The sequence below is a fragment of the Eucalyptus grandis genome, chromosome 3, assembly GCF_016545825.1.
Source record: "Eucalyptus grandis isolate ANBG69807.140 chromosome 3, ASM1654582v1, whole genome shotgun sequence".
NCBI lineage: Eukaryota > Viridiplantae > Streptophyta > Magnoliopsida > Myrtales > Myrtaceae > Eucalyptus > Eucalyptus grandis.
This window is the reverse complement of record NC_052614.1, coordinates 3,289,000-3,357,986: the sequence shown is the minus strand read 5'-3', so window position 1 is coordinate 3,357,986 and position 68,987 is coordinate 3,289,000. Positions and strand designations below refer to the sequence as shown.

Sequence of the window (68,987 nt, the reverse complement as noted above, 5' to 3'; positions counted from 1 at the left end):
AGAGCATGAATAAATCGTCTCTAAACTCATGGGACAACTCAGAAATACTCAATTTACTCTTGAGATGTAAACATTTATTGGAATAAAATAGGTCGGCCGAGATTCAAGTCGATTAAGCGGGATTTGAACTTTTGTTGCACTAAATTGATATCTTCATTTTATCTCATCCCTCAGTTCAAAAAACTTCAAAGCACCTCCTCCATTGTTTTTTTGAAGGGCTGATTTACATTTCAAAAGACTAATCACGAGCGTTGTACGTGTTAAGACTACATATTTTTTCTAAAATTCACTTAGAGTGGAAATTGATTTGGCATGGTTTGATGATTCTTTATTAGACTTTCGGCGCCATTAGATAAATGTTATTTTATTTAATTTTAGTGAATAATTATGAAAAAGAAGGAAAGTGATGATTTTCATTTATAATGCGACAAAAAAAAAACTTGGAATATTTTGGGAACTTGATATTGAAAAAAGCATATATTAAATCCATACTGCACTTGGAATACAAAAGTAAGTAATCTTGTATTTGGTTGATATAAGCATATATAACCTCTATCGAAAGAAAATCAACATTACGGCAGAATAATATTGGTGATGAAAATCATATGTTGGTCATTTCAAGAGCAAAAGCTGTTTGGCAACTTCTTATGACCTATAAAATGCATCTCATATTCTCCATCGCAGCAATTGTTCTTCTCTTCACTTTCTGGAGTCTAGCGCTCTCTCTTCCAAAGTCCAAAACTCAATAGATGCAGGGGAAGGCAGAGCTCTGCGAAGCACGACACTTCAAGCTCGCCGCTTCGGGATCGAAACTCTCCTGTTGGGGTAGCTGATATTCTCTAGAAATGGCTTAACCCATAGAGAATTAAGCTTTGTCAATCATGACTATGAACGCGTCCCATTTCAAATTTTGTAGAAAAATTGCTATGATATTTGATACCAGGCTTATTCTACTCTCTATTCTGGCCAAAGAAATCTCATTTCACACCTCCCGCTATATCGGTGCAGTACTATCGCGAGTTAGGTGATCAATGTAAGTATCCAACTTAGAGCAACAAGCATTGCAAATTGAAAAATGTTCTCACTCGCACGCGCACAAGACGCTTGGAGGAAACAAGCTCATAGAAGCATACGCTCGACTCTTTTATTTCTTTCACTTACTCTCTCTTTTTATTTTCTATTTGTAAACCTCTGCCACATCAGCATCCTACGTGGCATATATTTTTTCACTCATATCCATGGTATCTTGACACGTGTTCGCATATCCATATCAGCGATTGACGTGGAATTTAAGTGAAAATTTTCTCTCTTCAACTCTGCGCCCTTTTCCTCCTCCAGCCATAGTCGTCGACCTCCGCTCCTTCCTAGCCGTTGCCACCAGCAGAGTCACCAGTGCCGTGACCAGGCACCCAACCTTGGCTCGTCTCCGAATGGGGTGGTGCTCTGTGATGGAGGAGGAAGCACTGGCGGCTATGGAGGACAACCAAACCGGCAGAGGAAGGAGGAGGAAGATTAAATTCAATTTTTTATTTTTTATTCCACCTCAGCTAACACGTGCCAGTTTATTATTGGGCATGGATTAAAAAAAAAAAACTTGTGGTAGCAGTTTGCATCCACTGAATATTTCCTCCTATCAGCTTGCATTCTTTGTCGTAGAGGCTACGCGGACGAAACTTCGGGGCAGATGATTCGGTTAATGTGAGTGCTCTAAGCTTTAAGCTTTTTCCCTTTCACTTTTGAACAGCTAGAGGCAACCGGTGTGTTTCTCCATTCACACAAAAAAGAAGCGGAAAGAAAGAGCGGTCAGGACTAGAACTGATCGGTTCCGTCCGGTCTGGTTCCAAAATGGAACCAAGAATCGGATAGGGAAGACTAATTCCCAAATTCCGGGATCGGGAATCGGACCAACTGATCGGTCCGGTCCAGTGGAACCAGTAAATTTACTGTTTTTGGCTAAAAATAAAATAAAAAATGGGAGAAATTTAGAGGAATTAGAGTTTTTCTTAAGAAATTAAAATATATATTATATATATAAAATTAACCGGTCTGGTTCGGTCAATCCGATTCTCACCTTGGAACTGGGAAGCGGACCAACCGGCCACCGATTCCAAAACCAAGAACCGAGAGCCGAACCGTCCTCTTTGGGAACTACCCAAAATTGGTCAATTTGGTCCTATCCAGGCAGTTCCCAATTTGGGTGGTTCGTGGTGCACACTCCTAGGTTTTTTTTTTCTTTTGATTGATTCACACTCCTAGTTAGAACGGATAAAGTTGGCACTCTTCTTCTAGTCAACAGAGCGCGTCTCGAAGAGAATTTAACGAAGAAATTGCAGGAAGGAGGTTAAATCGGAGGTTAAATTGCGTATAGCATAGAGGTTAGCACTTGATTGATGCATATTGGACATCTTTTTCATGAATTTGTCTATCTTTTTTCTCTTGATCAACGTGCATCTTAAAGTTGAATTTGCCCTGAAAAAAACACAGCTGCGCGTGGTCATCTTCTTGGCATTTTGTTATTTCATTCTAACAGAGAGACACAGTAATTGAAGGAGTATAAATGAAACGTCTCGTCTCGATGCTCTCCATGCTACAAAACGAGCGAACGTCGAAAAGCAGATGATACCAGTGCATCTACTTTGTCCCTCACTTCAACAAGAAGTAACAACTACGACATGTTCTTAAGCTTCAGCGGTATGGATACTCGCAATACCTTCATGGATCACCTCTACAACAACAACCTAGTCGATGCTGGAATCTACGTGTTCAGAGATGACAATGAGCTTTGCGAAGGTGAGAAGCTTGGCACCAACCTTCTCCAGGCCATTAAGAACAACAAGATCTCCATCCCGATGTTCTCTTGGAACTACGCTTAGAGCAAATGGTACCTTCAAGAGCTCGTTCAAATGATAGAGTGCATGAAGAGCGCCAGGCAAGTTGTCTTGCCCATTTTTACCAGGTTGAACCGGCCGATGTGCGATACCATAAAGGGAGCTTTGGAAAGGCCTTCTCCCATTTAAGTGGGAAGTGTTATGAGAAAGATGTTGCCAAATGGAAACAAGCACTCCAAGAAGCAACTTCCTTAAAGGGATGGGAAACGAAGAGAATTGCTGGCAAGTATTTCAATTTCTATTGAAATCTTAATTAGTTTCTTTCAACAGGATCTTGCTTGTAGAGGAGGCTATTATCTTGAGTTCCGCTCCTTGTGCTTGCCTTTTTTTTTTTCTCTTACATGCTGTAGTGTGGTAATAATGAGATATGATAGGATATAATTATTCTTCTAGTTCGTTTTAGCTCAAATGCTTTATAAACAGCTGCAAAGGAGAATTAGTGAAAATGATCGTTGGAACAATTTTGAGCAAGTTAAAAGAGGCCTTTCAGCTAATTGGTACAGAACAACTTGTTGGAATCAATAATACCTTAGTGGACATCCTAAGATTGTTGGATGATAACCTAGTGTTACCCAAATTGTCGGTATCCATGGAATGGGGGGTATTGGTAAGACAACTTTAGCCAAGGTTGTCTACAATAAGCTCTCCAACCAATTTCAGCATCATAGTTTCATTGCAAATATTCGAGAATCCTCACAGTGCAAGAGCATTTTATGTTTGCATATTCAATTAATATGTGATATACTAGGAACAAAGGAGGAAGTGTCAAACGAGGATGAAGGAATTAGGATCTTAGAATCTAGATTTAAACATAAGAAAGTCCTAATTATTTTAGATGATATGGATAACATTTATCAACAAAAAGCTTTAATTGGAAAACATGATTGGTTTGAGAGGGGAAGTAATCATTACAACAAGAATAAAGTCTATTCTTGATGATGCTAAGGTGAACTTCCAGTACGAACTTAATGAAATTGCTAAGGATCAATCTTTGATCTTGTTTAGCATACAAGCTTTTCGGAGGGATTCTCCTCCATGTGAATTTAAGTCTCTATCTCAATATGTCGTATGCACTACTAGAGGGCTTCCTTTAGCTCTTGAGGTTATAGGTTCGAATATGTGTGGGAAAAAACTAGCATTCTAGCGAGAAGCATTGAAAATGTTAAAGAAAGTACCACATAAGGAAGTGCAAGGGAAACTGAGGATAAGCTATAATGCCTTGAAGTATGAGGAAAGATAGATATTTTGGATATCGCTTGTTTCTTTATTGGAACTAATTTAAGAATTGCATCCTACATGTAGGATGCCTCTAATTTTTATCCGGTGATGGGGATTGAAATATTGAGATTTATGTCGCTAATAAAATTGGAGATAATCATGAGTTGAAAATGCATGACTAGTTGAGAGACCTTGGTAGGAAAATTGTTGGAGATAATCATAAGCTGAAAATGCATGACTAGTTGAGAGATCTTGGTAGGAAAATTGTTCGCCAAGAATATTACAATGCACCTATGTATCAAAGTAGGTTGTGGGTCCACAAGGGAGCCTTAAAAGTACTTCGTAGAAATAGGGTAATCGTTAACTCTATTGTTATACCAAATCAGCTAACGGTGGACCCACAAACTCAAGTGGGTGATGGAGATCTATTGGAGTTTCCAAAAGCTTGCTTCCTGAGTTGCGATGGCTTGAGTGAAGGGGGGGTGCTAAGTCCGTGGCTACTATATTTCATCTAGAGAAACTAGTCGTACCTGATTTATGGTTGAGTGATATTTCAAAGCTTTGGGAAGGTTGGAGTCATTTCAAGGTCAAATGTAGAGCATGATGTCTTGTCTTTTGTTTTTAATGGCTTATTCTAAGCAAAAATTTTACCAATCATTTTGTTTTGCAGGAAGCGAAGGAGTGGAAAGTTCTAAATCTTAGACATTGCGAATGTTTAAAAGTTACTCCTGATCTCTCAACCTTCCAAAATTTAGAGATAGTAGTCCTTGCAAGTTGTTGTAATCTAAAGCAAATTCACCATTCTATTGGAGAAGTCAAGGCCCTCATCTCTTTGGGCTTTTCACAATGTGTGAAACTCCAAGCGCTATCCATAAAAATGGGCAACTTGACATAGGCAAGACTCCTATAGAGGAAACTCCTTCATGTATAGGTTCTTTGAAGAAGTTAGAGATACTTCACGCTCATAATTGCAAATCATTGGTTGGACTTCCTTACTCAATTAGCCATCTCGTAAATTGTCAAACCTTGACTTGAGTGAGTGCATCAAAGTAGATAGACTTCGAAAGTGCATCGGATCTCTAGTGAAATTGCAACGCTTGTCATTAAGCTGTGGGGGGAACCTATATGGTCAGGACTTGCTAAGTTCGAGCATTCGGGAACTACCTGAATCCATTGGAGATTTGAAGAACTAGAAAATTTTGGATATTTCTACAAGTAAATTGCATAATTTATCAAGTACCATAAGCAAGTTGGGCAACCTTGAAGAATTGCATGCTTGGCACCGTGAGAATCTGGAAGGGAAACTTCCTATAGATGGGTTGTCTTCACTGAAGATCCTTGTATTAAGTTGCACTGGCATTTCTAGCCTCCCCGACACATTCAATAAGCTTTCTCGTCTTGAAAAGATCCACTTAAACGGCTGCAAGATGCTTTGGTCACTACCAAAAGGCATGAGTAAGTTGCCTTCTCTACAACATCTTCAGTTAATCGGTTGCCATGAACTTCAATCGCTGCTAGAGCCTCGTGGTTTTTTAGCGGTTTTGGAGTCACCTGTCAACATTGCACATTGCCTCAACTTTCTCACCTAATCTATCTAAAAGAGTTCACTGTTTACAAATGCAAATTGCTAGAATCCATACTAGAGCTTCCCTTGGCAATATCAAAGCTTTATGTATCCGAAAACTGCTGTGAGTTGAGAGAGTTGCCAAGTTTATCAAGTTTGGAATTGTTGTCAATATTAGAGATCGAAATCCTTGAGATTCTTGAGTATGAGTTCTTCATTAGTGAATGATGATCTAGTTCAAGGCCTTGGCAAACTGAAAAACTTGGAAGAGCTGAATATATGTGGCTGTGAGTACCTTATGAGACCAGACCTTTCGTAATTAACACATCTGAAGCAATTAAGTACTTGGGGATGCTGCAATCTATTCGAAATTAAAGGTCTTGAGACGTTGAAAAAATTGGAAAGTCCGAACATCGGCTATTGCACATCCATTGAAATATAACCAGACCTCTCGTGCTTCGATAACCTGCAAATATTGTACATTTGGAGATGTTCGAAGCTTCGTGATGTTCAGGGCCTAGAGAAAGTCCCATATGTGGACGAATGAGGGATTCAACTGCAAGGCCTCAGCAAATTGTCCACATCTGTCAAACTCCGAAGATCTAATGGAACGATGGGATTGAATTTCGCATGAACTTGTGGAGCTCACAGAGCTCCAGGACTCCAAGGTGTCTAGACACTAAAAAGGCGTTCAGCAATGCAACTTTAGTAGAATATCGTACGTTCATTGCACCGCTGCAGCAGAGAAGCAATCGGTCCATAAAAATAGTGCCTCGATGAGTCGAGCACTTCGGCTACAATGTCGGAACAATTCGCGTTTCCTTTCGAAGTTAGATAGAAGCGGGTCATGCTATTCTTCGTCAAGATGTATTGCCAATTTCATCAGCATTTCCTAAATTTGGTAAGACGATTTTTCTTGGTAGCCCGCTGTTGTGCTTTTGTCTTTTAATTAGTTCAAGGATTGGAGACGCTGGCCTGGAATTTTTTTTTTCTTTTTTTGGTGGTCAATCAATCTGGCCTGGAAGATGACGCGATTCTTCAGGGAAAATCGGAGAAGTTCTCCATAGGTGGAAAAATTTGGAAAAAGAAAAGGGATTTCAATTTCCGTTTCTTTTTTGTCGTAAAATTTCAGTTTCCTTTACATTGAAATAATTTTCGTGAACCCAAAGGCCCCTTACAACTTAGATTCGGGTTTTCTATTTTTTTCTTTAATTTGTATTTTTCATATTGGGCCAAAATACTTAATATCCAAAATTTAAATTTCCTTATGAAAGAGGAGAGGAAAAGGTCGATAATTTTTTTTTTGTCTCATTTCCCTTTTGTAAAATATTTTTTGTCAATTCAATCTTAAACATTTTAATTTAGCTAATTGAATCCTAAAACCTTTTTTATATTATGCCAATTGAATTCATCTAACTAATTTTGGTCAAAATTTGCTAACGTAGATGCGACCATCCTACGTAGCACAATCGATGCCGACATGGACAAAATTTAATAGCATTCTATAATATTTTCCAATTTTTTTAATTTTTTCTCTTTTCATTCTTAACTTTTAGTTATTTTTTACCATGGTCGTGAGGCCATTGCTGGATTGCCCGCCACGGGTAAAAGAAACCAAAGTTAAAGGAAAACATAAAAAGGAAAATATAAAATATTAATAAAATATTAAAATACTATAAAAAAAATTGTTAACAATACCATTAATCATGCACAGAACAATCAATATCCACGTCAATAATTTCCAGGTAAAATTTGACAAATGGACTCAATTGATACTAATGTAAAAAAATTTAAAATTAAATTGATCTAATTAAAAGTTTATGAATAAATTGGTACAATCTAATAAATTTATGACTTTGTTTTTTGTACTTTTATTGATAAGTTTAGTCAAACTACTTACATGTTTAGAGATTAGCGCTGTAAGAGAATTCATATTAAAATAGAGATACAATGATCAAGACTCGTCTTAATTACTGTCTAAAGGAGGGAAAACGAACATTGAAATCGAAATCTAGAAGATGGGTTGCCCATGAAAAACAAAAATTCAAATAGCAAAAGAGCAATGCTTGCGGGAAGCCACATGTTCACCCCGATTGTCTTAATCTCAAGGGAAACGTGCACAGATTGTACGAAGTTTGAAACTTAAAGAGACGGTAACCTTTAGACATGACTTTTCACAGGCAATTTGGGATATGAAAAGTGGAGAAACACCTCGCCCTTTTTAATAATGATTTGACTTTTATATGGTGTGGCTTCGTTACGTTATTCATCCCCATCTTTGATTTAGGATTAATTCCATCAAAATCTCAAGTTGATATATGAGTATATTACCCCCCAAATGAATTTTCTTCATATAAAAAATCACAAACTAATTCATCCCTAATAAATCTACCAAAATCTTTGAGCAAAATAAGGGATTTTGACAGATTTTCGAAATGTGAGGGAGTTCTTTGGGCAAAATTAACAGATTTTGACGGATTTCTCAATCTTAGACCATTTGCTTCAAATGTGCCTTCCCCAAAAGGATGTCGTTTGAGACTATTTTTGTTGAATTACACATCAAATCCACGTCTTCTTCCAATCATTCAAATTGTTCACCAATTTCACATCAACGATTTGATGGGGAAATTGGATGGATGCTAACGAATGGTTGGTTTATAACAATGTTTTGGGATTTTCTATAATGCAAAAATTAGTTTGGGCCAAATGTGACATTAGTATAACGGTTTAGAATTTCTTACGACGCAAAAATTAATTTAAAATAAATATGACATTGATATATTAATTTAAGATTTTTTGTGATTATAAACATTTAATATCTTGACCTGTCCACCGTTTCTTTTCATGAAAATAATTATTCAGGATTAGCTTTGGTCATTGTCGTTAGCATCCCCACCATAAAAAAACAGAGAGTGCTTGATCACAGTGATCAGCTTTCATTTCTTTCAGAGGGGTTTCGCCTTTTTGTTATGGTCAGATTAAGATATCTTTTGACTGAAATTGTGGGAATCCAATCCAATTGAATCCCTCTTTTTCTCCTAAAAAGACGCAGACATTCGGTGACGGTGGGGTCTTTTCTGAACCTGCCCCCACAATAAAATAGAGCTGCTTTTTAGAAAAACTTCTCCCCTTCTTCCCTCAACGGATCCCTTTTTTGCATTTTATCAAACAGCTCTTTGTTTAATGGGCACTAATAAAACAGCTCGATGATCGATCATTATGTAATCTAGAAGATTTATATCCTACTTATATCATGATTATAAGGGTTAGTATCATGGAAAATCTCAAATAGTATATTTATGATAAATTTATCTTTAACCGATTTTTTCACCATAAAAAACCCTAGACTGATACATATCTAACACACTAAAAACCCAAAAATAGTTAATTTATGATAAATTTACCATCCATTATTTTCTTTTAAATTAGATTAATATCATAAAAATCACTAACCAATATATTTGTGATAAACAAAAATAAAATCTCATATTAATACACCTATTAATTATCACGTGTCATTCATCTCAATAATTTGATAATAAAATTTAACATGAATTAATAGATGGTAAATTTATCACAATATACTAATTTGAGGTTAATTTAGTGTAAATTTATTATAGATAATCAATTTGAAATTTTTTATAATATTAATTTTAATTATATCCATGACACTGTCACGTGAATGCAGCTGCTTTTGACCCACTGTAGTGTTGAATGCAAGAGAAGGAGTCTCTCGTGAAAGTTTTCATGACGGTCCCAAGTCTCATCTTAACTGAAGTTTTGTCTTTTTCTTTCGGTAGTAAACTTGTCCTAAAAGCAATTAAATGTTAAAGATATGTAGCCATACCCTTACCAATAAAAAAACTCTTGATTTTCCTCAATTGAGTCTTCTTCAAGTAATTGAAAACTAAAGGACAATAATTTCTCTGTCCTCATTTAAGTATTGTATTTTACAACTTTTGGGTACTGTGTCTGCTGACACTAGTAGGCCTAGCATTTACTTCACCCAAGTCCAAGCCAAACCTAGGGTGAGAGACTGGTTGTATGGGACAAAATGAGCTGATAGACGTTTGAGTCCTTCATGTTCATCCTTTGGATGACTAGAAAATGAGTTTTCGACGAACTTAAACCGTACTTACCAATCTCAATGGATGGAATTAGTAGTCTTTCATTACATTTAAAAACTCTCTCTCTCTCTCTCTCTCTCTCTCTCTCTCACTGTACCAATGCAGTTTTTAGAGTTCCAAGATTCACCGTGTACCCAGGTGGGAACTGAGGACACTTTTGAGTCCTTCAAAGGCACGAAAAGGCCCGCACTTGTCATAAATCAGAAGGAAAAGGCCATGCCTTTAAACACAACCATTGTCTTTTCCTTCTCTGTCTCGTGTCTCTCTGCACCTCCAATTGTCATCTCAAACTTTATCTGATGGATCCAAACCAAGGTCTCCACTCACTTTGTCTATATGTTCAATTACACTTTGGGAGAGTCATGCAAGAATACAGGCGTACAGTTCATCTTTCACATGTCTCAACTCTAGTCCATGTAGCTCCCTTGTGCTTCATTCTGATGCTTGAGCCGTACTTTCTTGACAAGAACTTAATTCATTTAGGCCTCCGAAGGACAAACCTGACTAGATATGACAATACCAATCAAGAAATTAATCCCCATATATTGACAATGCCCATTAAAGATGATTATTTGAAGTTTAGTCTGTTATTCCAATGATTTTCTTGTCGTTAACCACGTCATTCCATCGCTTCCGTCCCACTAAATAAGAAGGCATAGTCAAGCGAGAGTCAATTACATCATGTCTAAAACAGAGGAAAGAAAAGGCATCAACTAGTTTAACTGAAGCAGTTGAATTGTGTTCAATCGAGTTCTCGTAATATTGTGTCCTCAGATTGAAAGTTGCGAAAACATATTGTTGCGATCCCTTTTCTGTGCAGCAACGGATTTGAGAGAATGAACCCAGGGATCTTGTGCGTCTTGGGTGAAGTCCAACGTATCCAAGCTTCGCCTGCTAAGTAGACGTGAGAACAAAGAATTTTTCAAAGACAAAAGAAATTCACTCATCTGTTCTGAAACTAAGGAAATTCCGCCTCAGCCAGCAAACGAGAGAAGAAGGAAAGCACCACACGAGGCTCAATCACTTTTTATGTTATCGATGTCGACCAATTCATGCAACCTTGATTGCCATAAAAGCGTTCAAAACGCCAGTTTGAATTAGACACGGAAGCATAATGATTGGATTCTCTTCAGTAAAAAGCAGAAAAAGAAAGGTAGAGATGACATTCCACGCATAAAACCATTATGCCCTAATGGCAAACATAATCCATATAAACAAAGAACCAGGAGGTCCACCCTGTTCCGAAAAGCAAACTCAATATTCTCAATTTCATCTAATCATCAACGTCACTCCCTCCTTTTATGAATCAACTTTTCTCTATTCCCCATGCACCACTCACCCAAAACCTAACCAAAACAAAAATAAAAAATAAAGTTTTTGGATTTCACCTGACATATTTTAAAAAAATTTCCCATCTTCCACTGAACTTTCACTGGGATTTTCTTGTGTTGTCCCTCCATTTTGCTCCCTGCAAGTACCAATGGGGATTTTCCATTTTCTCTGCCTTCAGCTTCTTGTCACCCTCGTGTTCTTTGAACCAGCTTTGTCTGCTGATGCAGATGTTTACTCAGAGGCTCTTTTGAGTCTTAAAAAAGAGCTTGTTGATGACCAGAACAGCTTGAGCGACTGGATCTTGAGCCCTGGAGGGGAAACCTCACCAGAGAAAGTAACTGCATGTTCTTGGTCCGGTGTTTCTTGCAATGAAAACTCCACATCAATCTTGGGTCTTGATCTATCCAGGAAAGGCCTTGGTGGTGAATTATCTGGGAAGCAATTCAGTGTCTTCAAAGAGGTGACTATTCTAAACCTCAGTGCCAATTCTTTCTCTGGGCAGCTTCCTGTGGGAATTTTCAATCTTTCTGGGCTGGCAACTCTAGATATCAGCAGAAACAACTTCTCTGGTCACTTCCCTAGCGGAGTCTCTGGTCTCAGAGACCTGGTAGTGCTTAATGCATTTAGCAACAGCTTTTCAGGCCCAGTGCCTGCTGAGCTCTCCCAGCTCGAACATCTCAAGGTCCTTAACTTAGCCGGTAGTTACTTCAGTGGACCGATTCCATCTGAATTCGGCTCGTTCAAGAGCCTCGAGTTCATACACCTTGCTGGGAATTCCCTGAGTGGGAAAATCCCCCCAGAACTAGGGAAGCTCCAGACAGTGACTCATATGGAGATTGGGTACAATTCCTATGAGGGAAGCATCCCGTGGCAATTGGGTAACATAAGCGCGATCGAATATCTAGATATCGCGGATGCGAACCTATCCGGGCTGATCCCAAGTGAGCTCTCCAATCTCACCAAGCTTCAGTCCCTTTTCCTCTTCAAGAATATGCTCACTGGATTGATTCCAGGAGAGTTCAGCAGAATGATCTCCCTCACTGACTTGGATCTTTCGGTTAACCTGATTTCGGGCCCAATCCCCGAGAGCTTCTCGGAGCTGAAGAATCTGAGGTTGCTGAGCCTGATGTATAATGAGATGAATGGTACTGTTCCTGAAGGTATTGCTGACCTTCCATCACTTGAGACCCTCCTCATATGGAATAATTACTTCACCGGGTCACTTCCAAGCAGTTTGGGGAAGAACATGAAGCTTAAGTACATTGATGTCTCCACCAACAGTCTGGTAGGTGCTGTTCCACCTGATATCTGCTCAGGAGGTGTTCTTATCAAACTGATCTTGTTTTCAAATAAATTTGCGGGCAGTCTTCCTCCGTCTCTCTCGAACTGTTCTTCCCTTGTTCGTCTTCGGCTGGAAGATAATTCATTATCAGGGGAGATCTCTCTGACATTTAGCCTTCTTCCTGACATAACGTACATAGATATATCAAGGAACAATTTTACTGGTGGAGTGCCTGCAGAAATACACCAAGCTTCAAAACTCGAGTACTTCAACGTTTCCTACAACTCGAGGCTAGGAGGATTCATCCCAGAAGAGATATGGTCTTTGTCATTTCTTCAGAATTTCTCCGCCTCCTCTTGTAATATTTCGGGGAACGTTCCTTCATTTGATTCATGTCAATCACTTTCGGTCATTGAGCTGAATGGTAACAGTTTATTCCAATCACTCCCCAAAAGTGTTTCTAGATGCCAGGCTCTTGAAAGGATCGACTTGAGTAACAATCACCTGACAGGCCTTCTACCCAAAGAGCTCGCAAGTCTCCCTACTTTAAGGGTTCTCGACCTGTCACACAATAATTTCACTGGTCCAATACCAGCAAAACTTGGTGATCTTTCGAGTTTGCAATATTTGAATGTGTCTTACAACGATTTCACCGGTTCAATCCCCTCGGAGAAGGTGTTCAGGTCAATGGATGGAAGTGCCTTTGCTGGAAACGCGAGACTATGTGGAGAACCTTTGAGGCAATGTCCTGGTTCAGTGGCCATACAGGGAGCAAAGGCACAGGCAAGCTTCTGCTGGTTCTGCTACTATGTGTGGGAATAGTTGCTTTATTTGCAGCACTAGCTTTCGGGTTATTTTATTTCCGGAAAGGAAATAAAGGCCAGTGGAAAATGGTTTCCTTTGATGGGCTTCCTCGATTTACAGCTAAAGATATTCTGAAAAGCTTCAGCTCTGCAGAATCCGTAGAATCAACAACTTCGCTACCTGCCTTGGTATGCAAAGCCGTTTTGCCCACAGGAATCACTGTATTTGTGAAAAATATGGAATGGGATGCCAAAAGAATGAAGGCCATGATGGAATATATCACGAGAATGGGCAATGCAAGGCATGTGAATTTGATTAGGTTGCTAGGTTTCTGTTACAACAAACAGATGGCCTATCTGTTGTATGATTACCTGCCAAATGGGAATTTGGCTGAAAAGATGAGAATTAAGAGGGACTGGAGTGCCAAGTACAGAATTGTGATGGGTGTTGCAAGGGGCCTCTGTTTCCTCCACCATGATTGTTATCCTGCTATTCCCCATGGAGACTTGAAGTCGAGTAATGTGGTGTTTGATGAGAATATGGAACCGCGTTTGACAGAGTTTGGACTCACTTATCTGGTCCGGATGAACAAGGGTTCAATGGGAGGAACAGTTTCTAACCTGGAAGCAGGTAAATTGACCTAAACACTATCCTCACATAGTTCATATATTGGATGTTGATGTTATAGATTACTTACATTCGACAAAGTTGATTTCCGGGTGTTAACTGAACGAAAGGAGCCATCTACAGAAATTCAAAAAATTGACCATATCTTAGAGAATGTCATTATGCCCCAAGGACCTAAGTTTCTGTACAGATGGGTGCATCATATGATGAGTTGTCGAAGCAAAAAGCTTTTAGTTCATCTCTAGAGTAACAATTCTTTTGTGATCAGACATGGAATATTAATCAGTGCACAATCAGATACATAATGTACAGCTGAATCAAACTAGCAGTGGGTGGATCCCATCTGCAGAATTCTCTTAAATCATTTTCCTATCATTGTCTCAACCCTGCATCAAATTGATTCTTTTCTCTGTCCTCGTTTGACAACAGATAACAATGCCATACGGGAGCAGCTCCAAATGGATGTTTACAACTTTGGGGAGATCATTCTAGAAATTTTGACGAACGGAAGGTCGGCAAATGCGGTGGGAAGCATACGGAGCAAGCCGAGGGATGTTCTTGTGAGGGAAATCCTCATAGAGAATGAGGTCGGTACCGATCGCTCATTGCAAGAGGAGATAAAATCAGTGCTTGAAGTCGCCATGCTCTGCATACAAAACAGGGCATCTGACCGACCATCCATCAGCGATGCACTGAAGCTCCTGTCAGTGTTGAAGCCACCAAGAAAGTGACGCCTGCACAGGAGTAATACCAATTCACCATGAAAGTCTTGAGTGTTTTGTCAAATAGCTATTATAGAATACCTGATTGCTTCTTAATTTTCAGCATGAAAGTGCTTGCTGTTCTAAAAGCCCCCAAACTATAGTCTTGTGTATTCCTAGAGAATAGTACTGAGTGTCATACTTCTTCCCCTCCCCTGCATTAAGCAAATGAAATATCTACCAAATTTGGTGTTTCTCGCAAACTGATGACATGAAACCCAAACTAATCTGTGTAACCGAGCAGAGGAGTCTAAGAGCTGAAAGGTGTGGAAAGAGTTGATCATATCAGTAAGAAGAAGATATGCATGAGCAACTTAACAGAGACCAGTAAATAAAACCGGGATCGTGCTGTTTCCACCAAAGTTCCCATCTTTGAGGATGATGGGAAATCAAAAGCAACACTTTTTCTGGAAATGCTTGACCTGGAGGGCAAGGACATGATTCAATTTGCAAAACACAGAATGAGAAACGCTCTTCTTTTTTCCTGTTTCGGGCCCTTATGTAGGTTGAATATGGACTCAGGTGTTCATCATCATGCTGCAGTTTCTTGTCTGATTTATCATCACTCCACTGCACTTCCCTTTTCTCTCTGGCCATTTCATCGTATGAGAAGAAGGAAAACAAGAGAGAGAAAAAGGAATGATTTTGCTCGATATGTTCATGATTTCTTGGGCCAGATTTGAGTCCATACAAAATTACAACGTTTGCTCAGCTCAATTCAAGGTTGTTCTTGCGCTCGGAAGTTTCAGGCTAAGCGCCTCCACGACGCCCCCGAAGCTCTCGAACTTGTGGCCCACCACGTCGACCCCGACCCCCAGCCTCTCCGCCCCCGCCGCCGTCACCGGCCCGTGCGCCGCCACCACCAGCTCCGGCCACCTCCTCCTCACGTCCTCCCACTCCCACCCGAAACCCTCCCTCAGGCTCCTTAGCAGGCCCTCCACTTCGCCGCTGCTGGTGAAGACGATCGCATCCAACCCCTCCCCCCCGTCCCCTCCTCTCCTCACGATCGCCCCCGCGCAATCCTCCCCCAGCCACCGCGTCTCGTACGCCGCGACCCTGACCGCCGCCCAGCCGTTCGCCTCCAGGTCGCCGATGAACTCCGGCACCACCGGCGGCTCCTCGATCCCGACGACCAGGGGGACCGGGCAGAGGATCCTCCTTCCGTCGCCTCGCCCGAGCGAGTCCGCCAGCCCCCGGGGGCTCGCGACCTGGGGGACGAGGGTCTCGATCCGCCGCGGGTCGGCGCAGATCCTGGACAGGAGGTCGGCGTCCAGGAGCTCGGAGTCCCTGCCGAGAGCCGCCACGACGAAGGCGCCGCCGTCGGGGCCCAGGAGCGGGGCCGGGAGGCCGGCGAGGGCGGCGGAGAAGGCGGCGATGCCAGCGCGGGAGGTGAAGGCGACGGCGGAGAATGGCTCGAGCGCCGGCGGCCGGAGGTGGGAACGGAGGGAGGAGACGGTGTGCGGGGTCGGGCCCACGGAGAGGGTGGGACACCAGAGCGGGGCGTGGCCCTTGAGGGCGAGGAGGCGGGAGAGCCGCGGCGCGTAGTTCTGCGGCGTCGTGAAGGCCACGGTAGCCGGAGGAGGAGGAGGAACGGCGGCGGCGGTCGCGGCGGCGGTTATGGCGGAGGATGATAGCGTGGCCATGGGGGAGCGTGCGTCATGGGCCAATCGTTGGTTGCATATCTTTAGCGGTGGTGGTGATGGGCGGGTCGGGCTCGGATCGCGACCGGCATTTTCGGGTCAGCGGATCGCTTTCGTGTGTGAATTAATATCACGTGTGCGTAGGAAATCTGACGGGCTAATAAACAATTGTACGGATTTTGGGATTTGTCGGATTACATTTTCTTTCGGTTTGGTCTGGTCGGGTTGGGTCAGGAATTGGGTATTGATGGTCTTATTCTCAAAGGTGCGAATTCCCGTGATCCGGGTTATATCCATTTGACGGGCTTACTATATATGTCGGCAATGCTTCCTGTTCTCTCTTCATTCGCAAACGAGCCTTCCGCATGAATCGGCGTCAGCATATAACATGATGTCGGGTCGCGTTTTCCTTTTGTGTGTTCAAGTCGGGTCGTGAATTGAGTCATGATGGTCTTGTCACGAACGGAGTGAACTCTCGTGATCCTGTTGCATCTTCCCTGTTTTTTTTTCGTCTTTTGGATGGGGACACTTGGCCAAAACAGTTAATATTGAGTTGGATATTCCGCGTCGACCCAACTAACTGTGCCAATCATGAAAATTGTGATCGACTTATTTGAAAATGCTTGAAAAGTGATATTATGTTATCTTACTTATTTTACAAACGCATTTCAATGTACCTCAATCGATTTCATATGCTAACGTGCCGAATCTTATGGAAAGGTTTATTCGATTGATTCGCGTGCAAGCTAATCACGCATCATAAATAGAAAGGTAATGAAAAAAAACAAAGAGGTATTTTATGGGAACATTTCCAAAAGAAGGTGCATTTGTGCCAAAGCAAAATAACGCCAAGGTGAGCAAAGGATCAAAAAGTATCGAAAGGAAAGAATAAGAAGATGAAGGTGATGCACAACTTGCCATGTGGTCTTACACGGATTAATGTGGATGACTCGTTCACGAATGAAGAGAGAATAGGAAGCAGCACCGACATATGTAGGAACATATTCCAAGAAGATCGTGGCCGGGAACGATCCGTTGATTACGAATGAAGCAAACTCCCATGGTCCTGTTGCATCTTCCTTTTTTCTTTCTTTGGATGGAGACGCTTGGTCAGAACAGTTAGTGTAGAGATGGATGTTCCCCGTCGGCCCAACTAATTATGCCGATCATGAAAATTGAGATCGACTTATTCGCAAATGCTGGAAAAGTGATATTATATCATCTTATTTATATTGCAAACGCATGTCAATGTACCTCAATCGATTTTATAGGTTAACATCCAAAATCTTACGGAAAGATTTATTTGATTGCTTCACACGCAAACTAATCACACATCGTAAATAGAAAGATAATCACATAAAAAACAGAGAGGTAATTTGTCGAAACATTTCCGAAAGAGGTGCCATTGTGCCAAAGCGGGATAACACTATGGCGAGCAAAGAATCAAAAACCATAGAAAGGAAAGAATTGAGAAGATGAAGGCGATGCACAGCTTGTAATGTGACCTTTCTTCGATTGTTTACCAGTATATGTTCCTAACTTGCTCCTTTAACTTGATTCTTTGTTGAGGATAAAAAAAGATAAAAGATAAAAACTTGCTTCCTTGTTTGTGTTGGTGGGTCGGTAGTTCGGCGGAGGCGGTCGTGGCAGATGATGATACTGTGGCCATTGGAATGTGAATCATTTAGCCAATCATTGGCATGTCTTTAGTGATGATGGTGGATTGGGCTTGGATCGCGACTGAACATATCTTGGGAATGGATTGTGGCGTGATGAATTCAATCAAGTATGGCTAATTATCTAAGAAGCTGTATCACTGTATGGATTTGGACATCAACTTTTGATTTGCGTTAGCGTAATAGCATCATGTCAAGTTGTCCATTTTATATGAACGGCATAAATTCTCGTCGCCATATTGCATTTTCTTTTTTATCTTTTCTTTGTCTTTGTAGGTGATACTTGTCATAAGGGTGAGCACTAGTCCCGATTCTGCTCAAAAATCAGACCGAACTAGTCATTTTAGGGGTATTCTCAGTTCCACACGAGGAGCCAAACTAATCGAATCAATCCAGTGTGCCATTTTCTTCCTCTTCTAATAAAGTTGCATCGAGGGTAGAGGCAAAACCCTAATCAAAAGGTCTTGACTAAGTCGGTTGTGATATTGTTTCTTCAGCATCTCCGCATTTGATAAGTTCCTTAAACAAAATTTGAACTTTCTGCTAGTTTTTTGGATTGGTTTCTTCCCGGTGCTTGTCTTCTTGTCCCCCTTAGACAAAGAACCCAAATGGTTGTCTCAGATAGGAAACACTAGAATTTTCTCGTGGAGAGTTTATGTGCAGCAAGAATTGAACAGGGATCTTGGTAATTGCCTATTGGGGCAAACAAGAATGAGATTAAAAGAGATAAATGTATTAAAAATTCTAAAATTTATCACGAAAGTGAAATTGATGGTAAACATACAAAAATGCAATAAAAATACCAAAACTTATCAAATTAGTACAATAGAGTTTTTCCATTTACTTCATCCAATTAAATTAACATAAAATGTTAACTTGAATTTTTTTAATTATTTTCTCCCTCCTAAGTGATATTGACCTTACTAAAATTTGAATATAAAAAACGACATCATTTTGGACTAAATACTACAACCTAATTAAATCAGATGATTTTTTTTTAAAGTCCATTTTTGAAAAGATACAAAAAATAAAACAAGCAATTTAAAATAGTAAAAAAAAAAAGTCATGTCAACATTTTTTTGTTAATCTAATTAGGGCGCGCATGACAACCATTCTATTCTAGAAATAATTTCTAGAACAGAAATAGATTTTTCTATTTTTATTTCTATAAAAGTTTATAAGCAAAAACAACCGTTTGATAACGACACAAAATTTCTACTCTAAAAATAAAAATTCGTTTGATAATGATATAAAATTTATTCCTTTCAAACGACGACGAATCGGCGAATGGCGGTGACGAATGCCGCCGCCAGCCATCGCCACCGCCGCCGATCGTTGAGCGCCAACCATTGCCACCGACCGTTAGCCAACCGATAGACGGTGGTCAACGGCAACGGATGAAGAACCGGTTGACGAAGAATGAGAAAAAATTTTTTTTCTCATTTTTGTTCTAGAAATAGAGTAGAAAATTTTTACTTCTAATTTCTATTCCAAACCTAATTACGGAATAGAAATATATTCCATAAATAAAAAATTAAATAAGTTTATCAAACGGATTTTTATTCAGAAATAAATCTGAAATAGAAAAATTATTTTTGAAATATAAATTATTGGTTGTCATGCACTCCCTTAGATTAAGTTAATAGAATGATTCGATTATATCAATTTAATAAATTTTAAAATTTAATTGCACTCTTTACATGTTTATGACTTAATTGTATTTAGAATTTTTAGTGTGCTTATCCCAAATTAAAATAAAGAAGTGAGGAGTTCGGATTACCGTGGATAGGGCGAGACACTTTAGAGGGAGGTTCGGCTTGTGAAGAGGGAGAAAGAGGAACAAAGTGAATTCGGGATTTGACTTTTCCATCAGTGTCCGTGCACCCGGCATCAAAACCATTAATTGCATGTAAAAATTGTATATCTGGGCTTCGAGACAAAAAGATGGAAAGAGACATCAAAACCATTAATTGCATGCACAAATTGTATAATTGCATGTACAAATTGTATATCTGGGCTTCGAGACAAAAAGATGGAGAGAGACATTTCAACATACTTTTTTTCCAAAGTAGCGGGATGATTATAACCTACTCCATTAAATTCCTCACAATAAAACTTAACAATTACGCCTACTTGTTCAACATTGTGCTTCAATTCTGCCCTTAAAAAAGGAACATCGACTTGAACAATTCCACTTCCATCTACAAAAGGCATATGACATACAAAATGATCATACCAATTATCTCAAAATAAAGGATGTCCTAACCATGCTTCGTACGTTATTTTTATTATGATTAATTTTTATCAAGCAATTGGTTTGAGTGGATAGGGTTGATTCTTGGTCCAACAAAATTGATAATCGACTTTGTCCGATCTAGTTTTAGTTTCTAAGGTAGGAACTGACCAATTCTTGAGCTAATTACCCCCAACCTATTTAGAACAATTTGCAAAGTATATTATATTATCTTATTTATAATTCCCTAATGCTCCAATCAAGTGTGCCAATTAAGAAAGTATGATTGACTTTTTTGAAAATGTTTGAAAAGTATATTATATTATCTTATTTATTTTGGAAACATGTTCAATATACCTCAATCAACTTTATAAGCCAAGAATCTTACAAAAAGGTTTATTTAATTGCCTCATGTGCAAGTCAACCACCGTAAACAAAAAGTGATCAAATAAGGTAAAATTTCTTGAAACATTTTTCGAAAGGCGTGCCTTTACGCTAAAGCCATATAACGCTAGACAGGAGCAAAGAATTAGAAGCATAGAAAGGAGATAAGAAGTAGATAATGCTGTATTTATAATGCCATCTTCTCCTCCCCCACTTAATACCTTTCTTTTTATATTTAATGTGCAACATGTCGAATTTAAAAAAAAAAAAAAATTATCGATTGCCTCATGTGCAAGCTGATCACGCATAGTAAATAAAAAGGCGGTCAAATCGTAAACAAAAATGTAATTTATCAGAACATTTTTGAAAGGCGGTGCCTTTACACCAAAGCCATATAACACTATAGGCTAGCAAAGAATAAGAAGCATAAAAAGGAAAGAAGAACAAGATGGTGTATTATTTGTAATGTCATATTCTCTCTTGCAACAAGTTTAAAACACTCAATCCCTCTCTTTTTATTTTGGGATATATTTAGTAGCAATTTTAGAATTTATCACAAAAGTACAACCGAGTCCTAATATTTTCGAAAAGCGTAATTAAGTCATAAAAATTGTCAAATTAAAGCAATTGAGTCATTTCGTTAACTCGGTTCAATTTAGCTAACAAAAAATGTTAACATGACTTTTTTTATTACTTTCTCTTTCTTACGCAGTGCTGATGTGGCCAAAACAAGAAAGATAACTCAAAATGGCATTGTTTTGGTCCAAATTTAATTTTTAATATAAGAATAAAAAAATTAAGAAAAAAAAGCCAAAAGCCAATTAGCACCCTTGCCGACCAACAATGGTGGGGCAAGGGTTGATCGGGGTCATCAAGCCTCGACTAGTGGTTGGATCGCAAGTGAGAGCCTATAGACCCTCACCCAGATCAAGCCAAGGATTATCACTGGTTGGGGCAACTTGTGAGGGCCTTTTGCTTTTCTTTTTTTTTTCTAAATTTAGTTTGATGTTTTAAATTAATTTAACTAATATTTATACTAAAAATTAAATCTAAATCAAAACAACATCATTGTGGGTTTATTTTTCTTATTTTGCCCACATCGGTGCTATGTATGAGAGATAAAAAAATACATCAATATTTATCGTTAACTAAATTGGGCGTAGTTAATAGAATGACTCAATTGCACTAATTTAATAAGTTTTAGAATTTGATTACACTTTTTAAAAGTTTTATAATTCAATTGCACAATTCGTGACAACCTTTAGAATTTTTAGTCAACATATCCCTTTTTATTTTTGATGTTGTAACATGTTGATTTTTTTTTTTTTTTTAAAAAAGTTGATTTGATTGCCTCACGTGCAAGCCGACCGCATACTGTAAATAGAAAGGTGATCGGATCGTAAACATAAAGGCAATTTAGCCGAACATTTTCGAAAGGAGCCGCCTTTACACCAAAGCCATATAACGCTAAAGGCGAGCGAATAAGAAGCATAAAAAGGAAAGAATAAGAAGACGATGCATTATTTGTAATGTCACCTTCTCTTCCATGACAAGTTTTAATACACTCAATTTCTTTCTTTCTAATTTTTAATGCTGCAACATGAACAAAAAAAAAGTTGATTTGCTTGCCTCACGTGCAAGCTTTGCACCAAACCCATATAACGGTAAAGGCGAGCAAAGAATCAGAAGGCATGGAGAGGAAGGAATTTGCACAACGTGCAATGCCATCTTCCCTTCTTAATACGCACTCGATCCCCTTTTTATTTTATTTTTTTTAATGTTGTTTGGTCGTCGCCAGTCCCACGTTCCCATCCCGACTTGCTCCATAAGTACCTGTTGCGTTGGTGGGTCCCACCCCCTAATCCAGGTATATTCTCGGACCGGATACCATACAAATGATAATAGTATAATAATAATAATAATAATAATAATAATTCCTCGTGTTGCCGACCAGGCAATAAATCTATTTGCGTTATAGTGTTATTTTTTGAATTTTTAAATGTTTTCCTATGGCGCTATTTTATATAAATTTTCCTCAGAAATTCTTCACGGACCCTTGGGAAGCAAGGCGATCCAATCCCCAATCCCAAAGTGTTTGACCGTTGTCTAATTGTTAATATGCGTACATAGTCAAAGATGTTTTTTTTTTTTTTTGAACAGGCATAGTCAAAGATGTTAAAGTAGAAAAGTAAAGCTCTCGATGGATTCTTATTACCATAGAAAAGCGTATTTAATAAATGAATCCAATTAAAGTATTTGTCCAAAAATTGCAACTTTAATAAATAAGAAACGAGACGGAATTATCAAAATCTAGAATTCAACGAATTATATCTTGATCTATTTGAAGCAAAATCAACTCGAGCCTTATTCTAGTTATATAGAATACCCGAATTGGTCGATAATGGCCAACTTTACCGATAATCTTTTTAACCGATTTAACGAATTATACCTTGATCTATCTAATTGGATTTTTTTTTTTTTGGTCGGTAAATTGGGTTTATTACTCACTAGCCAATGTATTGTACAAAGCACAAAAATTAATTATCTATAGGCCAACAATATTAGAATACATGAAAACAATAACAATTATTGAAATATATTGAAAAAGATTATAAGTTAAAACGAAGTGTCTAAGGCGTGCAAGCACCATCCTTAAAATAAATCTATCCATTGGAGTACGAAAGTCAATGATTATAAGGAAATAGGTATAGTGTGTATAGCCCAACAATGGAAATAAAAATATATAAGGAAAATAGGAATAAAGAAATAAAGATATTCTAGTTTTAAAATATTGATATCACTTTCTAATTATATTTGAAGAAGCAATTTATAAGTAAAAGAAAGAGAGGGCCATTAAAAAAAACAATTATAATAAATTGGTATTTATTGAAGAAGATGACCGTTGTATAACCGTCATAAAATAAATTCAATTTTGTAAACTGTTAGAAAGCCGTTATATGGTCGTTACATGACCGTTAAATAACCGTTATAAAACATTACAAAACTATTTTATATTAATGGCGGACAAAAATAATTGTAAATTGATAATGGTAAAAAATCATTACAAAAATAGAGCTTTTAATATGTCAAAACTACTGAAATATCCAATAATTTATTAGGACATTTTCGAAAGAAGGCACCTTCACGCCAAAGCCAAATAACGCTAAAGGCGAGCAAATAATCAAAAAGCATATACATGAAATTAGAAGAAGAAGAAGAAGAAGGAGATGACTATGCAGTATTTGTAATGTCGTCTTCTCTCTCGTGACAAGTTTAATACACCTAATTCATTTCTTTTTATGTTTGACATTACAGCGCGTTGAATCTTACAAAAAGGTTTATTCGATTGCCTCACGTGCAAGTCGACTGTTCATTGTAAGTAGAAAAGTTGGTCGGACTGTAAACGGAAAAAGTAATTTATCGGGACATTTTCGAAAGGAGACGCCTTTACACGAAAGCCAAATAACGGTAAAGGCCGAGCAAAGAATCAAAAAGCATATAGAGGAAGGAATTGCATAATTTGTAATGCCATCTTCTCTTCTTAATACACACTTAATCCCTTTTTACTTAATTTTTAATGTTGTTTGCTCGTCGTCAGTCCCACGTTCCTGACTTGCTCCCTAAGTACATGTTGCTTTGGTGGGTCCCACCCCGCAATCCATGTATTTTCTCGGACTGCGTACTCTGCCAATAATAATAGCATAATAATAATAATAATAATTCCTCATGTTGTTGAGCAATAAATCTATTTGCGTTATAGTGTCATTCAATCTCCTCAATTTTTATTTTTTATTTTTGAATTTTAAATGTTTTCCTTTGGCCCTGTTTTATATATAAATTTTCCTCGGAAATACTTCAGGGACCCTTGGGAGGCAAGGCGATCCAATCCCCATTCCCAAAGTGTTGACCGTTCTCTGATTGTTAATATGCGTATATAGTCAATGCTGTTGAAGTAGAAAAGTAAAGCTGTCAATGGATGTTTATTACCAAAGAAAAGGGTATTTAATGAATGAATCCAATTAAAGTATTCGTCCTAGAATTGCAACTTTGGTAAATAACAAATGAGACGAAATTTTCACAATATAGGATTCAATGAAATATATTCCAATTCATTTGAAGTAGAATTAACTCAAACATTATGCTAGTCATACAAAATACCCAAATTGGTCGTTAATGATTGGCTTTATCGATACCCTTTTTAACAAATTTAATGAATTACACCTTGATCTATATGAATTAGATTTATTACTCATTATCCAATATATTGTACAAAGTGCAAAAATTAATTATCTATAGGCTGACAAAGGGAAATTTTCGAATTTTGACCAAATTTTAACTTTATTAGGTACTCTTGTAACCAATTTAATGAATTACATCTCCATCTCTCTGAATTGGATTTATTACTCATTAAACAATAGATCATGCAAAGTCCAAAAATTAATTATCTATAGGCCGAGAAAGTGAAATTTTTGAATTCCGATCCAATCTAATTTCATCAAGTACTCTTTTAAACCAATTTAATGCATTATATCTCGATCCATCCAAATTGGATTTATCAATCATTAAACAATAGATCATACGAAGTCTAAATATTAATTATCTATAGGTCGATAAAGGGAAATTTTTGAATTCCGATCCAATCTAATTTTATTAGGTACTCTTTTTAACCAATTTAATGAATTATATCTCCATCTATCCAAATTGGATTTATTACTCATTACATATAAAGTCCAAAAATTCATTATCTATAGGCTGAGAAAGTGAAATTTTCGAATTCCAATCTAATCTAAATTTATCAGGTACTCTTTTAAACCAATTTAATGAATTATACCTTGATCTATCCGAATTGGATTTATTACTCATTAAACAACAGATCATATGAAGTCCAAATATTAATTATCTATAGGCCGATAAAGGGAAATTTTCAAATTCCGATCCAATCTAATATTTTTAGACACTCTTTTTAACCAATTTAATGAATTATATCTCCATCCATCCGAATTGGATTTATTACTCATTAAACAATAGATCATACAAAGTCCAAAAATTAATTATCTATAGGCTGAAAAAGTGAAATTTTCGAATTCCAATCTAATCTAATTTTATTAGGCACTCTTTTTAACCAATTTAATGAATTATATCTTGATCTATCCGAATTGGATTTATTACTCATTAAACAATAGATCATAAAAATTCCAAAAATTAATCATCTAACCAATTTAATGAATTACATTTTGAAAAAAATTTTTACTCATTAAATTCATGAATTCCCAATCCAAGAAAGGAAAATTTTCGAATTTTGACCCAATCTAATTTTATCAGGTACTATTTTTAACCAATTTAATGAATTATATCTCCATCTATCCGAATTGGATTTATTACTCATTAAACAATAGATCACGGAAAGTCCAAAAATTAATTATCCATAGGCCGAGAAAGGGAAATTTTCGAATTCCGACCCAATCTAATTTCATCATGTATTCTTTCTAACCAATTTAATGAATTATACCGTTGGATTTATTACTCATTAAACAACAGCTCATAAAAAGTCGAAAAATTAATTATCTATAGGCCGGAAATTATCGAATTCCGACCCTAAAAAGAAGAAAAGAAAAATTTCGGCCCAACCTAACTGGTTTAAGTAAGTTCTCCCCGAAAGTACAGTGCATTAGTTTCGGGTTCGAGCTTGCCCGAAGTCTCCGAGGATTCCACGCACCCAAAGATTTGATTAAGGATTGCTGTCCGCGTTTCGTGAAGATGGGTTTAGATTACGCCGATGTCGTCTCGCAAACGGATTTTTCTTTGCCGGGTCAACTGACAATTCAAGAAAGGGTCGGCGGCTCGTCATCAAGACCATGAGCAGCACGCATTGCTGCTTCGTTGTGCTCCCGACTGACGACGGCGGCGGCGAAGGACGCCGGAGGACTTCTTCTCCACGACGACGCACTGCCCCTCCAGCTCCGGTCCCGTGCTGTTCTCTCTTGGGGTGATTCGACCCGAGTCTCGGTTTTTCTTGGTTTTCTTGGGCGGCGTTGGGCGAAGGTGGAGGCAGCGGTCATGCCCGGCAGCGGAGCGGAGGAGACCGTTCGGGGGCCGAACGGTTTCTTCGCTTCGCGCCCGCCTCGGCCTCCGTTGTGTAGCGTTTCGGGTGCTGCTGAAGATGACGTGGGGGTGAGCTCGGAGGTGGGAAAGGCGGAGAAGGACCCGAGGAAGATTGCGAGGACGTAAGTGGGTTTTTTTTTTCGATGTTTCGGCTTGTTCTCCCAGTTGGGTCGTTTTTTCTTTGTGGGTTTTCTTGGCCTGCCCTTCCTTCTCTGGGGAAGGTGGCACGACAGGGAAAGATGTTTTCTTCGGGGTTTATGTGCTTTGATTTTGCGAGCCGCTTCGCGTATAGGGAAAAAGGATGGAATTATTAGAATGTTTGGCTCTGTAGTCATTGCTTTTGTGGTTCTGCGAGGGATCATCGAGCCATTCTCGTGATTTTTCAGTTGACTGAATTTTAATCTTTTTTCCTTTCGTGGGGTTTGATGTGTGTGAGTTCCCCTGAAATGTGGCTCACATCTTTGTCCTTTGGTTTGCAATTCTGGTGAAGATATCAATTGGAGCTTTGCAAGAAAGCTTTGGAGGAGAATGTGATTGTGTACTTGGGGACTGGTAGTGGGAAGACCCATATAGCCATTTTGCTAATGTATGAGATGGGTCACTTGATACGGAAACCCAGCAAGAACATCTGCGTATTTCTTGCGCCTACTGTTGCTTTGGTTCAACAGGTGAGCTTCTTTTTGGCTAATTTTCCATTTAGAACTTTTGTGTCGGCATGCTAAATGTACAACTAGCAGATACGATAAATCGCTTTACAACAATGCGCGAGCTTTTAAGACTCAGGCCAATTGTAGCCACTGGCAATTTGGTACTTGAAAAGCTTTTGGTGTACTCCAGGATGATTTAATTTCTGGAATTAATTCATGTGAGTCATTCAAAGTTGAATCAGAGATCCAAGCTATGGAAATGAATATCTCTGGTCTACCATTTTTTTTCCCTTTCAGTATATCCTTTTCGTATTTCCAAGTTTAGATGCCTTTTCTTTATCATGACCTTACCATGCTTCCTAATTGGGCGTGGATCTAACTTTGCAGCAAGCCAGGGTTATAGGAGATTCAATTGACTTCAAGGTTGGCAGCTACTGCGGGGGCTCCAAGCGATTGAAGACACATGCAGAGTGGGAGAAGGAGATAGAAAAATATGAGGTGATTCAGATTGCATAGCTGAAAATGATTGATAGTAGTTTGATGGCTCTGTGCACCCCTGTCAATATCTGCTAGGAGAACTTAGATGTGCAGTAGAAGATTATTTGGAGAAGCTGGTGACAAACTTTGATAAGCTGCTTTAATTTTGAAAAGCAATCTTGCTGTGGTTATGAATCGTTTCTTCAACCTAAAAGAAAAGCAGGATTCAGTTAGGACACAGATGAAGGGAAGCTCCTGTGAAATGCTCTGAACAGAATGCTGACAATTTTTTGCAGGTTCTTGTTATGACCCCTATAATACTGCAACGTTGCTTGTCACACTGTTTCATCAAGATGGACTCTATTGCTCTTCTGATATTTGACGAATGCCATCATGCTCAAGTCAAAAGTGGTCATCCTTACGCTGAAATTATGAGGGTAAAGGGTCAATTGAACGTTGAGACTTGTTCAGTTCTTGAAAATGCACAAAACTTTCACCTTCCTCATGACCATGTCATTTACATATATTATCTTCTTGGGAAAAAGTGCACCATAGGTGCTGTAACTTTCATATGGCACTCACTCAAGGTCCAGTTTTTCAATCAATCACTTGAGTGTTCTAACTTTTGTAAAAACGTTCATTTGAGTGGCATAACTTGTTAATCCATCACTTGATTTTTATAACTTTTAAAATCAGTTCACCACAAGTGCCATGGCATGTCAGATTTCTGATGCTTGTGGTGAACGTTATTTTAAAGTCATGGCAGAGAAATGATTGGTTGAAAAGGGATGGCACTCAAATGAACGTTGTACGAAAATTACAGTACTTAAGCGATTAATTGAAAAGTTATGGTACTTAAGTGAGCACCGTATGAAAGTTCTGGCACTTGTAGTGTCCTTTTCCCTCATCTTCTTTCTATTTTAGATATTTTATAAAGCTGATCTCTTGAAGCGGCCTCGGATATTTGGCATGACGGCATCTCCAATTGTTGGAAAAGGTGAGAATACTTACTTTTCACCTTAAATATAATAATACTCAATCAATTTGTGTGAATTGTGAAGTGAGGTTTGTCCTTCCGGTGTTTTTGTGAAAGGTATTTTGTTTTGTGAAGTTCTTTGGAAGGTGATATTGCTTTATGACATCCAATTGAAGTGACAGAATCCCTGAATCTAGAGATTTTATCTGAATTCTCTTCTTGATGCATCAGTATGTCCCTTTTTCTTGCATTACTTAAGAATTCAGTACTCTTTATAGTCCCACTTATTTAGATACACTGGGTAGAAGGCATGAAATCACTTGTATAGTCTGTGGGCTCCAAACCTGCCAACTCTTTGATATCTTCACACAAAGTTATCTGGTTAAATGTAGATTGGGAGCAAAATGGTTCTGATGCATATTTAGGTATTCTTTGCCGAGGTTAAAAGAGAATATTCATTAGATCAAGTGGAATTTTGGTTCATCTTCCACTTGGTAATCAATTTGTGATGTATCCATCATTTAAATGCTGGATGTATGCAAGTATATATCTGGGGACGTTTTCAGAATTGTTATTCCTGGAAGCTGACCTGTCATATGTGTGATCTTCCCATAAATGCTCTCCTGCAAATAACAATCTTTATTTTTTACTCCTGATTTAGGATCCTACCGTGGTAGAATTGGAGTGGAACTTACACACTACTGTTGTTTGTGGCCTAACCTTGGTTTATGTTAATCAGGTGCTTCTGAGCAAGAAAATCTTCCAAGATGCATCAATAGTCTTGAAAATTTGCTAAATGCTAAGGTTAGCATCTAACTTGAAGTATAACTTGAATTATACCCTGTTGTTGATAGTTCATTCTATCCATATGTTCACTAGTCTACATGTAATTAATGAGTGATGCAAAAAATTCACCTGGCAGTTATTTCCTTGGTGTTTTCAAGCCTTTTAAAATTTCCTGTTCTGACCCTTATTGATGCATGTTGTGGATTTGTCCAATTTCATTGATATTGATATTTCTAGACCTAGGGGATTGATGATGGACATCCTTTTATGGATCTCCCGTGGTCTGTGACATCATGGGAAATTGCCTGCTTGCGGTGCTTTTCCTGTGGAGTTGATTTCTGCACTCCTCTCTGTTTGTTTGTAGGTTTACTCAGTTGAAGATAAGGAAGAATTGGATAGTTTTGTGGCATCACCTACTGTGAAAGTGTATTATTACGGTCCTGTTGTGCATGGCACATCTAGCTCCTTTGTGACTCGCTGTTGGCAACTCGAGGAAGTTAAACGCCAGGTAGGGTATTCTGTCAGGTTGCAATGAGCCTAATCTTGGGGAATTGGATTCTTATATTTACCACTTCCATGGTGAGAGCAGTGCCTATCAACACTCAGCAGGAAGAAAGATGATCTTCAAATCCTTCGAAGCACCAAAAGAATGCTCAACAGAATGCATGACAATATCATAATATGTGCAGAGAGCCTTGGATTTTGGGGAGCAACACAAGTACGCTTTTGTGATATTTAGTCATCTTGCTTTTATCATCTGCTATTGTTTTTCATCTCCCAGCCTACAAAATGAACTTGATGCTGACATTGTCTTCTTTTGCTGGTTTTGTTTACTGCTCTTTTGCGCAGAATTTTAGTTATTTAACTGAAACAACAAATGTGTACTCTCATTGCTCAGGTCTTGTTCTTGCTTGCTGTGTAAAACATGTTTGCTTGCATAGAAGCCACATTCATTCTATTATGAAACTTGCTTTTTTGGCGACCATAAAAGGTTTTCATTCATATTTGGAGTTCTGACCTTGGGGCAGAACTTTCCTCATACCTCTGTTCAACTTTATCGTGAAAGTTACGCCTACCAGAACTTTTCAGGCGCTTGCTTTGTGAGATTGTGCTGTTTATATGTGTTTTGATACTCATATATACATGATGCCACTTAGCTACTCAGAATGTTTGTTAGACAAAGCAAAAGAGCTGCTCATGTAATCTGTACATCCTTGTTGAGGTTTAATCCCTTCCTTGCAGGACACTACTTTTTTCCAATTTATTAACCTTTACTTGTTTTCAAATTCCAAGGCTTGTCAGATCCTACTTAGAGGTGATTATTCCGAGCGTAATGCATTGATTGAGGAAGCAGAAAATTCAAGTGATGTTCCTTTATGTGATAAATATTTAACTCAGGCTGCCAGTATCTTTGCATCTGATTGCCCTAAAGGTATTATTGTCTGGATAATAGACCAAGCCTCCTCTATATGCAGTCTTATGCTTGTTTTTTTCCTTGTATGCTTTGCAGAATTGCTTGTTCTGTTATTGTTTTATCTTATTCCACATATGCTTGAAAATAGCACGGAAATTTCATTTTTGAGTCCTTGTACTGCAGCATTTCTTTTCTGCATGACTTACTAACGCAAATCTTATCATGCATGTTCACAGATGATATAACATCTTTAGAGATTTTGAAAGAGCCCCTTTTCTCAAGCAAGCTCTTATGCCTTGTTCATGTACTGTCTTCTTTCAGGTCAGTGCTTTAAGTGTTTCATCGTTTACCATATGTACAAATTTCTGGTATTTGGAATTTTCATTCACTTAAGTTTGCTTTGTTCTCTTTAGATTGATGATGTGTTTGTTGCTGATGGGTGACAATTCTCAAAATTCCCCCTCGTCAAAATATTTCCAAGTCAAAAGGCTCAAACACAAGATTATGTGGGGTTAACAAAGTGACTTAACGACATCAGATATCACTTGCTAAAAATATTTCTTACATAATGCACACCAACTGTTCGTCTCTTAGATTCGATCAGATTCCTGTAGACTGGTTTGATGCTGTGAACGTGGTTTTCTAGTGTCTGCCCTGTCACGGGGATTAATGCCCTAGAACTTGATCGATCTTGTGAAAGATGACATGCTGGACTGCTTATTAGATATGGCATTCTCTAATTGTTTAAAGTACAGCCCCTTAAGAGTTCTTCCCTCACTTTCTAATGAATCTTGTGCTTGGTGCTGAAAGGTAATAAATGCCCAATATTTAATCTTGTACAGATGCACCATGTAAATGATGATGAAAGTATGATGATTCTTGAGAGTGCAGCTAAAAATCTTGTTGTGAAGTAGCTAAGCATGGCAACAGATTAGCAATTATTGAGGACAAAAGATTCTAGGAAGCCAAAAGACAGACGGCTACCAAATTTTACTAGTTAACCAACTTCATTTGCATATATTGCCATGGCAGTCATGCTTTGAACTTGTTCTATAATCATTGGAATTTGTGATTACACTTATGAAATTATTTCGTTCATCAAACTATACATGGCTGGCGAATATTCTAATAGAACTCCACATCTCACTTTTCAGGTCTCGGCCAAATGCAAAGTGTATAGTTTTTGTGAACAGGATAGTTATTGCGAGATCATTGACTTACCTGCTGCAAAATCTTACAATGTTGGCATCTTGGAAATGTGATTATCTTGTGGGGGTTCACTCAGGACAAAGAAGCATGTCAAGGAAGAACATGAAAAGCATTCTCGATAATTTCCAGTCAGGAAAGGTAATAGTTGGTTTTTATTGACATTTTATGATTCGGTTATTCCTAATATTCTATGCGTTTTATTGCCTCTATCACACGGAGTTCTTCTTCCCTTATCAAGAAGTCTCTTTTCCAGAAGTCTCTTCTCTTTATCCTCAAATACTCCAAGATGTTAAATGTGTTTTAGACTTGATTGCTCAAACATGGTAGCTATATGGGATTGTCCTTCTCTGGTTGTCTGCATAGGACAATCCCTTGCTGATGATCAATGATTCCCCTCTTTTATTTATGATGATAGAGGAAACACTGCCCATTTTGCATTAGGCAATGGTTCTGTCGGCCCAAGCTGGTTACTAGTTCCTGATCTTGTTAATTGCCAGTTGAATCTATTGGTTGCTACAAAAGTGGGTGAAGAAGGCCTTGACATTCAGACATGCTGCCTGGTGATACGATTTGATCCTCCTGAAACTGTCGCTAGTTTTATTCAATCCAGAGGCCGTGCACGAATGCCTCAATCGGAATATGCATTCTTAGTGGACTGGTACTTTTCAATAGCCTTTTCTTTCTGATGCACAGTGGCTTTGATGCTTCTATTTTTCTGAAAAAGAATCTTAACATTGTAGGGGCAATCAGAAAGAGATTGATCTGATAGATAATTTCAAAAAGGATGAAGATCGAATGAACGTGGAGATCACTGCTAGGACATCGGATGAATCTTTTAGTGCTTTGGAGGAAAGAATATATAGGGTAGATTCTTCGGGCGCTTCCATCAGTTCTGGATCTAGTATCTCATTACTCTACCAATTCTGTGCGAAACTTCCGCATGATGAGTATGTCCATGTTTCATTTGTTGCTGGATAGAATTACTCAAAATTGAGTTACTGACTACCTGATTTTTCTTAATCCAAATAATTTAAGATTCATGTAATAGCACTCATTGAGGCACCTTGAAATCTTTTCTCAGGTACTTTGATCCCAAGCCGAAGTTCTATTATTTTGATGATGTAGGGGGTACTGTCTGCCACATTATTCTACCTCCAAATGCCCCAATTTACCAGATCGTAAGCACACCAAGGATATCGATGGAAGCTGCTAAAAAAGATGCTTCTCTACAAGCAATTGAAGAATTGCATAAACTAGGTGCTCTGGATGATTTTCTCTTGCCACAGCGTGATGATGACAAACTTGAGGAGATGCTCATGTCTTCTGATACTGACAGTTGCGAAGGTTAAACTAGCAGTTAAATATTCTAATTTTGTTGGTGGCCTTTTCTTTGGGTTGTTTACATTTGGTTCTTCTGATGAGCAGATGAGAGTTCACGAGGTGAACTACATGAGATGTTAGTTCCGGAGGCACTCAGGGAATCATGGTCTGGCTTGGAGAGAGTTGCTCTCCATACTTACTATATAGAATTTTGTCCTGATCCTGCGGATAGGACCTATAAAGAGTTTGGTCTCTTTGTGAAGGCATGTCTTCCAGCAGAGGCTGGGACAATGGAAATCGATCTTCATCTGGCTCGTGGTAGGTCTGTAAAGACAAAGCTTGTGCCATCCGCAGAGGTTACATTTAAGAAAGATGAGGTTGATGATGGTCCTTTGTAGATTATAATTTTGGCTTTTCCAATTTCCCAGTACTAATGTTACTTGTTGACAGATTGTGGAAGCACAGAAGTTTCAGGAGATGTTTCTCAAGGTCCTCCTTGACCGATCAGAATTACAGCAAGAATCTGTTCCCCTGGGACAGGGACAGCATAATGATATCAATTCAAGCTCATCAACCTACTATCTGTTGCTTCCAGTCATTTCGCAGAACAGCAACGGTCGTATTATTGTAGACTGGAATACTATCAGAAGATGCTTATCATCTTCACTCTTCAGGAATCCATCTGATACAATGGCAAAGACAGATGTTTTTCCACCATCCGATTTGATACTTGCGGATGGTCCCAAACGAGAAAGTGATGTCAAAAATAGTTTAGTATATGCTCCATATAAGAAGTTGTTCTACTTCATTACTAACATTAATTTTAAGAAGAATGGAGGCAGCCAATATAAAGATGCAGAACCTTTAACCCATGCAGAACACATAAATAGAACGTATGTAACTGGCGTTGGTGCTGTGTCAACATCTTTTATTATTATTTTGTTATCATCTCCTTAAAAGAAACTTGCATCTTATGTTTTCTGTTTTTATGGAGTCTTACAGTAAAATGAATTCTTTTACTTGAATTGTGGAAACAGGTATGGTATTCATCTTAAATTTCCCAAACAGCCTCTCCTGCATGCGAAACCTCTTTTTAATGTGCGCAACCTGCTGCATAACCGGAAGCAAGATGACTCAGGTACTTTTTCTTGAATTTCTTTCTTTTTCCCTTTAATGGTGGTTCTTATATTATTCTTGCCCCCTTTCCATGTTCTCGTTTTTAGTTCTTTATTTCTGTTGAAAGAGTTAGTACAGTGTAATCCAAGTGGATCGGTTACCATATGCATTTCCTCTGTATTGTCATTCCCGTACTTGACACGAAATTTCTTATTGACAGCTAATGTAAAAAAGTATGCATCCTTATATTTTCTTGAAGAACAATGAGTAAATAGGGATTTTACCTACATCGGTGACTTTTTGGGTGTCTACTTTCTGCAGGTTTCCCCTGAAGATATGGTGGAATTAGTTTTTTCTTGAACTTAATAGATATACCAATAAACTCACAAAAACAATTCAATTTCGCATTCTTTTGGTGTAGGAAGGGGTTTGGATTCTAATTGGCAAAATCAATGGTTCATGTTGATTTATTTTGTGATTCAATTTCATTGTATAGTATGATGCATATTTTAGTCTTGAAGTTTGTGCATGGCACAAGCATGGACTTTAAATATGATTCCAATGTTATAAAGGATGTAGGCACTTGATAAAGTTATATTTTCTTAAAATATAATACCTGCTTTGTCCAATTCCACGTGATCCTCTTTTTGAATGTTTTCCATGATCGTTTTTGGTGCATTTCCAGGATTTTATGACCCCCCTTCCAATCTTTTGACCTCGTTATCTAACAAACCTGTCAATCCTATGTTAGGATCCTGATTTTACAACCTTGCATTTTGGATCTTTTACTAGTTTTACAGTATCAGGGTTAGGCTTGTTTAATCAATCTGCATTAAGGTCACATATTTGCATCTCTTGTCTCCCTCACATCTATTGTCTATTATCTAAACAGAGGCACATGAACTTGAAGAATACTTGATTGATGTACCTCCTGAGCTCTGTCAGCTGAAAATACTTGGGTTCTCTAAAGATTTGGGGAGCTCTTTATCATTGTTGCCATCAATCATGCACCGTCTACAAAACTTGCTTGTGGCCATTCAACTGAAGCAGCGGTTATCTGCTTCTTTCTCGGAGGGAGCTAAAGTTACTCCTAATAGAGTATGCCCTTTTCGTTGATAATTTTGTTTACAATGCTTGCTTGAGGTTCTTTTGATATGTTGCAAATAATTTATTGCTTGCTTAGCATTAGCAAATTGAAGAACAATTCTATTTACTTAGGAATCATCTTCTCTTAGATTTTAGAAGCGCTCACAACAGAAAAGTGCCAAGAGCGCTTTTCTCTTGAAAGGCTTGAAATACTTGGAGATGCTTTCCTCAAATTTGCTGTTGGTCGACATCTTTTTCTCCGCCATGAGGCACTTGATGAAGGTGGGCTCACCAGGAAACGTTCGAAGGCTGTAAACAATTCTAACTTGTTCAATTTGGCTGTGAAGAGCAACTTACAGGTAATATTGGATACTGGAATATTAATTGTATTGGAGCAAATTTCTTCCTGTTTATTGAAAAATCTTATATCATGCTTGCAGTAGATATCGAATGACAATTAATCCCATTTCCATTTTTAAGCTGAGTTGCAAATTTGGCATCCATCTAGGATATTGGTTGTGTTTTGTTGTCTTTCTTTGGTGTTCCATGCATAGTCAAACGTTGATGCATATGTGATGTCTACTTTGTGAAGTCAACCAAAAGGTTGTGTCCTTATGTTTTTATATTCCGGACAGTTTAGAACCTCTTGTTGATCCACCAGGTCCCAAAATAGGATCCTAAAGTACTGCATCATGTCCATCCAGTCTTGTGACGCTCATACTGCACATAAACTTTGCGTGCATGTGTTCCTTTTCTCCCTAAATTGCAATCTCAGTTGATAGGTGTGACTTTTTAGGTATACATACGTGATCAACCATTCGAAGCCAGCCAATTTTTTGCTCTGGGCCGTCCTTGCCCAAATATCTGCAACAACGAATCAGAAGGAATGATCCATTCTCATCATCAAAATGGTGCAGCCCCTCAGTCAAAAGCTTATGAAGTCAGGTGCAGTAAAGGTCACCACTGGTTGCAGAAGAAAACTATTGCCGATGTGATTGAAGCCCTTGTAGGAGCATTCATAGTTGATAGTGGTTTCAAAGCTGCAACTGCCTTCCTTAGATGGATTGGCCTAGAAGTTGACTTTGATGCACGGCAAGTTTCCAGTGCTTGCATTGGAAGTACTCGGTACCTGACTCTGGCTGACTGTGTGGACATTGACTCACTTGAAGATTATTTAAGATATAAGTTTCATCATAGAGGTCTTCTTCTTCAAGCATTCGTACATCCTTCTTACAATAAACATGGTGGTGGCTGTTATCAGGTATCGTACTTTTTTTTTTTTTTTTTCCAAAACGAATTTATCCTCTGTTTTGAACTCCATCCTGTCAAGTAGCCTTTGAGAATTGAATGGTATTGTGCTTGCACATCTGATACTTCTATAATTTATTCCAGCGACTTGAGTTTCTTGGAGACGCCATCTTGGATTACTTGATCACGTCATATCTCTACTCTGCATATCCAAAGTTGAAACCTGGAGAATTGACAGATTTGAGATCGCTGGCTGTCAATAATAAGGCATTTGCTAATGTTGCAGTCGAACGGTCCTTCCATAAGTTTCTTCTTTGTGATTCCAGTAGCCTCTCTGAGGCCATAAAAGACTTTGTGGACTTTGTAAAGAGATCAGCATCATTGAAGGGTTTTCTTGAGGGGCCAAAATGTCCGAAGGTAAGCTACAGTGGATTCCTTTGTTATGTCATTTTCTAACTAGAAGATGCTTCACCGAATTGGAAAATGTTGATTGTCTAGTTCTCGATGTGCTTTTCTTGGCAACAAGATGGGTGTTTTTATCAGCAAACTTCTGGTAAGCTAAATTAAAATGAGATGAAAATGGAAGAACTTAAAATGAGATGAAGAGGAAAGAAGTTGAAATGAGATGAAATTGGAGACTTAGGCGTATGCTTTTTATCTAAACATTGTAGTGTTGGTATTTGCAATTAGACCTAGACTTTGGCTGTGAGAGTGAACATTCACAATTAGAACTTCAACAAATTAATTCTTTTGTCGGCTGATATTAGCCAACATCTCATCTCTTTAAGAATCTTCAGACATGGTCGCTAGTATTTGAATTTTGGATTTTGACTGGCTTTGAAATTTCTACCTTTTTTGATGTCTGTCTTTTTTTGGGGGTATGTATTCCTGACATGAACCTTAGACATTTTTGGTTTCTACATTGAGACTACCAGTCCTAAAGCTCATAATTGGCTTTTGTTTTCATGATTTTAAGGAAAGCAAATAATTATGAGGATGGGATTATGATTTCTTTATAAGGAGAAATTCTCTATGGGGACCAAGGGGTGCCAACTGCCAACCCATATACAGAGTGATCTCATTTACAAGACAAAGAATCCATGAAGTTATCAAAATATTCGCATCTAAGACATAATCTCCATCACACCTAAATTGTAAGACATTGGATCCGTCATGGTTGAAATTCAACATATATAAACCACTGTTCTTCTAAGTTATTTTATGTGCATGTTACAATTTTCCCAAGTTTATGAACAGCATATATATTCTAATTGAAATTCACGTGAGTTGTTTTGTGATGCACAATTCATTCTGCTACAGATTGTCTTTTGATTTGGCATCAATAACCATCTCTATTACTAATTTATACATGACGATCTTGGGATAATATACAGTAAGGGTGATTAAATCTTGATTTTCAACAATTTAGGCTCTTGGTGACTTGGTAGAGTCTTGTGTTGGTGCCATTCTCCTTGACACGGGATTCGATCTGAACTGTGTTTGGAGCTTGATGCTATCCTTTCTGGATCCAATCATGCGCTTTTCCAACTTCCAGCTGAATCCAAAACGGGAACTGCAAGAACTTTGTCAATCTTGCAATCTGATTCTGCAGCGTTCGGTAATTAAGAAAGGTGTATCATATTCAGTCGAAACAAAAGTTTTGTGCAAGGATGAACCTTTGTCCAAGGATGAATGGGCTGTGGCTTCTGTGACCAACTTGAATAAACAAGATGCTCTCAGGAACTCTGCACAAAAAGTAATTGAAAAGTTGAAGGTAAACGTTTTATGTTTCTTCATTTTCATTCATCTTTTGCTGTACTTCACTATGCCTTCGAGTTGATTGACCCCTTTGGGAGTCCTATGTCTTTTAAATCTTGCTTATATTTTCAATTAGTATCTGAAATTTTGGGGGAAGAACAACATAGTAACTGAAATATAATGCATGTGATTCTGATCAAATTCATGTCTAGAACATGCAGACATTTGAGATAAACTCTTCAAACTAATTTTGATGCAACCCATGATGAAACTTTTGTCCATGCATTCTGTTCTCTCTCCAGTTGGGCAGTTGGGTTCTTTTTCAAGTGAATTGGCGAAATTGTTGGCATTTACCTGATGGATCTCAGCGTAGAGATTTATCTTGCCAGATTTTTTTTTCTATTTTATAAATTAATTTCTTCATCTGATAAGTGATGAAGTTCTCTCTCTTGGTAAATCTCTATGCTGAGATTTACCTGTTGGCTTATACCTTGAGTGGGTTGTTCCTTAATGGTCCTGCCCTTTCCAATTTGTTGATATGTGATTCTGACTTTACATACTAAGTTCGAGCCACTATCTATTTTTACTTGATGGACCTTGATGACTGCACATTACCAGGCTCGAGGTTACACACCGAAGTATAAGCCTCTCGAGGAAATATTGAAGTCATCCTGTAAAATGGAAGCCAAGCTAATAGGCTATGATGAAGTTCCTGTAGATGTAATGTCTTTTGATGTTAATGGATCTGAAAACATCAATATGGCACCCTCTAACATGAATTGTAGCCCCAAAGTTTATGCAATCAATGAAGCTTCCAGATCTTCTTCCGCCAGCATAATTCCTCTTGGGAAACAGCCTCCGCGACTTTCTGAAACAGCGAGTGGAAGTGATGCCAATGAGATAAGTGCTGATACTGGATGTGATAATGAGTCACAAAGAAAAGGTATGTTCTGTCATCACTTTTGTCAGGCATCAAGATGAGCATGGTGGCCTCTTAACCCCTCAAATTATTTCAGGTGCGATTCCCAAAGGATCTGCAAAATCTCATTTGTATGAAATTTGTGCTGCTAATTGTTGGAAACCGCCAGAGTTTGAGTGTTGCAAAGAGGAAGGACCAGGACACTTAAAGCTGTAAGTCAGTGAGTTGTGGTTGTCACATATCATGGTTAAAAATTATGCCATCAGGAATTCTTATTTGACATTCTATGAGCAAAAATAATCATTTGCACTTTCTGAATTGAACATAGTCATTAGCTTAATGTTAGTACTTATCTACATGAAAGATTCACATGCAATTAGAAGATCTGCAGGATATATGCATTGACGACAAATACCTCGTCTCTGAATCTGGCCTTCATAGTTGCAAATCTTTGTCGACTTTTGGTATTCCCTAATGAATGCCTATTTCTGGGATTCATTTGTTGACACTTTCCACAGGTTCTGGTACAAGGTGGTTGTTGCGATAGAAGATTCGCCGGGCATGGTTTTGGAATGCTTTAGTGATCCTAGGGCAACAAAGAAAGCTGCAGCCGAGCATGCAGCAGAAGGGGCTCTTTGGTATTTAAGACATGAAGGATACGTCCATACAAATAAAGTGAAGTAGACTCAAAAACTTTTTCGTCCAGAAGATTGGAGAATTACATGCAAATAGAGATTCTTTTGCTGCGCTGTTGCCACCAGGAATGACCAGTAGGATCAATCTCACTGTTTAACTTTTCACTCGGTCCATCTTTCCAGTAAATTAGTTGCCGGGATGTTAGTATGTCCCGTGAAAAGTGTTCAGATTAGGCATGTATATATGCGCTGTGCATTTAGTAGAATCTGCTAACCAGGCATTCCTTCAACATGAAATTTTAGTTAGGGTCTCACAGGCAATGGCTCATTTCTCGAAGTCACAGTCGACTCGAGGTTATATTGTATGGTGGCTGGCGCAGCATATTTTGTAAAGAACATGTTGCTATAATAGAAGAGCCTTTTCATTTTCACATTGACTCTCTTTATTACAGAGGTAGAACCTGTGGTGGTGCTGGGGGTAAATCCATGAATGAGATAGACATTCCTATTATGTTGAGCTGAACATCCTAAGATTGATTTGCTTGCTCTGCCCTTCATACTGAAGTCTTAGGTTGTGAGCCCCGGGATCCCATGGTGAAACCCGGATCGACCGAGAGGGCAAAGCTCCGGTCTAAGAAACGAGGCCTTGGATTCGGTACCACCCGAAGGCTCCGAGAGTGTCACGCATGGAGGTCCAAGAAAGTTCGACTCCCATTCTCAACCATTTGAGGAGTAAATCAGGTTGGTTTCATGTGATCAGATGACCCGGACAGCATACAATGAGAGATACTTGAACATGACTAGCACCTGGTGATTTTAACTTCATCTGGTTTTGAGGTGAGTACAGTAGAATGAGTCATTGCAAGCAAAGCTAGAACAGGACTGCAATGCTAAGATCAAGGAACTTGTGTCGGCTGGCTGGCGACGATCCGGGACTCGGATAGGTCACCCCGTAGGAGAGTGATGCCGGCGGTACCCTAGCTGAACTCGGGACGCCTGCCCCATCCCAACCGTTCCAATGAACATATCAACATTGCCAAATACCGCAACACCTCCCCCCCTACTCATGAGAAAACTTTCGACATAAAAGTTAACTTGAAAAGTTACCGACCAATTTAACCGTCACTCACTCATAATTTTAAAGATAACATTAGCCATGAAAAAACGACACTGAATGCGTTTGATCGAAAATGAATTTCATATTTAATGCAAGAGGGTCATCAACCAGTGTAAGATAATTAGGAATTACTCCTCGCGACTTTCTTTCATCTGTAAAAAATAATAATCACGTCTAAAAGTTACAAGAGTTCGTTCTTAACCATGAAAAATTACTCACTAATGTGTGATAAGAGAAAAAGCCCTAATTTCTTACGCACGTGGCACTGCACGTGCCATCCCCCCCCCTTGGCACCTTCCCGCCATAGCCTTCCCGCCAAAATCCTCTATCTCCCACCATTTTCTCTCTCTTTTTCTCAAATCCCTAGCAGAGAAGCATCGTCATCGTCATCGTCTTCCTTTCTAGAGAGAGAGAGAGAGAGAGAGAGAGAGAGTTATAGAGAGAGAAACCGATCGATCGATCGTGTCCGCTCGGAGCAGGCGAAGATGTCGGGGTGGGACGAAGGGGCGGTGTACTACAGCGACCAGGCGCAGGTCCTCGGCGACGGCACCGCCGCCGACAACTCGGATGCCGCCGCCACCCGCCACTCCGTGCTCCGCAAGTTCAAGGAGTTCATCCGGGGGTTCGAGACCTCGAAGAACACCTTCCCTTACAGGGAGGGCCTCCTCCACAACCCCAAGTTCCTCGCCGTCGACATGGAAGACCTCGACGCGTTCGACGCCGATCTCCCGTCGCTGCTGCGCTCTGCGCCCGCCGATTACTTGCCTCTGGTAGGGTAATTAGTTAAAAAAAAAGAAAAAAGATTCCTTTTTGCTGTTTGGGTTTCGTTTCCGGCATTCAATTAGTTGGTCAAAGCAATATTTTGTAGATGAATTAAGAATGTTTGTTGCGCTGCCTCTATGTTTTTAGTGTGGATGGCAATGTCGGTTTGTCTGGATTGTTTATGTTGATGTTGAGAGATTCAGTGATGTTGAATTGAAGGGACTTTTGGAGTTCATTTCGGGAACTTTTTTTTTTTTTTAAATTGCTAATTGATTGAGTTAATTCATTTGCTTGCTTTTTTATGATAATTTTGATCTTGCCTTCTGTAGTTCGAGACTGCGGCAGCAGAGGTTTTAGTGAGCTTGAAGTCGAAGGTGCCCGGAGATACAGGTGAAATGGAGGAGCGGGAGACTGGGGATGTTCAGATCTTGCTGACATCGAAGGAGGATCCCGTGTCTATGCGGTCTGTCGGGGTTAGTGGGTTCTTTCGTTAGTCATTTTTCTTGGTTGGAGAGTGGTTGCTCAGGTGTTTTAATTTATCGCTCGACACCGTTTTATCAGTTGTGTCTTAATCTCGCTTAAGTGAATTTGAACAGTACAATTTTTGGTGTCTTTTTTCGCATTTTACATGCAGTATCTACAGGGAGAAGAATGTACTTATTTGATTTCTGTAATCAAATCTCTTCTTTCTTTTCAGTTATTCTGATGTTGCTCTTGTTATTGTAGGCTCAATACATATCAAAGCTTGTCAAAATAGCAGGAATCACCATTGCTGCTTCAAGGACGAAGGCAAAAGCTACTTATGTGACTTTGGTGTGCAGGAACTGTAGAAATGTGAAGATGGTCCCCTGCCGTCCTGGTCTTGGTGGTGCCATTGTTCCTAGATCATGTGATCATGTCCCACAGGTTCGTTATCTTTCCTTGTCTTAAATCTCTTTGAACTTTCATGCGGTGTCTTCCAGCTCATTGCAAGTGAATTTCTGCAGCCCGGAGAAGAAAGGTGTCCACTTGATCCATGGCTCGTGGTTCCTGATAGGAGCAAATATGTTGATCAACAGACGCTGAAATTGCAAGAAAACCCTGAGGTAACATTCTTATGCACACGAAGTTTGTGTAGGCAAGAAAACCTGACTTCTGTTTGACTAATGGGCCTTCTTTTTTGCTGATGGAAGGATGTACCAACTGGGGAGCTTCCAAGAAATATTCTTCTCTCTGTGGATCGCCATCTTGTTCAAACAATTGTACCTGGCACAAGATTGAGCATCATGGGGATCTATAGCATCTTTCAAGCTTCGAATTCAGCTGCCTCGTAAGATATGCTGTGCCATTCTGGTTGGTGATATTTGCATTTCTATTACTTCTGGTCCTAAATCTTGGGGGGTGTAACTTTGTGCAGCCACAGAGGAGCTGTTGCTGTGAGACAGCCATACATCCGAGTTGTAGGCATGGAAGAAACAAATGAGGCCAACTCTAGAGGTGCTGCAGCTTTCACCTCTGAAGAGGTAGTTTTTTAGCTTATGAAGTGCTGTGCCTTTTTCCTCCTGCAAATGCACTTTGAATGATAAGTGCGTGCTTTCTCTGTTATATGTACTCCCACAATCTTCACATGGAAACTTGAGGATATTATCACTTTTTGGGTTCCATGACATGTCACTTGAACCTGATATGCTGCTATTGTTAATGAGGGCAAGAAATTTTCTTGTTATTTTGTGCAGACTGTAATAGATGTATCTGTGTGTTATTTTAGGTGGAAGAATTCAAAAAAATTGCCTCACAACCTGATGCATACAAATACATTTGCTCTAAAATTGCCCCATCTATTTTTGGTCATGATGATGTGAAAAAGGCAGTGGCTTGTCTTTTATTTGGAGGATCAAGAAAGGTACGTTATTATCTATTCTGGATTGATATTGATATCTATCAGACTTGACTGTCATTGATCCAATGATGCAATCAAATACCCATGCAACATCAGGTTTTGCCTGACGGTGTAAAACTAAGAGGTGACATCAATGTGTTGCTTCTGGGGGACCCCTCTACAGCCAAATCACAGGTTAGCTCCTTAGCTGTTTGTTTGAGTGGTTCAAATATTAGTTAATGACGTCCTCACCAAATTGAGGAACACGCTAATCAATATTCTCTTTTTTTCGGAAAGCACTCTTATGAGATCCAGTCCCAATGGTGCATTATCACCACAATGTGGCTGCTGACTTGATTTGTCTTTTTTCAGTTTCTTAAGTTCGTTGAGAAGACAGCCCCAATTGCTGTCTATACTTCAGGAAAAGGCTCATCTGCAGCTGGTCTTACAGCCTCAGTCATCCGTGATAGCAGCTCTGTGAGTCCTCATTACTTGATGGGTCATTTTTCCCTTCCTTCACAAAGCAGAAAGTCCTGACTTTTTGCTGAAAATATCTGTTCTATTCAGCGGGAATTTTATCTTGAAGGAGGAGCAATGGTTTTGGCAGATGGTGGTGTGGTCTGTATTGATGAGTTTGACAAAATGAGACCGGAGGATAGGTACTTTACACTGAATTGTGATACATATCTCCTTGTGAGCATTAATTTAGGAGCTTTCTGAACTCTACCTTACTTCTGTTTGAACTCAGAGTTGCTATTCATGAAGCCATGGAGCAGCAAACCATATCTATAGCCAAAGCAGGAATCACAACAGTCCTCAACTCAAGAACATCTGTTCTTGCTGCTGCTAACCCGCCATCAGGACGTTATGATGACCTGAAGGTCTGTTTGCATAATTTTTATCCCCTTTAGTTGGTGTCAGTTATTGCTTATTATTGATTAAATGCCTTTCATGTTCCAGACTGCACAGGACAATATTGACTTGCAGACAACTATACTGTCTAGATTTGATCTGATTTTTATCGTTAAAGATGTCAGGATGTACAGTCAAGATAAGGTAACCTACCCTCAATGCTCATATATTTTTCCCAATTCTACAGGGTCAGCTAAGCTTGAAGAAAGAGGCAATTTGAAGTTTTCTTATAGTGATTTTCTGTTCAACTTGATTGTGGAAACAGAAGCATTCAAGAATATCATTTCTGAGGAAACAGATATTAATATGCATTGGAGCATAATATATTCATATGAATTTTATAGCACGCAATTAATTGTAACTCAATTGAGAATACCCTTTTTCAGATTATAGCAAGCCATATCATAAAAGTCCATGCTTCTGCGAATGCAGCCTCTGCTGATAGTAAAACTTCAAAAGAAGAAAACTGGCTGAAGAGGTAATAGTCTTATGAATGGCATGTTAATATCATGAATTTCCTATTGGTTAACTATGTGTGGGTGTTGAGCTGTTTGGCTTACCCTCTGTACAGGTATATACAATATTGTCGAGCTGAATGCCATCCTCGTCTATCAGAATCAGCATCTGCGTTGCTGCAGAATAGTTATATTACGATCAGACAGGTATCTATCGTCACTTGTCACCCCCTGTATATGCACTTGTTCTCAAGTATAGTTCCAGTTGATCAGATGATACAATGACTTGCTTCAAGAGAATACACTTGAGAGATGATTGTTTTTAATCTAGGAGAGGTGGTAATGTCCTCCAAAGTTGGTCATTGTGTGTTTGTATTTGGAGAAATTCAAGATAAACTTTTGAACCTCTCCTTGGTCATCATGCTAAGGCCAATAATTGTCCAATCTTAACATGATTTGTTTGTGGCCGAGTAGATAGAGGTGTACAAGAATTTGAATGCTTTACTCTTTTATGTTGAATCACATCCCATTGGTTAGAGCTTGTGAAATATGCAAGTCGATGTCTTTCTGGATAGGGAATTTCCATCTAACTGATCCACTACTTTGGTCTGATTATTAAGTGCACTTTGAGTGCTGCTGGAATTTGATGGTTTTAACCCAGATTTGAGGTCCTTAGGTGACTGTTGATTCAATTGGTATATTGAAGCCGTTGATTGATTTGACATCTCACGCATGTGCTTTTTGTAGGACATGAGGCAGCAGGCTAATGATACTGGTGAGGCAGCTGCTATACCTATTACAGTTAGGCAGCTGGAAGCTATTGTCAGGCTAAGCGAGGCTTTAGCAAGAATGAAATTGTAAGGTTTAACACGAGACATACAGATGAACTTTTACATGTGAAACTATTTCATGTCCAATATGCTGCATATGGTTTTAGTGGCAAACAAGCAATTTGTATGTTTTTTCTTTTCCTGTGCAATTTACAAAGTGTTCTGGGCACTATATGTATATTTTGCCAAATTGAGGAAGCATGGAATAGTCAAGCTAGTAGAGCCTGTCTTTAGCTCCATATGCTGGTGAGCGAAGAAATGAAGTTTTCTCATTCCAACTTATGTGTTGCAAGATTGTTTGTTCTCTACCTTTTGTTTATTGACTTGCCAAGTTTGTTTTGTGCTTGGGCATGACATTAGAAGGTGTGGTCTCCATTCTATTTGTTCACATTCTGTGCCTTTGTGTTTTTAATCTTATTTATTCTACCATCACAACTATGATAAGAGATGAAAATATCATTTGATGAGTCATGCCTTTCTTCATATTGGTAGAAAAATAGTTCTTTTAGGATTGCTCGAGTGATATTTAATTGAAGATAGTTTTCCTCATGGCACAGGATTTTATTGAATTGCATAGCATCAGTCCTTGGGTTCTTGAATAAATTGGATGACACATGCCTGTTCTTGATTCTGATGGAATTTACCTTATTTATTTTGTGTGATAACGAAAGTGCTGTCTCCTTAAGTGCTGTTTGATCTTTCTTTTAGATCCCATGTTGCCACTGAGGAGAATGTGCAAGAAGCAATCAGGCTTTTTACTGTTTCCACAATGGATGCGGCACGTTCTGGGATAAATCAACAAATAAATCTTACACCTGAAATGGCAAACGAGATCAAGGTTTGTCAATAATCCCTCATGTCTATCGATCTGATCCTACACTTGCATGGTATTTACATCTTTCATTAAGTTGACTCTTTGCATGAGGTGTCTCTAATCATCATAATTTCTGTCAACAGCAAGCCGAAACTCAAATAAAGAGAAGAATAGGAATCGGAAACCACATATCAGAGAGAAAGTTGATCGATGAGCTGACTAGAATGGGGATGAACGATTCTATAGTAAGTGTTTCATTGTCGTGTATTTGCATATATTATCTCTACCTCGATCTTATTAATATTTGTCGTTACTATGATTGACAAAATCCAATTTGACAGTGGCTGTCTTTATAGGGGAGTTATGCTGTGTGCATATTGTACAAGCGGAGGATTTTATCCTTTGGGATGATTTTTTTCAGAAAGTGTGGTGGTTTCTACTCAAAATAATTTGCCCTAGAAGGCATGCTGCTGATTAGCATCCTGGTATTTGACTGATCACTTTTATTGCTGTCAGGTGAGAAGAGCTCTCATAATCATGCACCAAAGAGATGAAGTCGAATATAAGAGAGAAAGGCGCCTCATCTTCCGGAAAGCCTGATATGTTGAAGAGTACATGCCATCGGCGAGTAGCTTAATGGAAACTTACGACGGCAACGTGGTGGGGTATAATTAGCCAACACTGCAGGCAGCAAACATAGCAAATGCTGCATCTGGTGCGATTAATGGCATGGGTGGTCGTTAAATATTAATGTCCTGAATTGTCGAGCATGTATGCTTACTCACTATTAGATGTTATTTCAATTGGAGCTTGAGAATTAGATTTTGTAGGAGTCAAAATGTGTAAATTGTTTTATATTTCAAGTCAAATGTCGGGTGAGAACAGAGCTTCACATGGAGTATCTTCGGTGAATGCTTTCAATTTTAGCCCTTCAATACATTATTGTGGTGCAGTTGGCAGGGAAGTCACTAAGCATTACTGATTTACCGCGAGTTTAGTGAGCTCGAGCTCTGCAATCTCCTCATAATTGGACGGCTCAGATTATCATTTGAATCTAAAGCAGCTTATAGGCTTTCCTTCACAGCAATCTGAAGATTGAAGAATTAATAAATTACAATGTTTAAGAGGTTACTAAGAACTATAAGGTTTGATGTACTTAAGAAAATTACAGTATCGTGGGGTAATTACCAAGTGATTCCATCATAATCTTATGAAGAAGTTATTATCAATGATGAAAAATTACTAACCCCAATCAATGATCGAGTTACGACTAATCGGGAAAAAAAAAGTTACAGAAGAATTATTAGCGATGGCATCCTTAAGTTATGAAATGATACTATACTTTGTAAATTATTACTAAAGATCAGTACAGCTTGATTACAATGAATTTAGCCGATTTACCATAACTTCAGGTCAATTACTAATTTGAGGTTTTATCGATTACGATTGTTTGAGTTAATTTAATATACTCTTAGCAAATCACTAAGTGTAACATTACGCACTCTAGCTAAACTAATTAATCTTAGAAAAAAAAGGAAAGTATAACCTAAAGGTTCAATCAAAACTAAAGACTTATGTGATTAATATGTTGTAATATCCTTAGTAAGTATCTCCTTTTGAGGTAGTAAATTGCTTCTCGCAATTTTAAATTTTCTACAATAATGTAAGGTAGTAAAGATATCTTCAAAGCAATAACATCAGTCAAGAGAAATAATTTATACACGTACTGGAATAATTACCTTTGAAAGTAGTATTTTCTTTTCTTCTTTTTAGTCTTCAAAAAAGTAATCTACCTTGAAAGTAGTAAGACCTCTTTAGGTGCTCATTCGGGGGTACTAATTAATTTCTTAATTAATAAACTGAGCGAACGCTAATTCTCAAAAATTGTGATTATACTTCTTTTCAGCGAATTGCTAACCAAATCTAATCTTAGTAGCATACGTTATTGCATTATAAATTCGAAAATGGTGTCCTTAATTTATATCACGTATATGTAAAATAAGTCTTATGGCTGTAAATTATCTTTATATTCGTAAGCATTTGTAAATAAAAAAAAAACTATGTTGTATTTTTTTTTTTTTTGGTCCGAAAATATTTTGCAGATTATAAGGTACATTTTGTGTCCCCTCATCATCAATTTGTCCTTGTTGCGTCGCTCGTTTACTATGAAACTGCTCCTTCTTCCTCCTAGACCGGCTGTCCCTCCCCCCTGCTATGCTCCACGCCGCCGAACCAGAAGGAGAGCCTCCCCTTCCATGGCGTCTCTCTCTACCCATCACTACCCTCTCGCCGAACGTCCTCTGAGGTGCTGCTTCTCATTCCCACTTCCCACTACTCAAAGCCATGAAATTGAATGGTGGGTCGCTCGTTTCTATGGGAAAAAAGTGATTTTTATTCTTCGTCTTTTGTGTTCAATGCAGATACGCCGTGCTCGGTGCTGGCTTTGCTGGACTCTCCGTCGCCTGGCATCTTTTGCGGGTACCCTATTGCTCTCTGTTCATTATGCTCTTGCAGATATCATGCACAAAGTAGAGAATTGAAAAGACTAAAGAATAGGGACTTGTCGGTTATCTTAGTCTGGTTCCGCTGAGGTGATTAAACACTGAGCTCCTGCGATGGAGCAGGAATGCTGCTGTGCATGCTGCGGAAGGTTTCTTTTGGTATGCTTCAAAATGCAGCTGATTTTGTTAGATATGGCATGGATGCCCCGAGAGCTTGTTAATGGCTAGTTTGAGAATCTAGGCTGAAGTTGGACTGGGAGGAGGCTGTGCTTAGTCTGACCAAATTGATGTTTGTGAGTATGAATCCATGAGGGGTGACTCCTGGTGGATGATGTCTTTTGCGCTGATATGGGGAAGCATGGAAAACTAGTTCTTTGTGTAGAACTATCGATTGATAGCAAGATGTTAACTCCTCAGGGACTTGATATTTTAGCTGAACTACGTTTCTCCTTTACTTTCCCCTCACTGGCGTGTCTTTGTTATCTGCTTGATTCTACTTTTTCATTGGGAGTGACAGTCTATGGCTCCTAGCATTCGAAGTGCATTGCCACTTTGTAATTTTAATATAGGCTTTTTTTTGAAGATTCAGATTTTACAATCCTCATTTGTGCCCGGCAGTTTTTACATATATTGTTTGGCTCTGTTATTTTGTACGGCTTATTTGTTTTAACATATGCTTGGTGGTACTTTTGATGTTGATCAGACCTAGAATTGCTCTTTATAATTTGTTCATGGTTTGGAATTTACTTTTGCAGCACAGCCCGGAAAAGTTGCATCTAAGAATTGACATATATGACGAAAGTGGCATTGGTGGTGGTGCATCTGGAATTGCTGGAGGACTTCTTCACCCGTATTCACCCAAAGGTCCTCATCACCTCCCCTACCACCAGTCTGACTGATGGCTTTTGTTATTGGAGCCTCTCATTGGGGCTCTAAATTTGATTGGGCAGATAAACTGATTTTCTATGATTTGCAGTAAAACTTCTTTGGCGGGGTGCAGAATGTTGGAAAGAGTGTCTCAAGCTTCTAAATATTGCTGAAAGAGTGGTGGATAAGAGGAATTCAAATTCTCAAAACGTGGAGCTTGAGTGGAATTTAGGTGAAAGTATTATTAGGAGAAGGTACCCTATTTTATAATCATACTTCTGTTCTTTCTTTTGCTGGCATTGGACTGTCTTTCACCATTAGGACTTGTCCATAATTGAGGTTGACTCTTGGTTTCAATGTCGAAATGCTTTATAGGCATTGGCTATGCTGTGTATTAGAGGACTTTGTCTTTATATATTCTTCTGCTATCATACATTGAACTGTCAATCTCACCTGTTTCTTGTGCCTAAGTATACCTTTTAACCTTTCCACATTTCCTTCTGCTATAACTTTCTAGTAACTCCCTTTTACTCCATTTTCTTCTTGTGGTCTAGGACCTTCTGTATTAGGCTTTTTCAATTTCTTTGTATTGGGTTTTAATGCTGGTTAATGTTTCATATGGCGTTTACTGCAGGGGCATCTTAAGACCAGCAATGGATGCAAAACACCTGGATATATTGACAAATGTAATTTTTTGATCACCATGCTAGAATTTTTTGTTAGTGGATTATATTGTGATCTAGGTGCTTCGTTCATGTTCAGAATGCACAAAATTGCCTTCCCTTTTGTAAAATAGAGTCAATTGACAAGGATGCTGCAGAAGCTCTGGTGCCTAACATAAAAGTACCTTTTAACTCTGTCTTCCATATGCCTGAGGCAGTGAATATCCATCCTTTGTGCTATCTTCAGGTTGGTATTGACCATCGAGAATTAATCTTTCCTTCTATTGTTTCTTCCCTAATTGTCATTTACATTGAATTAAGTTTACTAGGCACTTTTCTTGGCTTGTCAAGATTTAATAGAAGAGATGTCAACCTCAAGCTTTGGAGGAAAAGAGCTTTACATGCACAAGAAATCAATTGACAGACTTTCTGATTTTGAAGGTATTCCAGGTTACCTTGTCAATAGGTTAGATATTCAATTTTGATAATCAAATAGAAAAGTTGGTTATGCTAGAAAATCACCTAGCAAATATGTATTGCTGACTTTTTTTTTTTTTTTTAAAATTGAATTTGTGACAATTCAGGAGAATATGATGCTGTAATAGTTTGTCTAGGGGCCAAAGCAGACCTCCTCCCCGAGCTCTCTGGAAGACTTCCCCTTAGGACGTGCAGAGGAGTCATCGCTCATTTGCAGCTACCTGATGATGTTGGGTAAGGGCCATATCCCTTTTGTCTTGTATCAATGTGATGCAGAAAGCTTTATGGCTGGCTTTATTGTCCCCACCATTATCAAAAAGATATGGATCACTGGGGAAGATGAGGATTTTCACTTAGCATGCTATTTTGGTTGTCATTTTCGCTGGCTGTCTATCTACATCAAAGTATTTATGCTCGCTTGTCTTTTTGGTGACTCTTTTCCTTTACTGAAAAATAAAAAGTCACCTAATCGTGATGCTTTTCTCCAGAGAAACTTATCCAGATCACAGCCCCTCAATCCTGTCCGATGCATGGCTTGCTGTTCAGGGACCCCGAGATATACTTGTAGGCTCCACATGGGAGTGGAAGTCAAGAAACTATTCGTCAGGTGTATCAGCAGAGGAAGCTTCGACAGCACTTAAACAACTTTTACCAAAGGCTTCTGCCATTTACCCGAAAATCAAGGACTGGTCTTTTGTTGGAGCTAAGGCAGGCATAAGGGCAATGCCGCCACTCACTTCCTTTGGCTCACTTCCAGTTCTCGGTAGAATAGATGATTTGGTGGTTGGGAATCATTCTTGTAAATATTGGTTTTTTGGAGGGCTTGGTGCCAGAGGTCTGTTGTACCATGGTTTGCTGGGTAAACTCATGGCACAAGCTGTTCTTTTCAATGATGAAACTTTGCTACCTGTAGAACTGACTTCTTGGAAGAGATAAAATCATTGCTTTAGGGATAACTAACGTCTTCCCATATTTTCATTCTGAATGTGTCTGAACATGCTGCAACAATTAGGCTGACTCTTTAAGATCTAGTTCAGTTGTATCTGCTCTACCATTTTGTCCACAAAGCAGCTACTGAATTTATGTAGAAACGGTTCAACCGAAAAAAGATTAAGAAATTTATGAAGGTCACGAGAGATGTAGTGTAGATCACATGGTACTAGCGATGCTTCTGAACCTTTGGGAACATAAGGAGTTGCCAAGCGCATTACTAAATCCGGCTATTAACACGCGTGCGTTCTAACATGCTTTCATCAATTTGAGAGCGGGTAAAAGATCCGAGTTTTAGTGTAGATTGCAACATGTTGGTTTAACCATAAGTCACAAAGTGGACTTACTGATATATTATATAATCATTTGTTCTGTTGTGAGACCAACCCAGTAACTTCATGGGAATCTCTTTTCCACTCCGTCCTGAAGTGGATTCAAAGATACGCTCCTCTCTAAAGAAAAGAATTTTGAAGCAGGTCTCTTGACTGCACGAAGATTGAATTCAACATTCCACTAGGCCTCTCCAAGGCATAGAACTTACATGCAGTACGTTGGCAAAACCAAAAGCTTCCCTACATACCATTCTGAGGATGGCCATTGAAAATACATTTCTCATTGACTTACGCAGAGTCAAGCTGGCAAGGCTCGGAACACATTTGAGCAAAACCAGACTCCCAGAGGGAGTGAGACAGACAAACAGAGCCTTCTAGTGCCAAAAAATTGTCAACAGCCAAATCACGAAAACTGTGACATTTTACAAGTAATGCACCAGATCTTAACTGGACAAACTGACGAGGATTGTAGTAATTTGCCACCTACGGAGATGTCCAGGTATAAACCTGACCACCACCAGTAGCTCCCGCAAGCACCCCAACCTCAAGCAGATGTGCATCAAACCTGCATGGGATTGCAGACATGTATGGACTCTGCAAACTCATGACAGTTTTTCTTTGCGTCGTAGAGACAACATCAACAGCTCTCTTCGTATTGCCAATGAAGATATATGAATCATCCCAGCCCCAAATTGCTCTGCTCCCAGAAAGAAAATGAGATGTCAAGTCATCTAATGCTCATATGTACCAGTAAAGTTTTCCTTGTACAATTAAAGCAGTAGGCGCAGATGAACCCAAGACTATCAGGGTACTTAAATTAACTCAAACATACAACAGCTGTAGCTCTAGTGTTGAATGGTGGAAATAAAAAAATGTTAACTACACAGAACATGGAGAAGCTGGACATAAATAGATACAAATACTTGAAAAAACTAATAAAAACCTAGGCCCTGGAAGGTACCATTAATATCTATGCATATTTATAAGCTATGAAGTCTACTCATCCAGTGAAAATATTCTGAACAGGAAAAGATCACAGCCCTTATCATGTAAATGGATTCTGATAAGGTAGCAGTAGCATTTATTCACTGAGTGATTGTTAAAACACCGTTAAAATTCAGACATTGTTCTTAATAACAAACCTGACACTTCACCAACAAGAAGCTCCTCTATATCAACATGCCATTTTATTTGCTCATAAATTTCTAACCTAAAGCTCAGATTTCATGACAGAACCCGGCTGGTAATCATTCTGGTGCCACTAAACAAACATAACGATCCTGACTTGCCAATGATCGAGTTTCAAGGCACTTTCAGATGCTCATGAAAGATATCATTAACATGTGATGCTCGAGTGCACAAGTCTCCAGATTACCCAATTGCAGTGATGATAACAAAACATTAACTTTGGTCAAGATATAATAGCATCCGAAACTTTCTGTAAGCATTTTAACTTGAGTATATCCTAAACAATTCATACCTGAAAGAGGAGATCCATCTACTCGTCTGGTTATTGTGGGAGATGTGAGAAGTCTTCTCAAAATTGTCCCCACTTGCTATACATATTGTGTTGTCAAAACTGCATGAACAAGCCAACTATCTTATAAAAAATAACCAAGATAACCTTAAAACACCAAAGGATTCTGAAAAGGACTCGGTAGTCCACTCAAAGTACAATATATAAGACACAATCAAACTTTTAACAACCACGCATAAGTCCACATTATTATTCCATCCTATGAAGATATTGCAACTGACCTTGTCGTTGCAAGGCAGCTACCAGAAGGAGAAAAATAAGCAGAATGCACAGCCCTTTCATGTTCAATAACCTTTAGACTCTTTGAACCCATTCTCCTCAAATCCCAAATACGAGCAGTGCCTTCTGAAGAGCTTGTTGCAAAGACAAAGCAATCTTGCGATTTAAAGTCGATGGTGTTGATTCTATCTTCATGCAGAGCCCAAAAAGCAGTGGATTTTCCAACCCGCAGATCCCAGATATTTAATCCACCACGACCCTCACCAAAATACAAGCAGCTTCCATCATTGGGTCGTTGAGAGAGAGAAAAGATAGCATCATCACTTGCATGTACCAAATCAAATATCTCTTTCTCGACATCCATCATGCGGACAAATCCATTATAGCAGCAGGTTAAAATCTGAACAAAAGATCAACCATCATAAATTCTTTTAAGAGCATATGTGCCACACAACTCAACATACATGAATTACATAGATTGGAAACCAAGCTAGAACGTACTTATCAAGATCATTACCATGCACAGTGGTTATAAGAACTTGGTATGGTTGCCTTTCTTGCAGAACTCATGGTTCACACAAGTATCATATATGCTTCGACATGTGTATAGCATATATAATTTTCATCAAGTTAGAAAAGTTGAATCAAACAACAGCAGATAAAGTTCCTATACAGCCTATCAGTACTTTGACAAATCTGATAATCTTTCAAATTTGAATTCAGTTTCATTTCTTTTCTCAGGTTAGTGAGGAAATAAAGTTTCCAGATGTTGAGAATATATAAGAGAAACGCATAAGAGGCACTAAACAGGTCATCATGCTGACAGTTCAAAAATACAATCGGCAATAATTCAATAATCAAACATTGAATCCGACTGGCTGACAGGAAACTGATCGTAATAGAATTCATGGTCAGCAAGAAGCACGTAAACACGAATTCCTGCATTCGTTCCAATCACGTATCCACATTCCTGCACCTCAGAAAGGTGCTTTTCAATTAACATTAGGCTAGTCAAGGCAATTATCGGTAATTCAACATAATACCTAGAAGAAATGGATAAACCGATACTGACAATTGGTGAACCAAAGCAGCAGAAGTACCTTTCCAATGTTATGTGGTTGGATTGAAATCCCTCCAATTGGACCGGAATGTGGGCGGTACAAGTATATTCCATCTCCCTCCTCTTCCTTGGGATTCATATTCCAAAACCCAACATTTCCATACTTGTTTCCGACAGCCACCATTCTCATTTCGGTGGTAGGGAAGAATTTCACCACCATTGCCCTTCCAGGAACGACTCTAGCTACATTCTCCTCTTCCAGTGTCAAAGAACTAACGAACTTCAAGGAATCATCGACACCTTCTCTCTTCATTCCATAACCCGAAGAGTCCTCCATTTTCACTGTACTAACGACCTCCGATGAATCCTCGGTCTTGATGTCTCCACAACCCATCGAGCGTTCGTTCACACCCGCGACCGAATCTCTCAAAATCTCGTCTTCACACCCCTCAACTCCACCACTTTCCTCTCCCGCCGAACCCGCCATCTCGGGTTTCTTCGAGACCTGCCGCACGGCCCGAACGAACGCGTCCCCGGACCGCGAACCGTCGTACGCGTCGCCCATCGAGAAAGGCCCCAACTTCCGGGGCGAGAACTCGGGCTTCGACTCTAGGGCTCCAGGGGGGCGGCGGCTTCGTCGAAGTCGCCCTCGAGGCCGGCGGAGTCCGGCGGCATCCCTCTGGTGCGGAGGGAGCGCCGGATGACGAGCGGCGCCTCGTCCTTAGGCTTTCTGTACGTCTTGGCCGCGGAGGTCCTGGCCTTGCTCTCGATCCTGGCACCAACAGAAACACCCACACATCACGCACGAACAGAGCAGACCAGCAACAGGGTACCCGAGAAATCGCTCAAAAAACGATGAGAGAGAAAGAGAGAGAGTACTTTTGGCGCTTGGAGGAAGAGGAGAGATGGGAGGCGATGGAGTGGAGCTTGGAGTGGGCGGCCATCATCTGGTCGTTCCGCCTGATGTTCTCGAGCCTCTTGCGCTCGTACTCGGTCAGCTCCTGGGTCGCCATTGCAGAGGTAAACTCGCCCCTTCCCTTCCTTCTCCTCCCACGACACGCAGAGTTGCAGAGAGACAGAGAAGAGAGAGAAGAGAGAGAGAGAGAAGCGCGCCACGACAAGTCCAAAACTTCCCTCCATTTTACTCTCTCTCTCTCTGCAGCTTTTTAAGAGTGGCGGTTTTTCTTGGGCGGCCCTATGCAATTCCCTCCATTTCCCCCCAAAAAAAGAAATTAAAAAAAAAAAATCTCTCTCTCTATCTCTCTGATTTCTTTTTCATTTTTCAATTCTTGGAATCTGATTTCTTTTTCATTTTTCATTATCTTTGCAAAAGCAGACATCTTGGTAAAAATCTGATGGGAATGTTTTCATTTCATTTTCCCCATTATCTTTGCAAAAGTAGACATCGAGATTAAATAGAAAAAATTCACGAATAATTTTTTCTAGAAAGACGCGAGTAAAATCGGATCTAAAATATACAGATGGTTATTTTTTTGTTTCTTTTATTTTTTAATCGATATTTTAACCCGTCTAATGGGTAGATTGAGTCTAGTTTGGGTCAAATCGAAAATGGTCGAAAAAAAAACAAATTTTTATTATTAATTCTTCATTTAACTCATTTTGATCCATATTTATGTAGTGTACATTTAATGACTTAATCTCGACTCATCTCACTCGTATTGTTAAAATCCATTAATATTCTAGGAAAATCCATACTCACTTTAGGCTCTATGCTAATTGAATAAAAACATCAAATCAAAATAAAAAAGTAACTTAAATAATTAAAAGAGAGTAAATAAAATAAAAAATGTAAAAACCTATAAATTGAAATATTTATAAAAAACTTGACCAAGAAAATATATTTATAAAAATATTAGGGTGGATAAACCCATTTTACAACTTGGATTTAATGAGCCCAATTTTATGTGGGTAGCTCTTTTATTTTTAAATGGGTTACAAATGAGTTAAGAAAAAATAAATCTCAAGAAAATAGATTATTAGCAACCCATCATTTAACCCATTTTGCAAAACCAACACCCACTCAAGATGCGGTCTAATTCTACGAACATTTTGGAGGTCTTCAAGGATCAAACTGATGATCATAAGAACCTATGAAAAGTTACTGTATGCAAGTGCATGAGATTAGGGGCAAACGCAAAGAAAAGGACTTTGAATTCAAACACAATACAATATGGAATTAGAATAATAAATGATATACAATGCAACTAGAAAGTACAGTAGAAGAAATGGATCTCAAAAGTGCACATTAGGTGCGTTACTCCAAAGTGTTTTAAAGTTCGGCATCTCTCAGCAGTAGCTGAATCGACTAACGCACAAATAAACAAAGAGCAAAACCAAGTCTCATGTCTACAACAATGACTCTCTCTGTCAATAACAATCTCAGTGAAAGACCATGAAAACGTGAGAGCCTACTAAGCCGCAAAAACCGATTGCATCCTACTTAACTAACAACACCACAAAGCCAAAGGAAAACTCCAACAAAGGACGACACGGACATCAAAAAACATATCGAACAAAAATTGTCAAGCGAAGCAAGAGAAAACGGCAGAATCAAAGCACTCAAAGCCCTTGTGTCCATTCAGTGATTCAAATGAGCAAAAACGAAGCAGGCGTCAACAAGGCTAATGCCACGAGCAACCCGCGAAGGTTAAGGGGTACGGCATGGACTCACGCATCGAGGAGCGCTGTTGAGGCAAAAATCGACATTCGGGAGCTGGATTTTCACGAGGTGATGCTGAAGCTCGTCGACCTTCGGGGAGTGGCGAAGGCGGCTCAAAAGCAAGTCGCGAAGGCCAGCGGCGGAGGCATTTCAGGGCGAGCGGCGGGGGCAAGCAATGGAGATGGGTGATGAATGGTTGAAAAATATGAGCCACATATAACTCATTAGTGCAAAATATGAGCCAGAAAGGGGGTTATGGACCCATTTTGCCACCCCTACTCTTTGATGATGCGGGTTCTTTTAGAACTAAATTAATATTCGTATAATAGGTTCATAACTGATCAGACAATTTCTTGATTCATTACAGGAAGGTATTTGGATAACTTGCCTCTTGGCTTGCTTTTCATCGTTTTGAGAAGCTCTCTTTTTAATTGATTTATTTTTATCAGCTTGGTAACAGAAAAAATAAAAAAGTGTTGCGTTCGGAAACATGAACTACAATTGCAAGGAGGACCACACATTAAAAAATGGCCGCCTTAATCATCGAACGGCGGCGACAAGCCTCAATTGTTGTGGTGGCCGCCATGTCCAAACGGTGGAACGGGGGTTCAAGGCAAGATCCGGTGGTGAAAATGTGTCGCTCCGCCTTCTTCTGGGCCACGGCCTTTGGGACCAGGTCTCTTGGCTTTGTCGTGGGGAGAGAAGCTAAGTCAAAAGCTAAAACTAGCATGAGGAGGAGGATCGTCCATGAGCGTTTCAAGCTGGCTCTCTCCATTGTTTCTCTTTCGATAATTTTCTCCCAGAAATATATGCATGAATTTGCTCTAGCATCGCTATTTATAGGTTTGAATTCCATGGAGAAGGATGCCATCTCCATATTGCTTGCCATGGCATTACAAATTTGTCGGTTAGAGTTGTGGATTTAGGTTTCTAGAATTGATAGATGCATATAAGTATGGAGAAAAAAACATGTTGCGGCTGCTTCCAAATCGAAATTTCGACGCTGGTGGCCATTTTTGCGAATCCGATTCAAGGCAAGTCAATCAGATAGAGATAGCAATGGCGCAAGAAAGAATACTGAACAAACTGACAAAAAAAAAGGAACGAGAAGCTTTGTTCTAATCCACATTAGCACAATTTATATATATGAGTGCGTGACCATTTCTCTCTAGTGAAATTCGAAGCTATTCCTTTTATGCAATTCATCTACCACTACTTTGATCTCATTCTTAGCATACATGCCCCGGATAGACCTTGACTTTACAAATAGGGAATCACACAATTTGTTATAGAAAATTATTTCAAATGACTCGCTTTCCATCTTGCTTTTCATTGTCCAATGTCGCTTGAGAAGATCGCTCTTGTTCACTATTTTATTTTAGAGACGTCAAAGCAACATAGGAGGGACAAAATAATAAAAAAAGAGCCACGTCGGCATTTTCAGTCAGTCAAGTTGGATGGAGTTTGTGAAAAGATTTAATTACACAAATTTGACTAGTTTTAGGATTCAATTGTATTTTTTGAGAGTTTTAGGACTATTTCCATGACAAGTTTTATAGTTTCAAACACACTCCAAAAAAAAAAAAAAAAAAAAAAAGACCAAAAGGAGGTAAGATAAATTAGTATGCAACTAAATCTGCAACAACTTTATTCAATTGGTGAATTTATTGAATAATTACAAGTAATTGCTTCAAAAAATTCACTCGAAGGCGGACTCAATTATGTTATGGCCGTGACAAGGCTCAATGATGACCGGGATCGGGTCCACCGGGGGCGTCACGCAAGATTTGGTAGTGAAAATGGGTTGCTTCGCCTTCTTCTCCGATGCTGGGGGGACTTTCAATGGGATTAGGTCCACTGGGGACATCATGCAAGATCTGGTAGAGAGAACGGCCTGCTTCACCTTCTTCTTCGACGCCGGCATGGCCTTGCCCGCCTAGGTCTCTCGCCTTTGTTGTAGGGAGAGGAGCTAGGCCAAAAGCCAAAATGAGCATGAGGAGGATCGTCCATGAGCATTTTAGATTAGCTCTTGCCATTGTTTCTTCCTTCTTCCTTCTTCCTTCTTCCTAATAATTTTCTCCCTAAAGTATATGCATGGCCCTTTCTCTAGTATTGCTATTTATAGGTACAAATTTTATCGACAAGGATGCCATCTCTATATTGCTCGTTTGACATTACTCATGTGTAGTACTCATGTGTAGTTGTTAAGAGTTCTAGATTTGTTTCTAGAATTGATAGATGCAAATCAGCACAAGTTATTCAATATGTTTCCATGTGTGCACGACAACTTGCCTTTTAAGAGCCAGATCTAATTAGTCTTTTCATAGAATTTATCTGCCATTACTTCCATCCCATTTTTAGCACATAAATATCCTGCTTAAAATTTGACCTCTACATTTCAATAATCACACGATTCGTTATTGAAAAGTATTTTGTTAGAATAATTAAATATTAAATTACGCATCCATCTAACGGTTTAAACTTTTAGAACTGTTGGTAATAATCTCATAAAATCTCATAAAATTTATGTGTCCGCATAAATCTTGACTTCACAATTAGGTAATCACGCAATTTGTTATAGAGAAGTATTTCCAAAAACTTGTTTCCCATCTTGGTTTTCATTGTCCGACGTCTTGAGAAGATCACTCTTCTTCACTGCTTATATATATTCACTTTATTAGCTGAGTAACGATAGTTAAAATAAGGCGTTGGGTTTGCGCACATTAGCTTGGAGCGAACCAAGTCAGTATGAAAGAGAGATTTCATAGCGGGACACTTTCCCGACCAAGGCTGTGGAAATAGCAACTTCCCTAATTGTCAAGAGCGTCTTGTTAAATTATTAATAGTGGAAACATTTCCTTGCAAGACACTTCGAAAATGAAATAATTACATTTTAAAAAAAAAAATTCACTCACTTTAATTGTAAATTAGATATTTTCAAATAACCTTTAATAATCTTTAACTAGTGCCCAAGAAACACTCTTTAACGTTTTATTTGTCAAGAATTAATACATAGACTTTAGGGTAATTCGACCGTTTCAATCTAGCAATTTAAATTGGTATAAAAATGTAGGTAAAAAGGAGAGAAGATAACGAAAAGCATGGGTAAAAGTGACCACTCAATCTGCTTACGGATAGGCCTGGTTTTTCGGTTTTGAGCTCAAAGGGATTCATGTGATTCCTATGTTATGTATCGGCGAATAAAAGGTATGGAACAATTTTTGGTGTAAAGTTTACCAGTAAGTATCTGATTTGTGTCTTCTCAATAAATTGTGGATAATTTATCCCGAATCTTGCACTAAATATTAACTGAAGTCCGTTTCCTTATTACACCTCTAAGTTCTCATATTGGCCTACCAAAAAATTCCATACTAATTTTTGTTAAATACAAATACCACACAAACAAATTCTAAACTATGCCATTGTTATACCAATATCTATTTTTTTATCACTAAAAAACCCTAAAACATGCCCATTGTAAAACTAATATCTCAAATTTTTTAATGTCACCAAAGCTCATAAACTATTATCACATTGGTATAAGTTTAGGGAATTATGAATTTTTTTTAAAAAAGGGTATTAGTGTCATATTTGGCAAAGTTTAGGATTTTTGTGGCAGAAAATGGCTATTTTTGTCACAATGGTACAATATTTAGGGTTTTTGTAACAAAAAAAAAAAAAAAAAACCTTTGAGGTCGTATAAAAATTCAATCCAAAAGTTTAAACTATTAGGTTGAGGGAGGCGGTGTGTAAATAAATTGAATGTAAACCCCATGGTCAAGTCAGGCTTGGGGTAAATTGCAACACATTCTCTCACATTCAAGTTGGATTATAAATGACACATGAAAGTTGACTAATGGGATAAATGTCCATGTGAAATAAACTAGGATAGATCCAAATAATATATTAAAAAGGCAAACCCAATAACTTAACTATTACGTGGAGGAAGAGTATACACACACGAACCCCATAGTCAAGTGTTGAGATTTTTTTAACAGGAATATTAACTTTACATGGCATAATTTAATGAGACCACTACCAACTGTTTTAAAAGTTTAAGCTGTTTAATAAAAAGTTTATTTGTTTTGTGAAAAATGTTTTTTAGGAAAATATTTTCCGCATTTTCCTTTATTTGGTTCGCTTAAGAAAATGAGTCAACGGATAGGGTTTTCCTACCAAAACTTAAATTCATAAAAATTATTTCCCATTTGAAAGAGCTTGAAAATGTTTTCCAAAATATTATTCTAGTGTTAGGGTCCTTGGTTCATGGCTGGTGGAAGGCCGCCTAGCTTGAGGCTCACTAGATCTAGGCGAGCTCGTGGCTTGCCCAATCTTGGTGAGGTTGACCTCGCTCGAGGTTGGCAAGCTCAAGCTTGCCTATGGTCATCGTCAGGCAAGCCTATGGTCGTCCTCAACCGATCGGAGCAAAGAAAGGGGCAAATAAAAGGAAAGAAATGAAAAAGAAAATGAAAAGCAAATATTTAAAAAAATATTAAAATTTGAATACTTTTTAAAAAAGGAAAGAAAAAGAAAAAATAATTAGAGTTTTGAATTTTTTGAAAAATGAGATTTTTTTTTTTTTGCTTGAGACAAAATTTGAATATTTGAAAATGTTTTCAATCATATATCATTAAATAAAGGACAACTAACCTTGTTCGCGAAAAAAATTTCCTTTATTATTGAGATTTTGGTGAAACAAATGTACCCGGAGGCGTTTCTTTCACTCCTCCCTCACGTTTAGTATAATCTTTTAGAGGCTTGGAAAAATTCGAATTCAGGATCTCTCATATGAAATTTTGGTGGAAGACTCTTAACTGTTATAAAAATTTAAATTGTTCGATCAAAGCGTGGTTTACTATTTAAGTTATCTATCATAAGCACTGATCATGAATTGGATCTCCCTTATTTGAGTTGTCTTGACTTCGTCGTCCTACGGAAATGTTGTAAATTTAAAATTTCAAAGGCTTTTATCCACCCATTTTCTTCTTATAGCGAATACTTCATTTTAAATTACTTACACGCCCCCATCAAATTTCGATAATACTTCGCAAGGTATCCCATCGAATTAAGCCGATCAAACCAAGAGGAGATGGAATGACTAACCAATCGCACATTTCGCCAACTACAAACAAGATCAACACCGCAACTGAATCCACAACAACTCTATTCCATTGGTGAATTCATTTAATAGTTACAAGCAATTGCTTCGAAAATTTCACTAGACGCGAACCTAATTATGGAATGGCAGCAGCTAGTTGCAATTGTGGCGGCAATTGGGTCTAGATGCGGGACGGGGTGGTCCGAGGCAAGATCCGATAGTGAAAGGGGTTGCTCCACCGACTTCACCAACATCGGCACGGCCTTCTGTGATCGGTTCTCTCTCGGTTGTTGCAGAAGCTAAGCCAAAACCTAAAACGAGCATGAGGAGGATTGTCCATGAGCATCTTAGATTAGGTTTTGAAAGAAGATAAAGAAGCTACGGGAAGAAGGGAAGAATCGTATAAGAGGAACTTTTGGGAGAATTTTGTGTATTCTATTCCATTGTTTTACTGATGTACAAAGTCATGTAAATATAGTACATGAGGTGTACAAAAGAAAGGAACATATATTCAACGAATCAAATCTAATATTTGATTAATCCAATCTACTCCTCAATTGATTTAATGAATCAATCTCAATCCAAAAGGATTTCGTCCAGCTTGAGTACATTTTCCAACAATCCCCCTTAAGCTGATGGCTTGTAGATATCCAAGACGCCTAATTTGCTCAATAGATATGCGTGTTGTCTCTGACAAAGAGGTTTGGTGAACACATCTGTAGGTTGTTCTGTGGTCCCAATTCTTTTTGTTTCGATCTCTCCTTCTTGAATCTTGTCTTGAGTGATGTGATAGTCCACTTCTGTATGTTTTGTTCCTTCATGCATTATGAGATTTGCCACAAGTTTGAGAGCCTCATCATTGTTGCAAAATAATTTTGTTGGTCCCTTCACTTGTATCCCAAGGTCCTAAAGTAAGCCTCGTATCCAGACTATCTTGCAAATGGTCTTTGCCATGGCTCAGTATTCCACTTTGGCTGATGATAGTGAGACAATTGCTTGTTTCTTTGTCTTACATGAAAGTAAACATTCTCCCAGTTTAATGCAAAAACCAGTGATGGATCTTTGATTCATGGGACAAGTTGCATAGTCTACATCACAATAGGCTGTCATCTCCATTTTATGGAGAGAAGAATCCTAAGTCTTGGGCATTTTTTCAAATCTTTTACGACCTTTAGAGCAATATTCATATGAGATTTTTTTTTATTTATTGTGCATACACTTGCTTAGTGCCTATATTGCATAACATTTATCATGCTTGGTCATAGTCAAGTATATGGGTTTCCCAATGAGCTTCTGATAACTTGACGGATCTCTAAGTATAGGATCTTGATTTTGAGATGATCCAATATCATTTTCTGCCATAGTTAATTTGATGTTCTACCCAATTGGAATAATAGCCAGTTTGCATCTTGAAGGTCACTTACGATATGATTTTCAGTATAAATTTTTGTTGGCCGAGAGAGATTTCTTGGTCAGATCGAACAATCTCAATCCCAAGAAAATACTTTGGTGATCCCAAGTCCTTAATATGGAATTTGGAATTCAAATACTCCTTAAGGTTCTCTATGGTAGTTTTGTCGTTCCCCATAATGAGAATGTCATCAACACATATCATCAAATAAATAGATGGCATACCTTCTGTCCACGTGAGCATAATCCTATTGGACTTGGCACACCACTGCCTATAAGCTTGTTTGAGACCATACAGGGATTTGTAGAGACAACATACTCTATTATGCCCTTGTCTTCATAAATCCCAAGGAATATTCATATAAATTTCTTCATCCAAGTCCCCATGAAGAAAGACATTATGTCCGTCCATTTGGTGTAATGGTCAGTCGTAGAGAGTAGCAACTGATAAGAAGGAACAGATTATCACATCTTTGGCTATTGGAGAAAAGGTTTCACGGTAGTCGAAACCTTCTCGTTGTGTAAAACCCTTAGTCCCTAATTGAGCCTTGTATTGTTCGATTGACCTGTCTGCTTAATACTTATTTTATACACCTATTTGCAGCCAATTGGTTTTCGATTTAGAGGTGGTGTCACAAGCTCCCTTGCCTAATTTTCGGTTAAAGCTTGCAATTCAACTTCCATAACTTTCTGCCATTATGGATCAGTAGATGCTTCATCACAGCTAGGTTCTCGCTCTTCCGATATACAGCTAATGAAACATCTATGTTTCAGGGAGAGTTGATGGAAAGAAACACAAGATGAGATAGGATAATGAATACATGTTGCATTGAATGCCACACAAACGTAATCCTTGGTCCATGTTGGTGGACAGGTGATTCGCCTGGAGTGTCGTGCAGGATCTTGTTGCGGTGGAGGTGACGATGATTCTTCCACAGTGGCATTTAGCGAAGAATTGAAAACTTCTTCAATGGGCATAATAATGGAAGATAGTTCCTTAGTTTTTGCTACAGCAAGAACCTCATCTAAAGTTGAAGCTGATGTTGAAGAGAAATTTGAAGTCTCCGGAGGTGCAGCAAGTATATACTCAAGATCTAGAGATAATGCTTCCTTAGATAAGAAATTACATGAATTAGCCATGGTATCCAAATCTTCCTTTGATAACCCCTCTGCACGGAATGGAAATACTTCTTCATGAAAAACAACATCTTTGTCTACGGAGAATTAATCTGTAGAAATTTCAAGGAGACGATATCCTTTTGCAAATTTGGGTAGCCCATGAATACACAACGTCGGGCATGGGGACCCATCTTGTCTCGAGGGCCCACTGTGATGGCATAACTTAAACAACCAAAGACCTTTAAGTTTTCCAACTCTAGTTTCTTCCCATAAAGCAGTTCAAATAGAGTTTGTTTGCCAAGAATTTGAGTAGGTATACGATTGATCAAATAAGTTGTCATGATCACATAATCGCACCAAAATTTTTCTAGAATAGTCGCTTGGAACTTTAGTGTAGATCCTACTTCTAGAAGATTGCGATGCTTACATTCTACCACCCTATTCCATTGTGGGGAATAGGTACATGAGCTCTCATGTAATGTGCCATTAGATGAAAAAAGAGAAGCACAAATACCGTTGAAAAATTCTCTCCTGTTATTTGTGTGAATCCACTAAATAGATATTTTGAACTGATTCTTTGTTTAGGCAAGAAAAAGTTTTAAATGAGAGATAGCTTAACTCTCAGACTACATAATAAAAACCCATGTGGCACGAGAATAATCGTCCATAATTGTAAGGAAGAAATGTGAGCCATCATGATGTGCTATATGGTGGGGTTCCTAAATATCAACAAGAATCAATGGAAAAACATTGCCAGTATGAGTTTTGCTAGAAGGAGAATGTGATCAAGATTGCTTCGCAAGAGGACAAATGTGACACTGAGAGTGGGAAAAAAAACACTATAACCCATTTTTGAATGTAAAAGGAAGCATTTATCATTGGTGGTCATGTTACACAATTATTATTTTTCAAAAAAAAAAAAAAAAAAAACCCAAGATAAATCAAGACTATTTGGAAATCGAACAAGACTTGGCAAGAATTTTCTTCGCAAACTATAGATACATAAATGAGGTTAAAATGAAACTCTGAGACAAGTGTGAAGATTGATTGTGCTTGTCATTGTGACATAGGTGACATTTCCATTGGGAAGTCATACAAAAATAGGAAAGTTTGTTCCTTTGTGTATAATGGAGAAAAACTTTTGTCACAAACAATATGACACTTGCTGAGTCCATTATCCATGCATTTCTTGAAATAGAGTTTATCGAGACAATGAGATATACTTGAAAAATTCATTCCTTTGTTGGAAGTGTCCAATTTCTACAAAGCCTGCATAAGTTGCTCATATTGTTCATGTGTAATGGGGCGTGCGTTAGAATTCGGACTAGTCGAGGTCAATGACTTGATAGGTTGCTGAATTTTTTTTTTTTTCCTTTTCTCCGGGCTTACCATGAAATTTCCTGCAATTATGAATTGTGTGATGTAGGCATTTGCAATACTCACAAAATTATTTACCTTTTCCTTTGGTATTTTGCCTATAATTCTTGGATGACGTGGCAAAATTCTAACCGTTGGATGCTTTAGTCATCCTTTCACAGTTCGATTTAGCTGATGTGTTGATGGATCGTGGGCCATTTAATCGCATAGCATAGGCACTGATTGACCATGAACCGTCTGATCGCATGGAGTAATCTAGGCCATCCATTCCACTCTTCTTAAAAAGTTTTTCTTCTCCACTCTTCGTGAACCTAGCGCTTACTCCTCTTTGTCTTCTAGGGTTTTGTTGAGAACTTCATCGAGAGCTACAAGCGAGATGCTCTCGCTTCCTTTAGCATATTCCGGCTAGGAGAGTGGTTGACTCTCTTCTTGGACTGCAAGCTAATAGATGCGGCTGAGTGGTGGTATTGGATCCATGGCCAAAATCTGTGATAAATATGAGTTATGAATTGTTAAAAATCAAGAGAAATCTTGTTGCTTTCTCTTTGTCCCTTATTGCCTTGTATTCTTTGTGAAGTGGCTTTGAGCCCTTCAAGTTTCTTTATGCTGCCTCCCGTTCATTCCAAAGTGCGGATAGCTTGCTAAAGCATGTCGCAATGGAGATGTTTCCTTGCTTCAACCCTGAGAGTGTCTAGGTGAACGAGAAGATCTTTGCTCTATCCAATTTCCTATACATCTCTTTTATATTCTCCCACATAGTTTTTGAATCCTTTATTAGGGGTAATCCAGCTGTGACTTCTGGAGCCACGCAGTTGCCAATCCAAGTTCTCACCAACCGGTTACACTTTCTCCATTATCGTGCTGTTCTTAGATCTGCTGGAATCGGAATGGTTCCATTCAAAAAACCATCCTTATCTTTCGTAACCAAATGCCTAGGTCAAATAACTTTCAGATCCAATAAGTTGATAAGCGATAAGTCGTAGCTTTGGTCCATTGGCAGTGGAGACGAATAGTGGATCGCCCAACTCTAAGCGACCACTAGTGGTTGCAATGGAATATGGTAGAAACCTAAGTGGCAAAATTAGTTAGGGATTTGTTCCCATTCTCGACCTGATTCCTCCCTCGCATTGAGAAATACCAAGTAGGGATTTGGTCCAATACTCGAGTCATTTGACTCAATCACTTGCCCCACATTGATTGGATCCAACTGAATGGCTGTGCTTGCCCGTTTACTATTGGTGGATTGCAGTGCTGGGCCCTACTTTGGTGGCCCTGGTTTCCTAGAGATGATACATTTGGGCTCCAGCCCAAAGTACGAAATGGATTAAATGGTACCCATTAGTAAGGATGGCTCGTGAAATTTAGCCAAGATGGGCTACCCCATATTTGATGAAGTCTGGATGGGCTGCCATTGCATTTGTTGGGCCTGAATAAGTTGCTCTTGAGATCCAAGAACAACAGCAGATGGGTCCACGATTGGATCCCAAACTTATGAGATTTGAGGCGTGATTTCTACTGGGAAATGCTCTTTTGAGGCTAATGGCAAAGTCATGATGGTGGTACAAAGAAAATTTTCTTCACTTGCTTCTTTCCCTTTTTCAAAAAATGAGGATTAACTTTGTTTTGCAGGTTAGAGTCCCTTGGCAGGCAATCGTTCTTGCTGATGGGCATCAACTGTCCC

The 68,987-nt window shown here is 38.8% G+C and overlaps 6 protein-coding genes across 8 annotated transcripts; 4 read left to right on the top strand and 2 right to left on the bottom strand.

Annotated features, from left to right (window-relative positions):
- The first annotated feature begins 11,173 nt into the window (after nucleotides 1-11,173).
- LOC104436129 (leucine-rich repeat receptor-like protein kinase TDR) lies at nucleotides 11,174-14,806 on the top strand. Its single transcript, XM_010048856.3, is given in 3 exon segments — nucleotides 11,174-13,174; nucleotides 13,177-13,845; nucleotides 14,272-14,806. Coding segments are annotated over 3 exon segments (2,868 nt in total). The 5' UTR covers nucleotides 11,174-11,277; the 3' UTR covers nucleotides 14,574-14,806.
- On the bottom strand, nucleotides 13,969-16,411 carry LOC104436130. Of its 2 annotated transcripts, none has more exons than XM_039308856.1 (2): nucleotides 14,929-16,411; nucleotides 13,969-14,576 (listed from the first exon to the last, which is right to left on the bottom strand). In XM_039308856.1, the coding sequence occupies exon 1, from the start codon at nucleotides 16,244-16,246 to the stop codon at nucleotides 15,317-15,319; it is 930 nt and encodes a 309-aa protein (XP_039164790.1). In that variant the 5' UTR covers nucleotides 16,247-16,411; the 3' UTR covers nucleotides 13,969-14,576; nucleotides 14,929-15,316. The 2 variants fall into 2 exon arrangements, with proteins under 2 accessions (XP_039164790.1, XP_039164789.1); XM_039308855.1 differs by having other exon boundaries at nucleotides 13,978-14,576; nucleotides 14,646-16,411.
- A 9,806-nt stretch (nucleotides 16,412-26,217) lies between these two features.
- LOC104436128 (dicer-like protein 4) lies at nucleotides 26,218-40,662 on the top strand. Of its 2 annotated transcripts, XM_010048854.3 has the most exons (25): nucleotides 26,218-26,760; nucleotides 27,129-27,306; nucleotides 27,673-27,783; nucleotides 28,059-28,199; nucleotides 28,687-28,759; nucleotides 29,478-29,542; nucleotides 29,889-30,032; nucleotides 30,114-30,242; nucleotides 30,818-30,956; nucleotides 31,175-31,259; nucleotides 32,093-32,285; nucleotides 32,645-32,805; nucleotides 32,888-33,094; nucleotides 33,229-33,491; nucleotides 33,573-33,844; nucleotides 33,918-34,360; nucleotides 34,505-34,605; nucleotides 35,476-35,681; nucleotides 35,819-36,028; nucleotides 36,466-36,930; nucleotides 37,062-37,334; nucleotides 38,347-38,691; nucleotides 39,294-39,618; nucleotides 39,692-39,806; nucleotides 40,113-40,662. In XM_010048854.3, exons 1-25 carry the CDS (start codon nucleotides 26,594-26,596, stop codon nucleotides 40,276-40,278), a joined length of 4,977 nt encoding a protein of 1,658 aa, XP_010047156.2. In that variant the 5' UTR covers nucleotides 26,218-26,593; the 3' UTR covers nucleotides 40,279-40,662. The 2 variants fall into 2 exon arrangements, with proteins under 2 accessions (XP_010047156.2, XP_039164688.1); XM_039308754.1 differs by lacking the exons at nucleotides 38,347-38,691; nucleotides 39,294-39,618; nucleotides 39,692-39,806; nucleotides 40,113-40,662 and adding an exon at nucleotides 37,894-38,322.
- A 1,091-nt stretch (nucleotides 40,663-41,753) lies between these two features.
- Nucleotides 41,754-47,941, top strand: LOC104436127 (DNA replication licensing factor MCM5). Its single transcript, XM_010048853.3, has 18 exons — nucleotides 41,754-42,116; nucleotides 42,438-42,581; nucleotides 42,835-43,014; nucleotides 43,095-43,193; nucleotides 43,281-43,417; nucleotides 43,505-43,610; nucleotides 43,856-43,990; nucleotides 44,084-44,161; nucleotides 44,339-44,443; nucleotides 44,534-44,625; nucleotides 44,715-44,847; nucleotides 44,927-45,022; nucleotides 45,265-45,356; nucleotides 45,450-45,540; nucleotides 46,081-46,190; nucleotides 46,872-47,001; nucleotides 47,121-47,222; nucleotides 47,494-47,941. Exons 1-18 carry the CDS (start codon nucleotides 41,832-41,834, stop codon nucleotides 47,575-47,577), a joined length of 2,199 nt encoding a protein of 732 aa, XP_010047155.2. The 5' UTR covers nucleotides 41,754-41,831; the 3' UTR covers nucleotides 47,578-47,941.
- Nucleotides 47,942-49,133: 1,192 nt separating this feature from the next.
- On the top strand, nucleotides 49,134-52,455 carry LOC104436126 (putative thiamine biosynthesis oxidoreductase ThiO). Its single transcript, XM_010048851.2, has 9 exons — nucleotides 49,134-49,282; nucleotides 49,398-49,455; nucleotides 50,234-50,342; nucleotides 50,455-50,599; nucleotides 50,980-51,031; nucleotides 51,108-51,254; nucleotides 51,337-51,448; nucleotides 51,592-51,718; nucleotides 51,973-52,455. The coding sequence occupies exons 1-9, from the start codon at nucleotides 49,143-49,145 to the stop codon at nucleotides 52,418-52,420; spliced, it is 1,338 nt and encodes a 445-aa protein (XP_010047153.2). The 5' UTR covers nucleotides 49,134-49,142; the 3' UTR covers nucleotides 52,421-52,455.
- Nucleotides 52,456-52,955: 500 nt separating this feature from the next.
- LOC104436125 (WD repeat-containing protein 76) lies at nucleotides 52,956-56,867 on the bottom strand. Its single transcript, XM_010048850.3, has 5 exons — nucleotides 56,502-56,867; nucleotides 55,663-56,394; nucleotides 54,565-54,962; nucleotides 54,287-54,385; nucleotides 52,956-53,503 (listed from the first exon to the last, which is right to left on the bottom strand). The coding sequence occupies exons 2-5, from the start codon at nucleotides 56,185-56,187 to the stop codon at nucleotides 53,290-53,292; spliced, it is 1,236 nt and encodes a 411-aa protein (XP_010047152.2). The 5' UTR covers nucleotides 56,188-56,394; nucleotides 56,502-56,867; the 3' UTR covers nucleotides 52,956-53,289.
- Nucleotides 56,868-68,987: the final 12,120 nt, after the last annotated feature.

Bases quoted from the DNA above. Each gene is read 5' to 3' on its own strand.
- LOC104436128 (XM_010048854.3), top strand. From the start codon at position 26,594: ATGCCCGGCAGCGGAGCGGAGGAGACCGTTCGGGGGCCGAACGGTTTC. The intron at 28,760-29,477 runs GTGAGAATACTT...TATGTTAATCAG, and splicing joins ATCTCCAATTGTTGGAAAAG to GTGCTTCTGAGCAAGAAAAT. The intron at 33,845-33,917 runs GTTGATGATGGT...ACTTGTTGACAG, and splicing joins TTACATTTAAGAAAGATGAG to ATTGTGGAAGCACAGAAGTT.
- LOC104436125 (XM_010048850.3), bottom strand. From the start codon at position 56,187: ATGGGCGACGCGTACGACGGTTCGCGGTCCGGGGACGCGTTCGTTCGG. The intron at 54,963-55,662 runs GTACTTCTGCTG...TCTTTTGTTCAG, and splicing joins AACCACATAACATTGGAAAG to ATTTTAACCTGCTGCTATAA. The intron at 54,386-54,564 runs GTCAGTTGCAAT...TTGTTCATGCAG, and splicing joins AGCTGCCTTGCAACGACAAG to TTTTGACAACACAATATGTA.
- LOC104436126 (XM_010048851.2), top strand. From the start codon at position 49,143: ATGAAACTGCTCCTTCTTCCTCCTAGACCGGCTGTCCCTCCCCCCTGC. The intron at 49,456-50,233 runs GTACCCTATTGC...TTACTTTTGCAG, and splicing joins TCGCCTGGCATCTTTTGCGG to CACAGCCCGGAAAAGTTGCA. The intron at 51,719-51,972 runs GTAAGGGCCATA...GCTTTTCTCCAG, and splicing joins CAGCTACCTGATGATGTTGG to AGAAACTTATCCAGATCACA.
- LOC104436130 (XM_039308856.1), bottom strand. From the start codon at position 16,246: ATGGCCACGCTATCATCCTCCGCCATAACCGCCGCCGCGACCGCCGCC.
- LOC104436127 (XM_010048853.3), top strand. From the start codon at position 41,832: ATGTCGGGGTGGGACGAAGGGGCGGTGTACTACAGCGACCAGGCGCAG. The intron at 44,626-44,714 runs GTACTTTACACT...GTTTGAACTCAG, and splicing joins AAAATGAGACCGGAGGATAG to AGTTGCTATTCATGAAGCCA. The intron at 46,191-46,871 runs GTAAGGTTTAAC...TCTTTCTTTTAG, and splicing joins GCTTTAGCAAGAATGAAATT to ATCCCATGTTGCCACTGAGG.